The following is a 72,089-nucleotide window of genomic DNA, read 5'->3' on the forward strand; positions in this document are numbered from 1 at the left end:
TACTGGGTTGCTTATCAGCAGGCTGCACTCAGGCTGGTGTGTGATCTGACAAGGAGGTCATAGAATCATAGAATTATGAATCATAGAATTATGAAGAATATCAAAAATAAAAGTTTGAACACGGGTACAAAGATGAATATAAAATCTTTCAGGTAGTAGGCAGAAAAAAAACTTAGTTATGACCATCACAGAGAAAGTTTTAGGGGATAGGTCTGAAAACCAGTCAGCCCTAACCCACAAGCTATAAACAGGTGTGTGTCTGTGGAGCAGTGGGGACAGCTTGGTTTTGTTTGTCATATCTGATGAGGCACAACGTTGTACACTGGAGAAGTGTCAAATTTGAGGAAATGTGAGGTGTTAGTCTTCTCCTCAGACCATTATTTACAATGTAAACTTGAATTTGCTCTGGTGGATTTAAGTGAGCAAAGCTGCTGTCAGATGGAACTGATGAAGCCTGCAGCCTGGGTTCTGCTGTTGAGGATGGACCTTGCTCCTGGAAGATGAGTAGGGAGCAGTCCCATTCCCAGTCAGCCACCATGCTGGAAAAACTGTTGTAGCCAGAAGATGGACTTGAATCCTATGCTCCGTCCTGCCTCTAAAAACCACCTTCTCTCCTTTTAAATCCCCTGTAATCCAATATCTCAGCCTCATCTGGTGGGATTCTCTATCAGTGGTCAGGAAGCACCACATGTCCTATGCTTTCTCATGTCCTCACTTCAGTTTAGTTAGGGCACAAACACATCGTCAAAAGCATCTGGGGCAGCAGCAGTGAGCTTGCTTTGGGATGCACAGTCAGCCTGAGCAGTGGGTTATTGTGGCTGTGCCCTGGGATGGTAGGGGGGTGTGACAGTCAGCCTGTCACACGTCACCTTGTGTGTGATTTTGCCATGTAAGGACAAGAGGAACTTCTGATGGGTGTCCCACCCCATCCACGGCTTTGCAGACAGAGACCTGTTGCCGGGCAGCCCACCGACCCATCACAGGGCTTCTTTCCTTCTGCCTTAGCTCCTGCCTTTTGTGACAGGGTCTTCTTGGCTGACCATTTAATCAAGCCATTTACATGAAAGAGAGAGATGCACAGATAATCACACAGATTTTTGAAAGGAGCTGTTTAAATTGTTCATACTTCATACAACGTTGATACAATTGTTGCTTACTTCAATTCACATTTTATGTATTGAAACCAAGCAGGAGTAATTTAACATGATAGATATAACCATGCTTGCTATAGGAGTGGGTGCAGAAGGGTTGCAGTACTCAGAGCTTGTCCACTAGGTGTAGCTGAAACCCTGCGTTTCTCATTGATTAAAGTCTTTAACAGAGCAGCCTTTTAATTTGATTTATTGTACGCATTTTAACTGAATGAATGTAGTCAGAGTGAATAGTAATGGATGCTTATGGAATGGAGCCTTTACCTAATGCAAGAATCACATCTCAGCAATTCTACAATCCCATCACAAAAATCAGGTTACTATGCACAAGGACTACCGTTCCACTAGTCCAGACCTTCCAGTCCAGGACTCTTTTTGACATGGTTCATCTTATACATAAATATCATAAGCAGTGAAGTCCTCTACTACAGGACTGTGTGTTTTTCCCCCAGGCTTTATTACCAAGTTCTGTGTTTAAAAGAGGATGTTGGCTCCACAGAAACCAGTGAAGCAGAACACTTCTGAATTCCAAAGCTGAACTCTTAGCTAGCATTTTGGCCTAAGGAAGAAAAGGAGAACATTTTGCTTCCTTGCCTCTCCTTCAGATCTCTCTAGCTCTTTCTGTACATAACAGCTTTGTCCTGAGTTGTATCCTTATGACTTTGATTGAAGATAAGGCAAAATAAGAAAAGACCTGGTGCATAAGGCAGGTTCAGGAGGTTCATTCTCCTCATTCTCCTTTTTTTTTTTTTTTTTTATGGTTAGCTTTCAGTAATTTTCATTTATGAATTGTGAAGATTAACAGGAATTAAGATTATTATTTACCTGTGATTTTTCCAGGTAATATTCATTAAAAAAAAACCGAGATAAGTGACACTCTGGATTTAGTTCTGACCTAGGTAACTGCTTAGCCAGTGGTGTCCAAGTCAAAAATCAGGGCCCGACTGGTAGCTTACCCAGTACAGCTGTACTTTTGGGATCCCTTTTGGAGTGTAAGCAGTAGGTTATGTTAAAACTACATTGCATATTCTAAGTCTAGCACAGTTATTTCAATTTCCCCTGAGTCACCCCACTAGTGTCAGTGTGCCTAAAAGTGCCCTGAGCACATTATTCACTTTAGGAGGACAATACATTTCTTGGCCAGAGTCTTAATCAGTCTCAGGTCTTTTAAGTCCTTCTTGAGAGTCTGCAGTGGTGTTGCTGGAGTCCATTTGACCAAGTTAAAGCATTGCATGAGTACAGCACTGTAGGTGCAGATATTAACCGTCCTCTGCAACTCCAACAACTTGTGTTATGATGATGATTTCAGATTGGATTAAGTCAGCATTCACAATCACTGTGATGACCAAGAGTATATCTGAGATCCTTATTAACTTAATTCAAGTATATATTCATATTTGAATATAACCTTAGAGTGGTGTTTGGGTCAGGAATGGATTAGAGTATTTTCTGATCCGTATTTATCTCTAGCATTAGCTTATTTACTGTTAAAATCATAATTATTTAGTGGGACCTTCTGATTACTTTTTTTCCTCCATGTAAGGTGAAATGACTTGAAAATGTCTTTTTTCTTAGTTCTGGGTTTTGGAGGGGTTTGGGTTTTTTTTCTAACCACCCTGGTAGCAGGTGGCCTTTAACTACTGAAAAGGAAAGGAAAGTAGATGGAAATCTGACTAACATTTTCCTTGGTTTTCTTTTTCCTCTCTCACAAAAATGAACAGCTCCAAACTGCTTTTGGTTTGTGGCTTTTGCCAGCCTCTTGCATTGTGAGGAAATTGCATGTTACTTTTTAAGGAAGCTTAAATAAATGCATGTTTCACTTTCATGTGTGTCACATCGGTATAGACACTCTTGTTTTTCTGGTTGTTCTCAGTGAACAGTGAATAAATAGATGTGTATAATATTTAATATCCCAACCAATTCAGGTTGCCAGTAAAGTATCCACTGTTATCAGGGGTGTTTCATACTTTCCTTTAGAAAAGCAAGTTGCCAGCTTATACCTGCTTGCTCCAGCGGTTACCATGTTCATGATTCCTTAGCATTTGTTGCCTGAGATGAATGATCATGCTGAAATGTTGCATTTCTCTCTTCTTTCACTTTTCATGAAGGTTACCTGGAAGATTGATGACCTGTGGGCATCCTTGACACCTGACAACCTAAGAAAAAACCAGGATGACAGAACAAGACTTATATTGATAACAGCATCACAGGGACCCAGCTAGTCAAACGCTAGTTGGTGACATAAAAAGCAAGAGAAGACAGAGCAAGCCAGACTTAAAGGAATTGTATCTTCTCCTTGTTTGCTGCTGGCTGAAACACAGGAGGTTTCTGGAGGACTTATTGCCTGGTGTACCCTCCAATAGCTTTTGCTTTTTGTGACTGGCAAAGAAGTTAGAAAGAATAGAACTAAAGATAGATTTTATTCTCACCATTTTCTGGTTGGTGAAACAATCCACAATCTTATGAATAGTCACTCTCCTTCCTTCCTGCTCTGCTAGCTGATCTAGTGAGAAAAGATTATGGCACAGAAGCTAACACTTAAAGAACCTGGAGGTGCAACCTGAGATCAGGAGCCTTCTGTGCCAAGGGAGTACAATCATGCAAACTTGGCATGCATCAGCCATTGGCTGATGATGATTTCAGAGTATCTGAGTGAACTAGAACTGTTCTCTATGCTTCCAAGGGGGTGCAAAAGAAAGGTAGTTCCTGAGGACTTACCCACTGTCCTTCTTACAAGACAGGGAAGACAGGTGGGAGACCAGATGATGAGAGAAAGAGAAGGTAAACTGAGAAAAGGTAATATTTATTAGTCATTAAAATATCGATATGACAGTCCCGGAATTTTATTTACATTGTCCTGTGTGGGTAGTGACAGTCACAGCCCATGAAATGGCTCACAGATCTCACAGATGTCTTACGGATGAAATGAAAATCAAAATTTGAATTTACCACAGTCATGTGAAGTACATGTGAAGTTCCTTTGTACAGGGAGAATTACTTTCTATTGGCTAACATTTAAGCCCTTCTGTCCTATAATTTACCAGCTTAACCCTCCTTTGTGCAAAGCAGCTCCATTTTCAGTCCATCCTTGTTCAAGCTGACTAGAAAAGTCCTATGAACTTCACAACAAATGAAAACCCTTTGCAGAAAGCGAAGGCACATAAAGCGCATAAAGACATTAAACATTTTTGGGAGGTGGCCCTTCCTTTCAATCTAAACATGCCACTCTGGTCCTCATGTGTCAAGCAAGCACGCCACAATTAAAGTAGAAAAGAAACTGAGCACATCTTGTTTCCATCTGCATGACCTTGGGCAAGCCCTTATTTATTGTGTGTTAACGTGTAACACTTTATGTCTCGGTTTACCCTTTCAAATAATGACTCCAAGGTGCTTTTTGCAGTCATTGCTGCTTGATGTCGAGCTTGCTTAATAGATTATATTAGATCCTTGCATGCGAGGTACTACACAACTGGAAATCACTGCCACGGAAGTTTGTTCCTGTGTCTTTCATTCTAAGAGTTTGATTTAAATATTTTAACCTTAGACAACCATGATTTATAGTAAAATACATTTTGGGCTCAGAAAACACAACTAATAGCCAAGGGGGGAAAAATAATAGGGAAAACAGAAACTAGCGATGTGTCTTGCAATGCTATCGGAACACAGACAGTACTGCAGATTGGTTGCTGATGATTTGAGAGTATCTGAGTGAACTAGAATTGTTCTCTGTGCTCCCAAGGGTGTGCTAAATGATTGATTTCTCCCTGGTACTCCAACAGGTTTGGAAGTCTCCAAATTCCATATTGGCTCTGAGGCTATGAGAAGCACTTGAAAAGCATTAACCCATCCTTTCTTCTAGAGCGCCGTTAGAGGAAAAACACTTTTAAACTTTGCCGTATTTGTAATACAGTTTCGGAGACACACCTGAAGATAGCCAACTATTTTGCATATACATGTCCATCCTATTTGAGTCCAGGATCTAAATTAGAGACCAAGTTGCCTTTCACAATAAATATGACTTGCATAGGCTTTTTATGTATACAAAATGAAGATTTGCTATAGTCTAACAAATTGGTGACTTTGGTGGTATCTCTCATGTTTGTCTTTCTACGTAGTAAAATACAAAAGTCGTTCTCACCTCATCTTTTCTTTATTCATCCTTTCATCTCTTGGGCTTCACTCTTCACTTATCTTGTCCCCCAAATGTTGTTATGCTTAATAAGATGATTCTACCAAGACAGCCAGAAAACCCTTATAAAAAATTACTTAACACTGTTTCACAGTTTTGATCTGTTAATGCCAATATACCTTTTGCATCCTTTTGCATTTCCCATGCAGTGATTCTCTTTCCATGCATGTCTTAAAATAGGTCATTCGTGTTTACATCAGCAGCAGTTTTAGGCATCACACAGTAGTGCTGCCAGCTCTGCAGATCACCCCATGGTTCCTTCTAAACTAACAGTTCATCAGCCACCCTGTCATTATCCTATAAAACAAGATTCTCATTGGAACTTCTTTCACCATCACTGTCTCTGTTATTTTCTGCCTTCTTCCTACAGGTCTTTATCTTTCACTGCAAACATTCCCCTTATTTCCAGGCACTCTTAAAGTGTTTTATCAATCTGTGTCATTCCCACTGTGTCAGTCTCTATTCTTCCCTTCTCTGTAGTCTCAGACAGGTTACCCATAACCTCAGTGTTGCTCAGCCCCTTCACCCCACTCAGTTTACTCAAGATTGTCCGCAGACTTTGGACCTTGTCCTTTCCGGAGGAAGATGTTTGTCTTGAATTACAAGATGCTTTACTGCCCATGGTACAGCCTGTACAGCTGAGAGAGCTAGCCTTCAATTTCTAATTTGCTTCATGCTCTGTGCTGCTCACCAGCAGGTGCTGCTTGGGAAATCAATGGCTGTTCCACACATGGAGCAGCTGCAGGACTCTTTAATGAATGTTTTCCATTTCTAATTTTTACAAGCCAGTTCTAGCAGCAATCTAAAAAAAAAAAAACACCAACTTTGCTTATTGATAATTCTATTGATGAAAATGAACATTACTAGCAAATGGAAGAGGCTAGAAAAGGGAAGGAGAAGCAAAGCACTACCTCATACAAAGCAAGTCCATTTACAGTATCTCATTCAAATAGATAATTTCTTCTCTACAACTCACCCTTGTCCAATGTACCATTGGCATTTAAAAGACTTCCAAATTGCATCTGATGTGTGATTTACAGTACAATCACATCTGAATTGGGCCCAGAAGTTTCCCTTGGCAGGTTTACAAAATGCCCAGGGTTGACAGTTGACTTGGCCCAACTCTGTTCCCACAGTCTATTGAAGATAGAAGATTGCTTCTAGCTAGAAGAGCATCATTTTAAAGTTGAATTAGATTAAAAATAGACTGTTTCAGGGTTCAGTATCTTTTTGAAGTTTCATGCTAGATTTTATGTTAGCTTATCATGGTGTAAATCATCAGTAACTTCATTGCAGTAACAGAATAACTGGCAACAGCTAATACTGCTCCTTTATTTCCCAATGAATTACCTGTATAGATTGGAGAAGAGCTGTTTCCAAACTGCAGAGCTACACTGAGGTGTGACTGCATGCCTCACCTGAGGGATTCCTTTACTTCATGTGTGATTTTTCAAATGAAGCTATTCTCCATTTTGCCAAATTCTTCAAATAGCACATAGCATACTGTTTCATGGAGAGTCTGTCTCTTGGGAAAGCTGAAGAGGTGGAAATTGCCTGGAGAAAATTGAAACCTTGATAATTGATTTTGCTTGCTCTTAAAGTTTCTAAAGACTTGAATCTTTCCAAGAATAAATCAAAAACTCTTCAGTAGCAAACCGTGGGGAATTCCTCCAGATTCTTAGAGTGGTTTCCTTGCTAAAATTCAGAAATTATATTCTTACTGATGTAGATTAAGAATTAAATTATTTGCTTAAAATAGTTAAGGCTTTTGCCTATTGGGATTTTCTGTATCAGCTAATTTGGCTGCATTATTAACTGCCATTGTTAGCCAGGATCTTTGAGCTGTAGAATTAAAAAAAGCTTGGCAAACCTTAGGTATATGATAAACCCCTCAGGCCATTAAATCTTATTAGAAGGCAAATCATAACCTCCCAACCTTTTTGAGATTGATTTGGAGCTAAGAAACCTGAAGAAAATTGATACGGTGTGGAGCACCTGCTTTGTGAATGCAAATAAATGCAAGCACATTATTTCCCCCACTTTAGTAATTTTTTTTCATTGACACAGGCCTAAGCAAGAGAGAAATACTTCCCAAGAGGTCACCATGCAAAATGTCTGATTGGTCTAGATGTTTATGACATTCTGTAGAAGTAAATTAAGCCCAGTGGAGATTGGTCTTGACAGACTTTGCACTGGGACCTCACAGGACTCCCCTAACACCAGCTAAGTTGTAGCAGCCCGCAGCAGGGACTGAGCCTGTGCCAGATTCAGCAAGCTTCTGACTTCTAGACTGCTGCTCACACATCACCCCGTGCTTCTGTGTCTCAAGACCTTTATGAGGGCTCTTTCTAAAGTCTATGTTTTATGTTACAGACATTCCTAAATTCTTCATACGTGTTGTATTTTCATTATATACCTTACATGCCTGACTGTTACTATACATTGACAAGTTGTAAGTATAATATATAATTATGTAATTGCATAAGTATATTATGGTATGTATTTAAACAAAATGGATCAATTTTTTTTTCCAATATAATTGACTGAAATAGTGGTATTACAGGAATTGGTCCTGCCTGGGTACAGTATCGTTTGAAAGACTTGTGTCTTTCCAAAAATAAATTAAAAACTGTTCATCAGGAGAGCTGTGAAGAACTCTCCAGGTCCCTAGTGGGTTTCTATCCTAGAATTCAAAAATTATGCACTCACGGATATGGATCTGGCATGGAGGTGTCAGACCATGGCAAAGGCTCTGACCACACCACCCAAGTCTTGGAAGGCAGACGCAGGGACTGTGAGAATGAAGACCCTAGGTCCACTGTAGGAAAGGGTCTGGTTCGAGACCATTTTAAGAACCTGAACGTGCAAAAGTCCATGGGACCTGATGAAATCCATTTGAGGGTCCTGAAGGAGCTGGCAAATGAAGTTGCTAAGCCACTGGCCATCATATTTGAAAAATCATGGCAGTCAGGTGAAGTTCCCAACGACTGGAAAAAGGGAAATATAACCCCCATTTTCAAGAAGGGGAAAATGGATGACCCGGGGAATTACAGACCAGTCAGTCTCACCTCTGTGCCTGGCAAAATCTTGGAGCACATTCTCCTGGAAGGCCTGCTAAGGCACATGGAAAACAACAAGGTGCTTGGTGACAGCCAGCATGGCTTCACTAAGGGGAAATCCTGCCTGACCAATTTGGTGGCCTTCTATGATGGGGCTACAGAACTGATGGACAGGGAAGAGGTCGATGTCACCTACCTGGACTTGTGCAAAGCGTTTGACACTGTCCCACACGACATCCTTCTCTCTAAATTGGAGAGATATCAATTTGATGGATGGACCACTCGGTGGATAAAGAACTGGCTGGACGGCCGCACACAAAGAGTTGTGGTCAATGGCTCAATGTCCAGCTGGAGACCAGTAACAAGTGGTGTCCTTCAGGGATCGGTGTTGGGACCGGTCTTGTTCAACATCTTTGTCATTGACATGGACAGTGGGATTGAGTGCGCCCTCAGCAAGTTTGCCGATGACACCAAGCTGTGTGATTTGGTTGATCTGCTGGAGGGAAGGAATGCCATCCAGAGGGACCTTGACATGCTTGTGAGGTGGGCTGATGCCAGCCTTATGAAGTTTAACCATGACAAGTGCAAGGTCCTACACCTGGGTCGAAGCAATCCCAGGCACAGCTACAGACTGGGCAAAGAAGAGATTCAGAGCAGCCCTGCAGAGAAGGACTTGGGGGTACTGGTCGATGAGAAAATGAACATAGGCCGGCTGCAGTGTGCGCTCGCAGCCCAGAAAGCCAACCGTATCCTGGGCTGCATCAGAAGGAGCTTGACCAGCAGGTCGAAGGAGGTGATCCTGCCCCTCTACTCTGCTCTTGTGAGACCTCACCTGGAGTATTGTGTGCAGTTCTGGTGTCCTCAGCATAAAAAGGACATGCAACTGCTGGAACAAGTCCAGAGGAGGGCCATGAGGATGATCAGGGGACTGGAGCACCTCCCATATGAAGATAGGCTGAGAAAGTTGGGGCTGCTCAGCCTGGAGAAGAGAAGGCTGCGTGGAGACCTCATAGCAGCCTTCCAGTATCTGAAGGGGGCCTATAGGGATGCTGAGGAGGGACTCTTCATTAGGGACTGTAGTGATAGGACAAGGGGTAACGGGTTAAAACTTAAACAGGGGAAGTTTAGATTGGATATAAGGAAGAAGTTCTTTCCTGTGAGGGTGGTGAGGCACTGGAATGGGTTGCCCAGGGAAGGCGTGAATGCTCCATTCTTGGCAATCTTCTGGCCAAGTTGGACAGAGCCTTGTGTGGGATGGTTTAGTGTGAGGTGTCCCTGCCCATGGCAGAGGGGTTGGAATTGAATGATCTTAAGGTGCTTTCCAACCCTAACTATTCTATGAATTCTATGATTCCACTGAAGTCTGCATCTCCCTGTATGACAGAACCAGGAATGCTTGTCTCCAGATTTTGTTGTGCTGCTGGCAAGCAGGCTCTCATGGATCAGAGCAGCTACAATTTGCAGAGGGTGCATTTGGCTCTTTTCTGGTAAGTGCAAAAGGCAGGAGACCCTCCCCAGCCTCCTCTCCTTCTCTTAGGAGACTGGTCTGAAGGCCAGATCAGTTGGTAGGGTTCCCAGGGGATATTAGAGCTCCTGCAGAAACTAAGCTGGTTTTTAGGTGGAAGAAGAATTAAGGCTTGCCATTGCTGGTGGTGAAAAAGTAACCCTCAAAACTCTTAAAAGTGGTTTTAACCAACACAGTACTGCCTTCTGACAAAGTCTGCATTTTTAAAGCCTTTCAGCATCTGCATGAGAGACACTCTGAACTAGAACCATTGGTCACTCACCTAAACCTTCCTATGACATGCAAAAAGAATACACAACCCCCCAAAAAGTAATTGTTTCAATGCCAGTGATATTAGTACTGGAAAGAGGGAAAGAGCATCAGCAGGTGAGAGCTGAATGTTGCAGTTCAGGAAAATGGGCCGGGGAAAAGAAGGAAAAACAGGGCAGAAAAACATAGGAAGAAAACTCAAATGCTTCAACAGCATTGACTTAATGATTAACTTGTCTGTTTGATAAGGCTGAATGCATTGAATATCTTATAGAGCAAATTGTAAATATAGGTAGAAAATCACTTATTAGCTTTTTTTCCCTGGATAGCCTCTATCTTCAGTATATTTATGCTGATGATGATTATGTTTAATCTAGAAACAGGCAATTTCTGTGTAACATTGCGAGCAACCTCAGTGGAAATGCCACAGCACAACAAAGAAAGTGTAGGGTTATAGATACGCAGTCCAGATCACAATTCAACACAACTGAAAAATAAATTCAGCTTTATTACAGCAAATTCTTGAGGAGTGGTCTGGTTTTCATATGAAGAAGGTACATTTCTCCTCTTTCTCATGGACTAGAGAAAGCTTTTATTTCTCTTCCCCTTGATGGGGACATGCAATACCTAATGCATCGCAAAAGCAGAAACCTCAGAAGCAGTGTAGGTTTCACAGAGAGCGTTTTCAGCCAGCTCTCTCCTCAGCTCGCCAGATGCAACCATGCCAGTGTACAGAGTGTGGATACCAGTCGGCTGGTTGTAGTCAGCATGTAAATTGCCCCCATGGCAATTTCAACACACTCCTTTAAATTTCTCAGCCTGAGTTTTGTTTTCCATTATTAAGGTGGTTGCTTCAACTTGTGCGACCAAATTCAGCATATCTCTTTTAATCTCCCCGAACTACACACACATACTCCCCACGTACTCAGGAACGCTGGTTTTACCTGCCCTTTTCCACTCGCTGACTGTACCAGACTGTTTTCTTTACTTGCATATTTAGGAACAACTCAGAACATATAGCTTTGTATTTCTTGCAGCTAACTTTTATGGTGACCCAAACAAATTTCCTGTTATCAGTATGCTCTGACAGCTCAAGAACATGACCAAGTTCTCACTGCCCAGTGAATCCCCGCACGTCATTTGGGCTGTAATAAGGGACTGTGTGCATGCGGTCAGGCTGTTGCAAAAATGAGCTTGCACGTAATAGCTTTAACCCCAGTGAAAGAGAGCAAAGCTGAACATGCCTTGTGTTTGCCAAGGGGTGCAGATATGCTGGAATAACTTTCCGCAGCCCAGCTGCTGCTTAGGTCCTTGGTAGTTCAGTTGTGTATTTTGATCTCAGAAACCATGGAGCTGATGTTATTTCGAAAGAAAAATGAACAGGGGACTGGAACAGGAGAAATCTGCAGTTAAAACAGGAGGAGCACAAGATGCCTGCACAAACACCCTTACCTTCACTGTTAGTCTGCTCGATCACGCTGCCCTGTCACAGGCTTTATCTTCTCTCAAAACACATCCAGCTGGTTTCCAACCCCCTCCAAAAGATTCACAACAAAAGCCCCTGACCTCGCAATCTCCCTTTCATTATCCTTGAATCTGTGACTTTCTTAGGAGCACTACCAAGTCATCACCAGTGTCTGAAGAAGATTCAAAGAACTAATTTTTCCTTGAAGCACGATGCCCAAATAATATGAGCCGCTTTTTCAAATAGATAAGACTAATGAGAAACCACTCTAAGTATGTTCCTTGTACTCCACACACACTGTCTTCACAAATATAGCAGGGCATTTAGTCCTCTCCAGTGAAAGTTTGAGATGCAGCTAATGGACTATTTCTAAGCCAGTACTTCTGGATACTGAGCTGCCCAGTACTGTTTTCTCTTTCATACCCTTGTAAATCAGGTGCAAAATGTTTCTGAGACCTCTAGTGCCATGCAACAATAGTTTGGTTTAAAGACTTACTCCAGATCATTGTAGAATACATGTGTTTTTCCTCCTGTTATTGTTCTGAGCTTGATTATATTATTTTTCACTGGAGCCAAAGTCCCAGTTCTTTTCTAATAGCCCTGGCTGCCACTTCCAGTATCAGCCTCTTGCTTCTCAGTTGTTTGCATATTTGTGCATTAAACTGACCTACATCTCTCCCTAGGGAGTGGGCAGCAGATGGTCCTTAGGCCATCTGGCATCTCAAGATGCTGCCTGAGTGGCTTGAGGGTCACAGAAGTGGGAGATGCTGGTTGCTGGAGTAAGAGCATGCAGCTGAGCTCCCTAGGGAATGCTCTGCTTGTTTGCATGAACAACTTTGGGCCAATGTGAGTTGGCACAGTAACATGCAGAAAGTAGTTCAGACAGGTTATCTTTGCAGCAATGAGAACATTTGTTTGGGAGCTACTGGGATCAGGCGGACAGCTACACCAGCCATCCCCATTAGCACTACTGCCCCAATAGGAGAGGCTGGTCAATTCACCGGAAGGTCACCATAGTGTCTGGGGCTGAAGCACTTGTCCTATAAAGAGAAGCTAGAGAAGTGGGATGTTCAGACTGGAGAGGAGACAGCTTTGGAGGCCCCCAAACTGCAGCCCTATCAAGAAGACAGAAACAGGTTCTTCATAGGGGTGCAAGGTGGGAGGACAAGAGGCAATGGGCTGAAACAAGGGAAGTTCAGGCTAGCTATAAGGAGAAACTTTTTCAATATGAGGACAGGCAGGCAGGAGAACAGGATTCCCAGGGAGGTCATGCAGTCTCCATCCTTGGAGAATTTTAGGATCAACGTAAAGCCCTGAGAGACCTGAGAGATCACAGCTAAGCCTGCTTCGAGCAAGAGGTTGAACTAAAGACCTCCTGTGGTCCCATCCAGCCAGTGATTCTATGATTAAAAATCAGCCTGGTTTCTAACAAATCCTGCCCAAATCCCAGGTTCTCATCATGGAAAGCCATCCCAATCTCTCTCGTACAGGCAGGAAAATTAGACCAAATTCGACCAATCCATAGTCAATACAGACAAATTTCACACAGCACAATGCATCAAGACATTGAAGGATTAAGACTTAATTTTGAAGAGTAGCAGCTGTGTACAAATCCTTCCTTTATTTTCTCTTTCTGAGGGCCCTAGTCTCGAATCTCTCATGTTATCTCTGTTGGAACAGGGAATAGCCAACATAGCTGGCTTATGCTACCAGATAGCAGGCAGCCTCCCAGGTCGCCTATCAGAGCCGGTCCCCTGCCAAGCACGCATTCAGTCTCTGCAGTGTTTGCTCCTGCTGTGTCATTCTGTCCTTCCCCCCCTCTCTTGGTCTTTCCGTCCCTCTTCCCTCAGTGGCAGAATTAAAGTACCAGTGTCCTGTTGCTGCCGTGCCCTTGTCTGAGCTTTCTGCTTGACTTTTTTTCTCTGCTCAGCTCTCCTCTTTGCTCCGGTAAGTCTGACGAACAGCTTTCTTGCTGTCACTGTTTGGTGGCATGGTGCAAGGGCTTTAATCTAAGTAAAGTGCTCACTTTTGGGACTGTCAGCCTACATTTTCTAGGAATAGCCTTAAAAGCCCGGGCACTGTGTGATGTGTGAGAAAAACAGGCAAGTACCTCAGGCTGTTGGTGAAAGTAAGAAATGCTTCTCTGAAGAGAAGCTGACTTTGGTAGAGCTTGCCTTTAAGTGAGACTAGGGCTATAGCTGACTTGTCACAAGAGTAAGTGATCAAGACTCAGATATGGCATGAGAGCTGAGGCAGGGGACTTTAGAAAGTCTTTGAGTCTGGTTGTTTCCATGCCTTTAGAAAAACCTGCCATGAAGCCTCCAAATTTTTGTTCAGTTTTGCACTAGAAAACTGTGCATACATCATAAAGGTTTTCAAATGTAGCACGCAGTTGATAAAGCTGATTTATCTCCACTTTCTGAAGTAATGCATAGGACAGTGCCTAGGCTATAATAAGGCACTTGCGTTTTTGTGGAGGGTAACTGGAGCTACAGTAGCGTGGGCCATTCCAGAGCTTCATGTTTGCCGCTTTGAGGTGTTACTGTAGTAAAGTCTGGTGTTATGTAGAGGTAAAATCTCAGATTTTATCAGCATATGCGTGCTGGTGCAAGTATATGGAATGCTTCGTTTTAGAGAACTCTGTGTGTGTGTGTGTGTGTGTATGAGAATTTTGAGCGTAAAGTGCTAAATACCAGCACCCATTTTAGAAGCGCTTAAAATAACTCCTGGCTGCAGAGCAGGTGCCATGTGTCCTTCTGCTGGATACATGGGAGGCAAGAGCTAAATATAGTCCAGTCTGTAAACCCCCTTGAACTTCAAATGCAAGAAGGGAAGGAGGAAGCAAATCCCAGAAAAGAAGGAAGGGGAATCACTCCGTTTAAGAGAAGATAAACAAAACTCTGCAACGGCACGCAGGACAATGTGCAAGAGAAGCTAAGGACATGTGTTCTGTGCTTTGTCCATGCCAGGACAGTGCCTCGCAGCAGGGTCAGCTCCGGTGGTGTGATGGGTGGGCTGACACAGCCCAGCACAGGCATGGTTTTCCCAGCAGCAGAGGAATGGCTGTTGCAGCTCTGCTAAATCAGGCACTGGCTCTTGCCGACTGACCTTTTACTTTGGAAGTACTGGCTGATTTCAAAGCAAAGCGAAGGCAGATTGTGCCCTAATGTGAAATGTTAAGGGATACAGTCAGAGAGAAATTAACTGCACATCACCAGGCTGAGCTTAGCCACACACGTTTTTCTGTTGCCTTTGAGTGCAGCTATGGCTATGCTGTGTGCTCAACCCGAGTTTGTGCCGCTGGGGCCAAACACAGACAGCTGCTGCTGCAAGCAACAGTCTCACTGAGGGACGGCAGGCATGGCCATGAGTCCTCCTACAGAAAGGCATCAGCCTGGGACCAGTGTCACTTTCCGCTTGAGTCTGGAGGTCACTTGTGCCCCAAGGAGCTCCATTGCCCTCCAGGGTTATCGCAGAGGAAGGAGGAGGATGGAGAAGAGCCTCTCCCACAGTGGGGAGGCAGCAGCACCCTCTGACTCTTGGGGGTGTTTCCACTGGAGGAGAGGAGGGGCATAGTGACTATCTGTAGGCAGCAACCACAAGTGCCTGGGATCAAGTTTCAATCCAAGACATGAAAGGGCCATGAAAGAGACTGATCTCAGGCTGTGGAACAGGTCCAGGATTTGGGACTGCAGGGGGAAAACCACAAACAAGATGCAATGCTCAGACTTGGTCAAATAACTGTTCAGTCCCCACAACCCTTGTAATAAAACAGGGTAAGGCTGTGTTGGAAATTCAGGTGCCTGTAGACAACTGTAAGGGTAGTACAAGTCACAAACTTCAGGAGGTGGTTAGTCTAAAATCGGGCAGGTCTAAAATTCCTGGAGGAACCAAGGAATTCCTCTTCTGGGCTCAGTCACCTAATTTTTAGGCATTACTGTGTCTAAGATAGCATATAATGTAAACCCTTTGTGTGTTGCTGAGATTGGCACCAAAAGTCTTTTATGGCCTGATAAGGAAGAATTCCTGATGTGCATCAAGGTTAAACAGGCTAGAGGACAAGGACAACTGGGGCCAATAGCAGTGAAGTCTCCCAGCATTAAAGGCTGTAAGTGGGCTGCTTTCAGCAGATGAGAGCTTCCCTGTCTCCCTAAATGGAAACTCTGTGAGGCATGGAAGCCATTATGCAAAACAAGGTACAGAAGTCTTAACAGGCATCATGTTGGTGACTGAAAGTAGTTATCAGTCATCTGCTTTAGCCTGGGGAAGAATGGAACAAAACATTAGAATACTAATTTTAACGCATGTAAATACAGTCCCTGGTATGACCCTGCATGTTGGCACCCTTGGGTTAAAGGTTCCTTGCTGGGTATTCCTGTGGTTCCTGCTCACTCACCATTCCATGCTGGTGGCCTGAAACTCAGCAAATGTGAATTGCCATAGTTTCAGAAACTGATTATAACTAATCCCTTTTGAGCCAGGAATGTATGTTAGGAAAGGTTTCCTGCAACGCCTGCTTTTAAACATCTTGTGTCCTTGATTCTAAACATCCAGTTTCTCCTTCGTTCACCCATGGTTTTCCCTTATTACTGAGAAACACTGTGCATAAATCATTTGCTGTTGTTGATTTAAAGCCTACTGTGTTTGCAGGAATGCTTCGTGATTCATGTAGGAGGAAACCATTAGCTGGACGGTGCTGCTCCATAAGCAGTGCAGTTGGGAGCTGGGAGGCAGCCAAGGGAGAGAGCGGGGGTGCAGTGAGAACTGCGTCGATTTGTGCCTTCTCACCAAATGGGGGAGATAGCTGGAAGAGAAATTAATATTTGGAAATGGAACATTCAGTGATCCTGTTCTCCTTCCGTGATGAATGTTATGACAAAAATAGCTAGTTTAAATTGGGGATATACTGTGTGAGACTTTTGTTCTGTCTAGACAAGAGCTGTTGAACCTGAGTTTTTTAGCTGATTGATTGCCAATTAGCTCAAATTACTGAATACAATTGTAAACACTAGTCTGAACATGTCAGAGATAATCATATATTTTGTGGAGCTTCTAGTTTTGTGTTTACAATAATCTTAGTGACCTTGAATTATTTTGCAGTCAATTAACTTCAGTTAAAAGAAGATCACAAACTACTCTAACATTCATGCTATCTGGAATTATTTACCTAAATTGCACATGTAGGGTCTAATCTTTCAACGTAAATTAAACTCAACTACATCAAATCAGGTGGATGTAATTTCACAATCACTTTGCAGTGATAAAATGACCATGCCGCAAGCAGGAAGGAAAGAACGGGATGAGTCTGTCTGGCAGGCTCTGTCAGACCAGGTCCAGACACCTTCCCAAGCATTCCTGCTGGCAAGTTGTACCTTTGGAAGAACTGCAGTGGTATGAATTTATAGCTAACAGTTTTCAAGCACATCTTGACCCCCACTCAAAGCCTTCAGTTATTTGCTTGAGACACAATAACCATAATATTTGACTGTATTTCCTGTATGCCCAGTCAAATAGCTAGACAATCACATCTTGAAAAACGTTGCTTTAGTGATGGCCATCACTGCACTTCCAAACATCATTTTGAGTGAAAAGAGTTTAATAACGATCACTGAGTCACGTATTACGTAAATTACATCTCTCTTATCATAGACTGCCTTTGGACAAGTCAGTTTATGATTTTGAAAGCTGTAGAAATTTGCACACCATCCATACACAGTCAGAGATGCTGTCTCTGCTGGCACACACCTTGCAGGAGCCAGGATCAGGTGCCTGAGACACTCACTGACACCCTCATCACCATGTCCTGGGTAAGCTGGAGCAGCCTCCAGAGGAATACAGACAGAATGGGGACTGTATTCACCTGACTGAGTGAAGCCACTCAAAGACATGATAAAACAGAAGCTTCCCTTTGCAAACTGGGAACAAATAAGCTGAAATTCACCCCAGAAAATACCAGACTATCAAAACCATGTTATGCCTGATCAGTTTTACCTCTCTGTGATTTTATTCTGTATTTTGTACTTTGTCAAACAAGCTGTCAACAGCACGCATCAAGTACAAAAGAAAAGTGTGTTATAGCTGCTTATCTTGTTCTTTGCCATTATTGTGACAGTACCAAGCCAGGCCTCTTGCAGATCAAGTGCCATGCTGGGCTCTCCAAGACCACAGAACAATTTTCAGTGCACAGGTTTCATTAAAATATTCCTCTTTTGTACTTATTGATTTAAGATGTGCCAATGGGAGAGAAATGGGAATTGAAATTCATACAAGCTGTGAAGCGAAGCTGCCCATATTGGTAGCCAGTGTTACAGGTAAACAGATCAAGAAAAGTAAACATGTGGCAAACAGTATGTTTGGGGAGGGAAATGGTATAAATGACTTGGGTGTCATTTTGTGTGTTATCACTGGCAATGGGAATGAGAGGTTTTGATTTTTAAGTATTACATTTGGGCAGGCTTTTCCTCTTGGAACATATGTAATTTGCTTTTCTCCCTGCAGGCAAATCACCTCAGTTGTTTATTTAAGTGTGACATATTTATGAAGCCGGAGCCAACAGATGAGCTGCCATCCCAAATTCCACACAAAATCACTCAGGTGCTGGCCAGCCTCTGGGAACAGCTAGGTGACTAATTCTGTGTGCTTTTAAACTAATCCTCCATTTGTTTGCTGTCAGGTACAGCACCAACCATGGAGAATGACCAGCCTCCCACCTCACCTGGGCAGGACACCCAGGGGCAGAGTGGGGATAGACCTGCCCCTGGCTCTCAGCCCTCTGCTGCAGCACCCGTGGAGCAGCCGAACGCCTGCCCTGAAGCAGCTGTGTGCGATATCTCAGAGGAGCTGAGCCGGCAGCTGGAGGACATTATTAAAACCTATGGGTCTGCTGTGAGCCTGATGGAGAAGGAAAGTGCCACTACAGAAACTGACAGGCCTGAGAAGGGAGAGCCAGGCAGCATGGAGGATGCAGAGTATGAAGATGTAAATGAGGAGAGTGAGAAAGAGAAGCTGGCTCCTGGGGATGCTTCCAGAGCAAAGGAAGCCAGTGGCAGCAAGGAGCAAAAGCTGGAGAAGAAAATCCTGAAAGGACTAGGCAAGTACTTGCATACTTACACAGCCCTTCTGTGAACAGAAGTAAAAACTCCCTGGTTCTTGCTTTTCCCGGTGTTAAGCTGCTGCCCTGGATGATACTGACCTCTAGTTACCACTGAAAATTACAGCTGCTCTTACAACCTTTCTCTAACTGATAACTGCAGTTACCCAACAGATACATGTAGGCTGTGTCGGATATTAGTCCTTCTAAAAAGGCAAAATCTGGATTATCTCACATAATTCTGATGTACTATTGGGCTGCCCAAACTAGTTAGCCAAAGCTGTGAGTCTGATGACGCACTGTGCAAGGCTGCTTCTTAGACAAGGGAAAACTTGGCCTCTTGTTTGTGCCTCAGTAAATCTGTTTCTTCCCCTGTTTCCTCGTGTATTATCTATCACCAGTTATAACCCTGCTAATGGTTTTACTATGTAGCGTGGAAATCTGCAGAGCAAATTCACTTTATGCCCGAGTTGCCTTTCGTCTAGCAGGCCTCCAGACTCATCACAGACTATATGAAATAAGCCAATAAGTTTATCTTCTCTAAGTACACTGCTCAGAGAGCAGCTCGGCCATGGCAGGGCTCTGTTAGCTGAGCTAGAAAGAAGTCTCGGCAGGTTTTTGTAACGTATGTCCTTCCCACTGGGCAGCCGCTAGAGAGCAATGTAGCTACATCCGATCTTGCAAGCGCAATTCATCTCTCTTTCTACATTTAACTCGGGACATCTTCAAGCCTCTCCTTTACGTGACTACCCAAACCCAACAGCAGACTAATCCTATGGGAAAATCACTAAAGGACGTTCTTACAGACAAGGGATTAAGCATAGGACAGAGCAAGGATTTTTTTCCCCCAAATTCCTTGAATATCCAAGAAAACAAAGCTAATCAGCTTCTATTGGTTTGGGTTTGGTGCAGTTATTAGTACTTCTCTATGATCAGTGAAAACATTACCAAAGCTCAGTTTTCCAGCTGCAGTTGCAACAGTTTTCGCTCCACGGTTTTATTTAAGCTCTTTTCAACTTGTTTATACTGGTGCAGTAGTGAGAACTGAGTGTGAAACAGTGGGTTTTCTCCGCAGGCAGTATTCCTGAACTGCGCTAGGCCTGGCACAGAAAAAGTCCAACATAAAGCAGGAAACAAATTTGCTCTCGCAGCTTCAGGAAAGAGGAGCATATAGGAAAGCACTTTCAAGCCCCTGTCATCACAGCTATCCTTATCTCCAGGGACACTAGGGAGATTTTGTATTTGATGAACAAGTAGTGTTCAAGCTTCAGCTCTTACGCAGGGCTGGAATAAATACCTAGAGGTATCAGAAGAGAAACAATACATAACTGGCTTTGTAGTGATTTAGCTATGCATGCCCAGAGATAGTTATTAGACTGTCTCTGGTACCTGTACTCTCTTCGTCAAGTCAGGGAACTGATTTACACCCTTATTATGTAGTCCACACCTGGCTGGCAGTGACTGCTTCTCTGAGTGTTTCCATCAACACCACAGTCTTCGTACCTAACTTAATCTTCCTCATGTCTTGTATGGGTTGAGCAGCACAGGAGCTGAGTACACCAGCTTTGATCAGTTTTTGCCTGCAAATAGATCTGGTTTCAGAGTTTCCATCCTATTTCAGTCAAATGTGCCATATGTGTGATCCAGTAATGTCGCAAAAATATTAAATGAAAATCAGATTATATGGGACAAAAGGATTTCACAGCCACTTCTTTTGCTAGAAGACAGCACATTACTGAGGTCTGGAATGGAGGAAGATTCAAGCGTGTTTGTTTTTATGGGGAGAAGAAAAATCCAGAAATTTGTTGCAATATTTACACCTTCCTTCCAAAATACCTCATTTCTCATGGAGTTTTTACAGATCCATGCATCAAACAACCAGTTTCATAACAATACATGAGCTACAAACTACCTCTACTATCCCATCTCTGCTGCTTTTTTTATTTTTAAGGGAAGGAAGCCACCTTACTGATGCAAAGCTTGAACAAGCTGAATACTCCAGAGGAGAAGCTGGACCTGTTATTTAAGAAGTATGCTGAGCTGGTTAGTACAGCGTTGGTTCTTTTCTGTGCAAACTGTCTATACAGGAAGGTATGAAAAGCATGTGTTATGTAGCGTGGTCAAACCTCATGTAGTGATAGCATCTGGGCTGGTCATTATATCCCAAAATAATTGTCAGGGTCAAATAATCAATTATGGGTGACAAGGAGAAAAAAGTAAAATGTGAGGAAAACAAGCTGGACTTTGGGTTAAAAAACTGATGAGGCAGAATATTTGGACTTAAAGGCAATTCTGCCAAACCAACACACATGGGAGACTAGTGTCTCGGCTCCTACCTTCCTCTTCTGCAAGGAGTTTTGCATACCTCTGCATGAGAGCATTGCTTTAAACTGTGTATCAGTGATTTAACCAAAATGATAATAAATAAAGGCTTAGTAAAAAATGTTAGGAAGCAGAAAATCGGAAAACAGAGAACTGAGGCTGACCATGACAGAAACTGTAACAGTGAAATGAAGAGTCAAAGCCCCTGCCACCATGTCACCTCTGTAACACTGCCACCTCCCTGACTCTATTCTTACCATACTTAAGGTGGGTTATTTTCAGATCAAGTGTTTTCTTCTAGTTAAAGGGCTGTATGGCCTTAAGCTGTGGAAATCTTACAAATGAGAAGGCTGCAGCATTTTACAGTTTGTGGAGTGCTGAAAAATGTGCTAAGCAGAACATTGACTTTGTAATTGGTTTTATGCACAGATGTGTCCATGCCTCATCATAATGTGAAGTTCAGCTTTCCCTTTCTTCATGTAAAATCCTCTGATTTCATAATATGGTCTCAGGCTGTTTATGGTTTAGCTCATGCTTAAAGGGACTTCATGCCCACAGATTAACTGAAATGAGTCTTCTTCTATAATGTACTCTCCACTGCATTCAAATGTCACTGAAGCACTGTATAAAACAGGGGCCGTGTTGCCCTGTGGGAGAAAGGTGCTAAAAGAAAATACCAAATATTCATTTTTGACATCCTGGGCAATGTGACTAAATTAAACCACTTGATAAAAACAACTAAAAGTTTGTTGGATAAAGCCTTAAGCTGCTTATTTAGCATGGCTGAAGGGTGTAGTGTGATTAACAACTTGTCAGCAGGAAGCTGTAGTAGTTACCACTCTTTGCTTCTTCTTATCCATCCCCATCATGCACTTCAGGTCACTTTTTGCTTTTGCTGTGTTGTTTTCCATCTGGATCAGCTCCCTGGCTGGGTGAACCCTGTGGTGACACAAACACTTACTGCAGCACAGCTCAGGGGAAGGTGCAGCCATGTGCCAGGCTGAGCTGGGTGCTGGCAATGACTTCAGCCCTGTTAGTACCGTTGTTGCTAGATGTGGTTTAAGGTGCTCTCCTCAGGCACCCTATGCAGCACCAGCACTACCTCACAGACTATATACTATTTAACTGTTAATACAAACCCCAGCACAGTCTATAGCAAGGGCTAGCCCAAAAGACGAAAGGCATCAGGGAAGGCAGGGCTAGTGTGAAGGAAGTCATGCCTGCAGGGACAGGAAAGCAAGTCAGTGTAGCCCTTTGGGTACCGGCTGTGCCATGCTTCTTGCCATTAGAGAACATTTTATTCACTAATACTGGTGTAGGCAGAATGGTTGGGGCTAGTAAACCAGGCTGTGCTTTACTTCAGCTATTTTCTACAAACAGCTATTGCAGAATTGCTTGTAACCAGCTTATTTTCAGTGGTCCTGAGGGTCTCACAACTGCTGGGTGCAAGAACTATGCCCTACTAAATAAACGTGTTACCATTGTCTTCAGTGGGGTCAATATAAAGCATTTTTTTCTAAGTGGAGAGTTCATCTCTCTAGGTCAGCCTTCCAAAATCAGAATTCTTTTTATTTGTAGTTAGGTTTAACCAATATTAATTATTCTTAAAAAATTATCATTGGTGGCCCTTTTGTCATTCCTCTTTACCCGTGAATTCCCTTCTTCAGTGCAAAAGTAAGACTGTGTCTGAGACATTCCTGAGAACTTTAAAATACACGCTTTTAGCACAAGTCATTTCTATGGGGGGAAGAACAAAAAAACAAAAAAGCAAAAAAATGCTTAGAAGACTTCTCGTATCACAATTAAGACCTACTTTATTCTAAGCCCCCTATCTCATACTGCTTGAGTGAATCATCTCAAATTTGGATAAATCATTATCCACTCAGCACAGGCTGCGCATGCAAAATGTGAAACAAAAAGAACCCTTTTTGTGTGTTTTTAAAAGGGAAAGGGCCAAAATCAAGCCTATAAAGGAAAACAAATGTCAGCCTTCATTACAGAGAAGCTATTTTTTCCCTACAATACTAGAAATATTATTTCAGCTAGTGCAGCTTGGTTAGATGCAAAAGCCCCTATTCTGATCTATGGGGGTAAAAACACACAATTATACATGCTGAAAGTTGGGCATAAACTGTAAATATACTCCAAGCTGGTGATTGCATTGTTTCATGGCATGCCTAGCTGTGATTTGATTGATAATACACACAGCTCTGTACTGTAAGCATAAATTACAGAACATCTGCAGAAAACAAAACCTCAGGCAGAGAAAATGTAATATATGATGGCTGTTGACCTTCGTGTTTGAGCCGCACATCATTCCCCTGCATTCACAGACTTTCCCAGTCATACCAGGGTTAATAATACTAGTAGTACCATATTGCTAGATGATGTAATCTTAACAGCAACTGTTATTATTAAGGTTTGCACACTGCAGCTCATGTGCTGATGTTTTTCAACCAAAAACGTCTGGACTTCAGAAATATCTCGCAACATATGCACGCCTGTAATACAGCAAGGAGGGCTGCTGTGTTTTGGAAAGGGAGGAAAATCTTTAAAAGCTTCAGAGGTGAAATGCTTCTTTGATGTGACTGTTATGGTGTTAATATGCAATGCAGGGAGTTTTTCCAAAGCAGCCAGTAACAGGCACATGCTAGAAGAAATGACCGGCCTGTGTGCGGACTGGTGTTAGCAATTCTGTTGCTGCCCCTCAATCCCCTTCCAAATACACCCTCCTCCCTGACAACTGTCTAGGGAAGGCAGCAGCCATGCACCCACAGGAACAGCAGGTTCCCAAGTGAATGTCAGGGATTGTCCATGTTTGCTTCACTAATTATATGGAGCCAAAGAGCCCAAAAGAGGTTTGATTCACCGTAACCCACCCGATTGTTGATGGCACCTCCAGAAACACAAGTGATGGGTGCTCCCATGTGCTCCTGTGAGGAAGAGGAGCCTGGCAAGAGGAGGTGCTTGTTCATCGTTTTGGGGAACACTTCCCTCCAGAGCATTCTCCATCAGCAGCAAAGACCCCACACAAACAGCATCCCTGGTTTCCAGCACCTCTTTGCTGGAAGCTGTTCCTTTTTCAGGAAGCTGCAAAAACAGAATGAGCAACTCCTGCATTGTCTCGTGGTCTGGAGAAATCTCACCATGTAATGCACTACCAGCTGCTCCAGTTCCTAACATTGACACAAAGATTAAAACCTCACAGGTGTCCTTCAAAGAAGTTCAGACCAAGGAAGGAAAGGCTGAAATGGGGTGACAAGAGTGTTAAAAATTATGTTCACCCACCCACACTACAGCACACTTGGGACTGTTGCAGCAGTGGGCTTGCAACTCCCTTCGGGTCACTCTCTCCTCTCCCATTAGCGCTGGTAAAAACAAAACATTTCCTAGGCAGTTAAGAAAGGGTAAAGACTTTCCTAAAACCAAAAGAACTAGATTTCTTTTCTCTCCTGTCTCTCTCTATTTCGTCGTTTTAATCCTTTTTCCTTGCCCAGCTTGAAGAACATCGTGCTGAGCAGAAAAAGCTCAAGTACCTGCAGAAGAGGCAGGCCCAGATCACCAAGGAGAAGGACCATCTACAGAGTGAGCACAGCCGAGCCATCCTCGCCCGCAGCAAGCTTGAGAGCCTGTGCAGGGAGCTCCAGAGGCACAACAAAAACCTCAAGGTGAGTGGTGGCCTTATCAAGATACCTGGCAGTGGGGGAAAAGACAATGCTGATGCCTTCCATCTTGCTCTAATACCAAAACAAAGAGACATTTACATCTTCACATGCAATATATAATTATACATATGCTGTAGATCTGAGGCCCATTTATGCCGAGTCCTCTTTATTTCTTGTTTGGAAATAGCCAAGCATTTTGGGGCGTTGAGTTTGCTCACATTAGCTGTAAGTGCCCCTTGCATCATCAGGGAGCCCCGCACAGAGAACACCAGTGGTGCTAACAGACCAGGCCATGGGACTGCAGGTGTGAATGCATGTGTGTAGGCAGAATAACATCTTTGCTCCAGGGGACTTACTGAAGGCTGGGCTATGTTTTCATGTAATTTGAGCAGTTGGGCATTTTCAAGCGATGTGTGAGGGTCAGTCAATCAGAACATTCACCTCAGGACATCAAACCTCAAGAAAATAAGAATGCCAGCACTGTTTGTAGAAGTTGTTTGGATTACAAGAATCAGTTCGAAAAGGAAATTTTCAGGAGTGTCAAAAGGCTGGGATCCGTATGCCATGTCTTGCCTATTGCTTGGTGCATCACACCGTTTAAATGTGAAATTTATAACATGATTATACTTCTTGAAAACCTTTAGGTTCAAGAAATATATTTCTGTTGTGATCCTCCTTTTTTCCCTAGTACATATTAGTGATGGTGGTGGTATTATTATACAAAAATCCTCTGCTTTGATCTATTCAAAATCCTTCCTTATGGGGATATAGTTATGTTTAAAATTACACATATGAATTGTCAGCAGCAAGAATTTCACCTGATATAACCTCTATTAAGCAGAATGGATTTTCATTCATTTCCACCAGCTCAGGAGCCGGCCTTCAGGGTCTAGCTTGTGACTTCCATTGTACATTGGTAAGAATATAGCTGGGAGGGGGAACAGCCACATATACACTCAAACTGTGCACCAGTAGAAGAACAGAAGCAGTTTAAGAGATAATTAGGAAAACTAGAAGCAGATCTCTGTGTGCTCAGTTATAGTAGCACAAAACTGGTAGTGCCAATTAAATTTGTGTCTGTCATTGTACCAGACCTGAGCCATGCACCTTGATATTGATCCACACTGATTTACCAGACTTTCTTTGGGCAAAATCTTTCAGTGGAGATACAAGCTAATTTTTAAGTCATTTAAGAGTACAGTGTACAGTGCTTTGCATAGACTTAACTGAGATTTCTAAACAAACCCTATCAGTGGAACAAATAGGTGGAAACTGGATTATAGAGAAAAAAATACTATATTTGTGAATTTTTTGGAACAGGACTTGTTGAATTCCTCACACTATTGCCCAGATACAATAGGCTTATTAATCTCACTACAAGAGTGCCTGCTTTTCCTCTCCCTTTGCATATAAATACTTCATTACACATTTCATCTTTACATTTAGAGAAGTCTTTTTCCAGCATCTTTTCATTTGTTGGACTGTTTTACTTTGGGACTGTGTCTCCTAAATAAACCTATCAATTTCAGACTCAGTTCTGGTTTTTATCCTGTACCTCTACCAGGTGAGCCAGGAAAGGTACCTGAGCTGATCAGGTAGCAGGAAGAAGTGTTCAGATTGTTGCCACCTCTTTCTAAGAACTTGGAGACTTTCCAAGAAACCCAGAATATTAGCTTTCCTCTGGTTCCTATGCTTTCAGTGTAAAAACTCCATAGTTAAATAAGACAGTAAGACAAAATACACTTGCAAAATGAATGACAATTAAATGAATAAACAAAAGCATTCAATATCTTTATTTGGTTTTGTCTCTAAGAATTTTAACAGAATTCTTGGAATATTTGCCTTTAAGCTTTAGCTCCTGGAGATCTCTGCATCTCCAGAATCTCATCTTCTGTTTATTTAAATTAATACCAATTTCTTCCACTTATGACTGTACTGAGAGAGCCCAAAACAGTGGAGTCCATTAAATATTATTTTTAAAATCTCCTGCTTAAGTAACTTTTGTTTTGGTTTAGGCAGGACTGAAAGCCGAGTCAGAATTTTTTTATGCTTGGGATTAACACTTCTGATTATGCTCCAAAGTGCAGGAGATTGCGTCATTTCGATAGTAAAGGAGAATCTGGCCTGTCCAGATCACGAACCTCCTCTGACTTACCATGTGGTACATTATATGCACATCACGTCATGTAAATGTCATCTTCACTCATCTGGTGTGTGGAATTCCCATTAACTGGATATCAGTGCAGCCAAGTGCTGATGAATATGCAGTGTGGATCTGCGCTGAAAATCCACAGGACAGATCAGAGAAGAAAAGTTGCTGGTTAGTAATGGACGCTGGTCTCAAAATCTGACTTATTTACAGCCCAGCTATCCAGATCATTTCCTTGCAGCTACACTTCACATCAGAAAACAGATGTTTAATTCTTCTTCCAATAAAATCAGAATAAATATTCGTGAAATAGCAGAATGTGTTCCCACTGCAATAGAGAGTAGCTCTGGTAAGACTAACAGCAACTCCTTTTTCTGCGTGGTATTCATGTTCTGTCAATTATCTGACAGTTTGGTGGCTACTTAGCATCTTGTAGTGACATGAACGTCTCAGGTCCCCTGTCCTTCCTGCTATCAGGCATTAAGCAATGACTTTGATACAAATGTCACGAAAGTCAACAGTTTTGATTATAGGCTCAGCTCCAAACTGGCTCAGACCATGATGCCTGGGAGTGAAGAGAATGATTAATTGAAAATGAAGAGTCTGCACTCATATCGTCTCAGCTGATATGGCTTCAGCAGACCAGCAGTCTTCCTGAGTTGCCCCAAGGACGCATGAGGACCAGAGAAGATCCTGCCCTTCTGTTTGCAAATTATCACATGTTCCAGTGATAAATCCCAAACTGCAGGATATCCTTGTCCTAATTTTGCAAGGTTTTATTCAATGCATTTTTATGTTTTTAGCAGTAGAACACAAGACTGATAGCAGTACTGCAGTAGGACACAAGAATCTTTGATACATCTTTGATAGGGTAGATGTGGATCACAAAGACTAAGAAAGGGCAGAGGAAAGGCAATAATGGTTTATGGTCAGACTTCAGTCTTCTGCAAGGAGAAATCTAAAAGAATTTTCAATGACTTATTTTTCTCACTGAAACTGAACACTTGCTTTCAAACTATTAAAAGAATAAGCACAGAGTGAAGCAGCTGACAAGGCCAGTCATGGTTTGCAAGTTATGAATTCACCATGATGATGCTGAGAAGTCACCACCCCAGACACCCTCTTGCTCCCTACAACCAAGCCAGGAGCTCTGGACTCCACACAGTTATTTCAGCTTCTACATCAGTAGCACAGAAGTCAGTCTTCAAGCCTCCAACCTGGGGGAAACTTAAGGATCTTACTTTACGTGATGGCGTCTTGAAATGGGAAAGACTAAGGAAAACCTATTGGAAAAAGGTGGATTTTCTCAGGTTGCGGAGATAGGTATAAGCAGAGATAGGGCTGCAGCCTTGTGATAATAAAACTTGGGTGATGCCAATGATTTGGGGTTTGCCAGACTGTGCCTGTTCAGGTGAGATGGGTAAAGTGGAGCTGGCACCACAGCTCCAGAACAAAGCTGGCAGGGACGCAAAGCTCTGCTTGTGGCATGTGGGCATCTGGCCCCCTCCCTGGCTCTAGTGTAGATGCAGCCTCAGGCATACGGTTTTACAGCTAGTAAAGGCTCAGGTTTGAAACAGGCACCTCCAAAGACCTATCACTATTTGCAGGGTATTACCAGTAGAACCTAGAAACCTCTGACATTGAAACTTAGGGATCAGGCACCAGCCTACCATCAGCTGGGTATTGGCAGCATTGGCATGGCAGAACACTGGGACACAGAGGGTTTTGTTCCTTTGAGCAGGGAAGAGACAATGCCTTCAGGTCCCTGCACAGTGCCGTAGCCACACAGTTGCCCTTCTGTTCAGATAGCTCTTCTCACCCACACCCACCCTTAATCTGCCTGGTATCTCAGGGATTTCAGAATTCACTGCCGTTTTATGAGGGACTGTGAGGAGCCCTCTGGGACACAGCCAGAGCCCCAAGCAAATATCCTCCTAAGATATCTTTTTCTCTGAAGCAGTAGAGGTCAAGAGAAATAATGTGCCCTGCAACTAAATGCTTCCTGGCTCAGTGTCTTTAACCTTGAATATTTGTATTGTCTCTGTGCTGTGTAATTATTCTACCTCAGAGGAGAGAATGAGTAGGAAATAAGATCCTCTGAGTAACACATGCACAGAGGTTTGGTTGGTTTTTCTTTTTTTTTTTTTTCATTTGCATGATTGCTACTCTAGAGAATGTCTCATTTCACCTTGTAACAGAAACGTTCAGTGTGACGTGCGCACCATCCACCGATTTTTTGGTTTTTATTCAGCTGGATTTATTACTCTGGAGAGCTATAAATCACAGCAGTGACACGTTATAACACCATCTCATCCACTGGAACAATAAAGTACTTTTGAGGAAGGATGTTTTGAAGCCATAGAAATAGGGCTCCAGACATGCAAGTTCAATTTTTCACTCTCTTTGATTTCTTGAAGTGAAAGCACCTGGTCACTCTTCTCCCTGCTAAGGGCTGCACCTATCCAATTGAGAACTAAAAGGCTTGAGCAGTTTATCAAACAGTGTATTAGAGGTAAAATGGAGCTCTGACTTGACTGAAACTATCTAGGAATTCAAGTTTAATTTGGCAAAGTATTGAACAAAAATAAAATGGAACTGCTTGCAAACATCCCCTTTCAAAAAAAAAAAAAAAAAAAAATCAGATGTTTCATTCGGGAATGCTAAAGGAGCTGATTTAAAACACCTTCTGAGTGGTATTTTTAACTGTACTTTGGAACACCATTTCTGTTTCAATAATGATCTAACCTAAAAGTAATTACAGACAACACAGCCCTATTTCTGGTCAAGCAAAATGTTTCAGGCTTAATTAAAATCATTCTCACCAATGCAAAAAAAACAATAAATATTGGAGAGCTTCTATTTCACCTTGCTGCAAACTTTGTGTGTGTCCAGTTTCATCACAGGGACTGAACCAGGACCCCCCCAAGTCATTTGCTCAGCTCTATCTGAAACCATTTCTTCCTCTTAAGAGTGAGAATCCTTCTGGGCTCACATTTTGTTTTACTCTGTCTGTGAGTACTCACATGTGTTCTCATGTCAACTGCAGAGCACAGCAGGGCTTCATGGTGATTTCTTTGCACTATGGTATTATTAACACTAATGGCTCCAATACTTTCCTCCAATCATCCAAGGTGTTGTCATCTCTGTCACTCCCCAGTGAGCTAAAGGACAAACATCCCCTATCTTGAACAGCAGCTGTCCAAGATCTGACTTGTGTGGTGCATGCTGAGTAGAATTAGGGTCATTTGGTACTCACCTTACTTTAAGACTAGGGCCTAAATCTACACCTTTTATGTCAAATTTATGATATAAATTATACTTCATTAGAGTCAGCTAAGGCTTTATTCAAGTACATTTATAGAAACTATCCATATGCAGTGTTATCAGAGATTTTTATGTAAATTAATATGATAGCTGAAACCTCATTAGAGTGTGCCATTTGCATGCTGCAGAGTGGATTCTTAGCATGATTCTGGCATGATTTGTAACTACAGCAGATACTGTCCTAGCCACTGCACATCAGGATTACATTCCCCAGAAGGGCAGACTGCCCTGGAAGAAAATGAGTACAGAATAAAAATAGCCCGTATTTCTGGATCCAAAGCAATGAATCCAGATTCTTTCTGCATTGTCTTTTATATCCAAATCCAAAACAGAATTTCAGTAATTAAAAAATAAATAAAAATTCTCCAGGCTTCTCCAGGCAAAATTCTGATTCTTTGCTTTGATTCTGTAAGAAACAGCCCATAAGCTTTCCTTGATTCCATTACCTAATAAATCAGTGCAAACGTTGGTGTCAGTAAAAAAGGGAAGAAAAATTGAGGAATTGGGATGATTCTACAGAAAGTGATGGATTTCTCTTTAACATTAAAGTCCAAAAGACTATAAATTTGATATGAGGATTCCTAATTAAAAGGAGGTAATTTAAAGGGTGATTTTTTAATTCAATCAAAAATAATTTTTATAAAAGTGCTTTTCACTACTTCCACTGAATATCTTCTTCCAAATCAAAAGCTGTGCTGCAGTATCATGAATCAAGACATGCATGTATGCCCCCTTGCCAGGCTTGCTTTGATCTGAAACTGCTCTACATCCATCTTTGTAAACGCAAATTCTTAGTTCCCTAATTTTTTCAAGGCCAATGTGTAATTTGCTCTGTAAATTTAGAATCGTGCCTAATGCTGGAGCAGATGAAAGCAAGGAAATCTCCAAAGAGGAATACAAACACGTATAATCCTTCAAAGGGAAGCGTTATACTACTCTGAAACACTATCTTTCTGGAACCTCTTATTATGTGTCTTTCTTACATGACTGCATTCTCTCCCATTTAACAACAGGAGGAAACAATTCAGCGGGCACGGGAGGAAGATGAGAAGAGGAAAGAAATAACTAATCATTTCCAAGGCACGCTGAGTGAAATCCAAGCACAGATCGAGCAGCAAAGTGAGAGGAACATGAAGCTCTGCCAGGAGAACACAGAGCTTGCAGAGAAGCTGAAAAGCATCATCGACCAGTACGAGCTGCGGGAAGAGGTGAGAGCAATGCCCTGGCTGCCCGCAGGGACAGGCAGCAAACCTGGCTTCACTGAGGGGAAGCAGAAAGCATTGCCAGCCTGTCCTCCCCGCTGGCTACCATGTCTCATGGAGATAACAAGGGCAGTACCCCAAACGGGTCTATGCATGTAACAAAGCCAACCAGACTCTGTGTGACAAACTCTGCAGCCAAGGGATTGTGTGGACCAGCACCCTGCCTGCAGCGCCCACCACAGCCTTGTTGCTCTGGGAACAGGGGCCAAGACACCCAAGCAGGAAGGTGTGCCAGCCGTCTGCTAAGCTGCTCCCGGTCCCCCTTGCAGCTTCCCCAAATCCCCAGGGATCTCCCCAGCTCTCCTTTCCTGCTTCCCCTAAGTCACCCCCAAAACACCTCCCAGCTGCCATCTTTTTGGACAGCCTGCTTTGTTGCTGATGCCAGGTACACTTGTGCTCCCTCCAGACACAAGTCTGATGGGCTCTGGTGTAAATGCTTTGACCCTTCCCCAAAAGCAGAAAATTAAGATGACAGATAAAGGAGGCCATTTGCATTGGAATAGATTCTTTTTTGCAGGCACAGTGCTAACCGTAAGATCAGGCAGATAATAGCCAGCTGGGAAATTATTCGTTCTATACACATTAGAGTTGGTCAGAAATTTTTTACACAAAAGCATCCCTTCAGTAACATCCCAAAATACCTTTTTTTTAGTATTTTATGACAAATACTAAAAAACATCACAGTGGGTCTTTTTATTGTTTCTAAATATGTTTACTGTGAGCCTCAGTGCAATCAGACAATGTTATCATACTGAATAAAACGTAAGTAATCTGTCCTTACAATATAGAATGCCCAATACAATACATGCATTACCAAATCTATTGAATCATGTATGAAGTCTTCTGCTGAATGAAGGTAATGTACATTCCTGTCTTGTGATTTCTGTAAGAAGATGAAAACCAGAGGGATGTAATCAGAATATTTGCTCCTATGAGTTTTTGTCTGAATGTATCAAAAGTGAAGAGGTCTATCAGCAGCACTTACCTCGAAAAGGTCACCATGAAGCCAGACATCATATACATGGCAGAGGATGCCTCTGGCTCAGCTGGTTTGATCTCCTCCGAATCCCCACTCACGTACTTTCACCCAGGCCCTCCAAGCCCATGTTGTGCATGTATGGCCAGAGCAAAGGGTGTGTACAGGGCTTCTACCTACAGAGCTGTGTACAGCAGGTGCAATGTACCTTTACACATTTATCTACACAGTGACTTAGATCCGTTGGCCATTTAACAGCTCAAAAAATGTCCCTCCTGCATATTTACTATTGATGAGCAATTATTTGATCTTCAGTTATATTGGATCGTACTGATGACTTCATATGTAGACTATGGAATCATAAAAGTATTTTATTTTATTTTATTTTATTTTATTTTATTTTATTTTATTTTATTTTATTTTACTTTATTTTACTTTCATAAAATAAATCAAAATAGGTCATGTAAACAGGTTTCCTTTCCCATGCAAATTCTGGCACAATTTGTTCTTGTCAGTGCTGTAGTTTTTTAATAATTGCAGTAGGGTGGGAGTCTTCCTGTTTTGCAATGTTTTTGTCTTACGAGCGTTCCAGTAGATAGCTGTACATGTGTGAGCATGAAGCTCTGTGTACGTAATTAAACCTGCACATTCAGCAGAATTTATTTTCTTACAGCACCTTGATAAAATATTTAAGCACAGAGAACTTCAACAGAAACTGGTGGATGCCAAGTTGGAGCAGTCTCAGGAAATGATGAAGGAAGCCGAGGAGCGACATCAGAAAGAAAAGGAATATGTACCTATCCTCCTAATATGCCTGCCTCTTACCTAACGTTAGGTCAAAATGAGTACTGCATGCTATTTCATTAATACATTGGTTCTTCAGGTCCGAGCTCGGTTACAGTAGCAGAGATGCTTTTATTGCTACTGTCAATGCTGAATGTAAAGGAACAGCATCTGAAAGGCTGCTTCCATTGCCATTTGCAGATTTTGAAGCTAACTGCAGAGCGGTAGGTTAGAGCAGAGACTGCTCTAGCTAACTCAGCGTTACTACACAGTTGATTCATCATGATCAGTCAGGTGATGCCATTAGTTTTCAAAAGGCTCTGATATTTGATACTGCATCTCCCTACATGATAAATGAGCATATTTAAACAGCCAGAGAGGAGAACAAGAACATGGGATTAACATGAGCTGGCCGAAGGCTACTATCCCCTTAAGCTCAGAGCCTCCCCAGACATCCTCCTGTGGGTCTGGTGGAGGAGGCTACACCGATCTCATACTGTATGGACTTCCCAAAGGTTAGTTTGACCTAGGGATTCAATTTTACTATCATCCCATAACTGCATAAGATCTCTGCACTGATCTAGTGGCTGGAATACCCACTCCTACTCAGCTTTACTCCCAGCTAAAGGCTGAGGCAGAAGAGGAGCTGAGGGCTCTCCGTGTGCACATCTGCATGTCACTGCATGACAATTTTTGGTCCAGCTCAGTTATTTTCTTTCCCTGTGATACCCATGTAAAGACAAACCCCAAAATTTCATTCACAACCATTGATTCTTGGCAGGTTCAAATCCAAGGAAACATTTCCAAGAAATCCCTTGCAATGGCAAAGCAAATTTGAGCTTACTTTATTGCTGGCACTGGGAGTTCTGCTACGTAGTGCCAGATTTCAGATACTGGGTGAAAAAAACAACCAAACAACAAAACCAAACAAGCCACCAAAAAAAAACAAAAACCCCAAGCAAGCAAAACCAAAAAATCCAAGCAAACAAAAAACACCAACAAAAACAACAGAAGAAAACTGACATATACAGTTTTGCATCAATGATCTTTCTTACTGTGCCCCATAGAACATGCATTTTGGGGGTGTGTGTTGCCTGTGAGTGGCCCTTTTCCTAGCCAGATCTTTGTGTAGCTTATCCAGAACTGATATGCCCAGTTTTGGTATTTTAATTTCTTCTAAAGCAGTGAACGTCATCACTATCTACAGTTGGGAGTGGGAGATTTCCTTTGTGGCTTTGCTATGTATGACTAGCACCTAGGAAATAGCAGGTTTGAAAAGAAGCTACAAAGCCTTTAGGCAGTGGGTGTATAATGATATGCACCATGCACAAAGAATACTTTTTTATACTGTCCAAAGTAATGCTTAAAATCCCTGCCTTTGATGTAGGCTGGTGATGTATGGCTAACATCACCTTAGAGCAAAGTAGATTTAGCTGAAGAACTGAAGTGACTGGACAAAAGCCATGCAATAAGTCAAGGCATGATTAGCATGTCATGATTCATCACAGGTAGCCCAACACCCAGAGAGCTGGCCTACACTTGTCTCCCACCTTAATCCTATTGCTGAGCTCTTAGTCCCACCCACCCAGCTATTGTGCTAATGTCTGTGGGAGTAATGTATATATATCTGTACGTATGAAATCAAAGTAGTTTTGATGGAGTCCTCTCATTTAGCTGAATTTCTCTCCAGCTCAGTAATGTGCAAAGCCAGAGCCTTACTTCTTTTCAGTATCCTGTCATCTGAGGGAACAGCTTTCAAAACTGTTCTCTCCACACCATTTTCTTACATCCCTACACATGACTTTTGGTGCAGGATTTTGCAAATGTCTTTAAATGAATTTTTTCTCTATTATTTTATCTATTTGATTACTCCTTGTAGGCTCACTTTGATGTCTTCCTAGGTAGCTCTTCCATGTAGGAATCTTTGCCCCTATACAAAACTTCTTTACCTCAGACTAGGAGAAATGTCATCTCCCGCAGCCTCTGTACATCACATCTCAATAGGCAGATTATCTCATTGCTTGCACAATGCACTCTACATGTGCAACAAAGAATGCAATTCCTATATAAGCAGCAATGGTTCATACTGTGTGGCCTTCCCAAAGGGTCAGTCTGACCTAAGGATTCAATTTTACTCTCATCCCATAACTGCTCAGCACTACTTGGACTTTCTCCCCATACATACATTGTTAGCACTTGTAATGCAAACTTTGATGTGCAATTAATTGCAGTTTAAATCCTCTGTGGCTTTCAAGTATATGACTGGAAGGTATTGATCAGATTTCTACATAATTGGAACTTGCAGAGTCTTGCAGCAAAAAGGGAACCTTAATTTTCACTAAGCCAGTCCCTAGATCCATGTCATTAAATGGGAATGTATGTTCCTGGGGACTGGTTCTTTAATTCCTGAGCATGATGTGACTGTCTGGGCTGCCAGCAGCTATCACTGCTCTAATAATATAGTGTAACATCACTACACTTCACTGAAGTGCTGCTTTGTAAACACCACATGCAATATTTATTCATTTCTTTATACTCTGGCCTCCTTGTTACCACCTCATAGCCTATTAATAAATGTATCAGTTCTCCTGATTTGTTTTCTCCCAGCTTGGTGTTTGCAGATGACCTCAGGCTGCATAACAGCACATGCTAATTTGAGCAAGCCTCTCCATGGCTTGCTTCCATTACAGAAGAGTTTATTAACTTTTGAACTTTACTGGCTGCAGAAGCTATGTGGGTCAGTAAGAGAGAGTACAGGCAAAAGAAGCAACTTTTCCTAGCCTCCACTGTCCATCTCGTGCTGTGGCAGATGTGGTGCAGGAGGTGGGACCTTTTCATTATTCCAGGCACAGGGCATGAAGGCAATCGCAGTTGAGATTTAAACAATACAGATAAAAGCGCAGTTCTTGGAAGTAGTAATTGGCCTACAGACTGGGTAGCTCTGAAGCTTTCCAAGGCATTAAGTCATTAATTTCATTAAGTCATTCAAACCAGACACCCTAGAATTCATTTAAACAAAAAAAGTGAAACTTAAAAATCCAGATCTCATCCAAACTTAAAAAAACCCAAAACAAACTAATTCTTTCTCTGTGTAAAACATATTGTCTCACAAGAAAACAAATGCATGAACTGAGGCTCGTTTAATCCAGGCCTACTCATACCATCTCTTTTTACTGGTCATGACACAACCTTTTTGAAATTTCAGTCAGCAAGACCTTAACTCGAGAATTTGACTCATCTCCATTAAATCAAGCATTAGATTAAATTCTCAAAATAAATATTAAGAGTTAGGTATAAAACACAATGTTCTATTGCTTCATAAAATGCGTACTCGAGCTGTGTACATTCTTGTCTAGCTAATTCTAGATGGTAAAAATTTAGTGGGTCTAAATCAAAAGGGCAAATTGATGGAAGAAGTATTTCTCTAGAGCTTATATATATATAAATGTGTTGGCAACAAGTCTAATTCAAATAGTCTCTGTGCCACAAATAGCTGTAGGGAGGGAATTCATTTTGGTGTTCAGTCAGCATTTGTAGGGTACATTCTCAGCTCTTTTGTCAGGTGGTATTCAAGTAGTTTACATGTGTTTTTTCAAGCAAAATGGTTAGAATAAAAGCTTTAACTAGGGGCCAAATAAATTTTATGCATGTGGTTCTACTCACCTTTCACTTCCAATATGAGAGTAGGATTTATTGACTTACACAGTACTTTTGTTATCAATACATTTTCAGAGCCCAACAGAAGTGTTATAAGCAGTACAATTTAATCCAACAGAAGTCCTCTGGTAAACTGATTTGTTTCTATCTCATTTCTCAAGCTATCATTAACATTCTTTTTCTAAAACATATTTGGCCTAACCAGTAAAAAACCCTTTACAAATGTTTGGTGCGTGATAGGCACATTTCTTTTAACACTTCAGTAAATGTTTCAGCTTTCAGATTAAACCAATGGGTATAACATTGCCATGCACTTTAGAAGTGCTGACTCAAAACTGCAGCCTGGAAAAGTCTCTGTACAGTTCATTCCTACAATTCATTCAGCCTTGACCAGCCCTCCCGTCTGCAGCCTGCACTTCATAATATCTTTTTGCCACATACCTTAAAGTGGGGAATCACATCTTCCCAGGAGGAGCCAGGGATAACACTGCAGTCAGGCTCTTCCTAGGCTGCCTCCTTGATCTAAGTGAGGCATTTATCACCCTGAGCTGGGATACTCCACTGAGAACATGTCAATGCAAACGGAGCTCAAAGATAATAGGTACCAAAAAGCATATGACATTTACTATATCATGAAATGGAGTTTGCCATTCACTGGAAAGCAGGAATTTGGCCAGAGCTGTGCTGAAATGAAAGTGCCAGAAAGTATTATAACCATTCTCTAGAAGTCTGCTGAAGATATGGTTAAATGCCACATTTTCTAGAGCCCACTGTACTGCAACTTCATTCCAAGTAGGTTTTGAACTCATATTCAAATATGCCTTTGGAAACCTTGTTCCATGTCTCAGGATAGCACTAGATATTCATCTTGCCTAACTCCTCTACATTCATCTAAGAGTTAGATTACCCCTTATCACGGTAGTAGTGGCAAAAGCACAGGCAGGTGGAGGATGAGGATTTCCAACTGGTAAACTAGAGACCTAACAATTTTTTCTCTGTTGCCCAAAACCCAGCTCCTGAATCAAGCTGCAGAATGGAAGCTCCAGGCCAAAATGTTAAAGGAGCAAGAGACTGTCCTGCAGGCACAGGTGACGTAGGAGAGGTGATTGCATGGTGTGCCTTTGTTTCCCCGTTTTTAACCCATGAGACGTGTTCCAGGTAAAGTATCCATACTACTGTCTATGTATTCCCTCTAGCCTCATTCGACATCCCGTAGGCTGTTGCAAAAGGGACAGGTTATTTTCAAGCCAGTGGTAAGGTAATACCCATACTGCAAACCATACTGTGGTATGTGGGTATTTTAGTCTGGAGAAGAGAAGGCTCCAGGGAGATCTTATAGCAGCCTTCCAGTACCTAAAGGGGGCTTACAAGAAATGTGGAGAGGGGCTTTGTACCAGGACCTGTAGTGATAGAACAAGGGAGAATGGCTTTAAACTGAATGAGGGTAGATTTGAATTAGATCTAGGGAAGAAAATCTTTATTATGAGGTTGGTGAGGCACTGGCACAGGTTGCCCAGAGAAGCTGGAGATACCCCATCCATAGCAGTGTTCAGGCCAGGCTGGATGTGGCTTTAAGCAACCCAGTCTAGTGGAAGGCATCCCTGCCTGTGGCAGGGGGTTGGAACTAGATGATGTTTAAGGTCCCTTCCAACCCTAACTGTTCTATAATACTATGATTTATGAGTGCTTAAAGTACTCAACTACATAACAATAAGTGTGCCATGGCTTGATTATTCACCGTAACTACTAAACAGGCAGGTTTCTATGATTCTAATCCAGTGAAGCACTGGAGTACATACATATCATGAAACACATTTACCAAACTGGAGCTGATGTGCTCTTGGGATTTTCTGTACTGCAATGTGAAGACAACATTTTCATTAACTTCAGCAGGAATTCTGCCTGCTAAGGGCTTATACAAAGGATTTCAGTGTTTGGCTGGAATCTGAAACATTCAACAAAGTAAAAATGCTTGCCAAAATTATACTGAGAGTCAGGCTGCTGTGAAAAGCAGCAAAAACAAGAAACAGGCAGTGTATGCTACACTTTGAGAGCAATGCAATAGTCCGCCTTTAATGCAAATGAGAACACCCGATTACATGTTTCACTTTGGACTTTCACATCAAAAAGAGATAGCATTAGTAGATCTTCCTAGACTTACAAAACCAGCCATGTAGATCTATCTTCTTTAACTTGTCTGCAAGAAAGGTCCTCCGCAGCAGAGCTTTGGGGAGTGGGGAGGGTGTCAGTCCTTCAGCCCCTCTGCAGCTGCTCATCTACTCACCCATCAGGAAGCCCCTTCCAAGCCCTTGTTCCCAGTTAATCATACTAGTAAGTTGTTCCAGCTCTGCCCTTATAGATGGTCTAATTCCTACCTGTTGAGCAGTCAAGAAAGGCTATCATTAAACTGTTAACCTGGAAACACACTAAGAGGGGTTTGGTCCTCTACATGTGTTTTCAAAGGCTGAGATAAGCTGGTAGTGCACCAAAGAACGTCCCATAAACTGCTGCTGACACCAGTTTGACAGGTTCTGCAATCAAACCTCAAAGGCCTCCAGCTGAGTATGTCCCAACTGCAAACCTGCTCCAAATTTTCTCAGAGTGGTTTTAATTACACTTTTATGTTTAACCAGAAAGAGTTTGTATGGAAGCAGACCTCTGTAGCCAGTTTAATGAAACTGAAGATACTGATAAAAGCTAGAATATATGAATCATACATTTGAAATAGTAGAACTGGTTTTAGAACAATCCAGTCAAACAAGTCTGCAAAGGCATTGGTAATATATTTGCCCTTTGCAGACTTGGGTACATGAAAATTAAGCGATTCACTTGTTGAAATGAAATATGCATTAGTTAGAGCTCAAGTGTGAGAGCTCTGTCACCTACACAGCAATCTCCATTTGGAATTACTGGGAAGAATAACATTATTATTATTATTATTACTATTACTATTATTATTATTACTATTTCCAGTATAGTAGGCACTGAAGGGCCTCCCTCATGGACCAGGTGCCATTGTGAAAGTACAGAAGAGAAACAGCATAAAAAGCTCCTTGATGCAAACAGCAAAAAACAACAAACAGATATTAACAGAGGAACAGCTGCATGGAAACTATGAGAAGACATTGGTCAGTGAGATAAGGACAAGTCATAATACAGCCCCCATGGTCCGCTATAGTGAGTGAGACATCACTCCATTTTAGAGGAGGTGGTGAACACCCACTGCTTCCTTGAGCTGGAAGGAATCAGGGGACATCATTTTCACACCTGCCTGCCACATCAGGGGACATGATTTTCAAGCCTGTCTCTGGGTGGCACAGCATGCCTGAGGTGGCCAAATCTGGCCCTCCAAATGGTGACAGAGATCTGGCACCAGCTGAGGGAATACACCCAAACTACATTGGTGTTTTCCAGGATGCTTCACACCCTCCCCAGGCATGTTGCTTAGGAAGACATTTTTATTTGAAACAAAGCGAGCAGATAAAAGTCAGCCAAGGCCTTTAACTTTCAGTAGCTGGCATAGTGCAATCACTGGGCTATGGCAACCAAGAAGAACTTAACAGGGCCAAAGGGGTGTCCTTGCTGTAGCACCCTCACAGCATGATGATGCTGAGATGTCCTTACTTCCCAAAGCCTTGCTCTCAGTTCTCACTTGGCAGCAGCACTGCGTGTGCTGCCCCTGCCCATGCTGTCAGGGCCACTGGATGGATGGTGGGCAGCAGTGAGGGGGACCTCATCTCCCGAACTGAGGAGCAGGAGTGCATGCTCCTACTGAAAGACAGCTCTCACACGTTCCCAGCCACTGTGAAAACATTGATTTATTATTCAAATTTAAATTGCATAAGCTATTCTTGGTGCTACGATATTGCCTCAGGACCCAGCTGAGATCAGAGTTTGCCCTGTTCAAACCTAAAAGGTTTTCAATCTAATTAAACAATAGGCAAAAGTTGGAAGGGAAAAGCAGAGACAGAGAACTGAGGTGAGGTTTTTAAGACAATGGCTCAGGGCTAGAAACCCCAATTCACTTGCTCCCACTCCTGCTCCCTTAACTGGCTTTGGGATGCTCAGGCATTTCTCTTTAGAGCCATGACATCTATTTCAAATGTCTCACTTGGTATCAGTGTCCCACTTATGCTGTGGCACTCTAGCTGCTAAAACAGATCCCTTAGAGTTTCTGTTTGTGCATAGGTCACAGCTCTGGCTACAGCCTGGTGTAAATACACTTTGTCAGCTACCTCTGATCTTGGCATCAGGAGCTCTACACAGATTAACCTCCCATGACTTCACACGGCTCAGTGGGGAAGGGCTGCAGCCAGTGCCTTATTCACAGCCATCAAGACCCTAACTACCTAGTTTAAACTTATCTTGGGCACATCTGTAGTACACTGCAGTTACGGGCATGACATGGGGCATCATAACAACTAGCCAGAATGAATGTGAAACACAATATAACGTTAGGTGTTCTGATTTCAAAATCAGAATTAAACCCACCCACTATTCACCACATCTTCTAAATCTTCTTTTCCTCAGTAACTGCAAAGTAGGCACCAGGGGAGGGTGTGTGCTGGCTTGCACCACACAAAATGCAAGTTCTTAGATGGTCATTTAGTCAGCACCCCACTGGTGTGAAAGAGGGCAGTTAGCCTCCAGCCAGACACCTGAATAGTGCAGGCTATTCTTGAATCTCCCATTACTCTGCGCCCACCCTGCCTCAGCCACTGCATGTTCCACCAGTCACTCTTCTTCTAATGAAAGCTGTCAGGCTGGGCAGATAAAATGTCCAGTCACCTAAACACTGCTGGGGGTTCTCTGGCACCAGGTAGAAGTGGATGAGATGGAGCTGCTCCTCTTACAGAAAAACTGATCTCAGATCTTTGGAAATTTATTTATTTTAGATATAAAAATCTGGATCACTGACAAAATACAGCCGCAGATGAGCTTTCACATGGCTACCCAGTATAAACTGATAGCAAAATATGGAGCCCTAATAGTCTTAGATGCTGGTGCATTGCAACAGATCTTTCTCCTGTTCTGTTTCATGAAGTGAAGTGAAACTGGCAGAAGAGGCTGTCAGGGGATTATTTTCTCTGCCTTTGCTGGCCTTGCCTGCAGCTGCAGCCCACAGGCAGCCTACAAAACAGAGCTGACAAGGTGCCCTCTCAGCTCACTCAAACTACGGAGCAGAGACAAAGCTGGAAGGGATCCAGTGCAGGATTACAGGGGTGTGAAGCCAAGGGTGGGTTTTGCTTAGTGCTGGGGCTACCCTGTATGCCAGATAACATAGGAAGGGAACAGCAGTGCTCCTCTTCAACAGTGGAGTCCAGGGAAGCACATCAAGTGCTGCCTGGTGCAGCTTCTAGCCACAGCCTGAGCCACCAAGTGGGGACTGGAAAGATGGAAGAGGGGAAACTGTGGCTGTGGTGTAGATACCTCTCCCACAGTTCGCTTGGACATCAGAAGCAGTTTACACAGGGTAGCACTCAGCTCCCCCTCTAAAGCCTGCCACAGCATATGTCCACAGGTTAAAGTTTGAGTCTGGCAACGTCTGCATGGTTAAACAAGGCTTAGAGCTCAGCCGCCACCATGCTGGCTGTCACCTTGATTTAATCCCACTGCCTGGTTCTGCACAGCATCAGTGGTTGCACCAGATCAGGTTAGTCCCTGACCATGGACACAGGCTCAGGTATCACATTATCATTTTCCATTCTGTAGGTCATCCTAGGAGTCCTTTCCTTCAGATTTCAGCCACGATTCTACATAGAAGTATACAGGGCTTGTGAGGAAAGGCAGGGAGTAAAAAGCTTTTCAGACTTTGATGCTGCCCTCTATAGTTTTCAGAAGTCTCTGCTTCTAGAATGTTTTCAGAAAGTCTCTGCTTCTGGAGAACTCTTTTGCTTCTGAGCACCCAGTTTAGAGATGCCATAGCTGCAACATTCAGGAGAATAAGGTACCCATATTTCTCAGGTCTTTTTAAAATCACTGGCCTAGGTCTTCCTATTTTCCTCCATTTACCTTTCTGCAACAGAGAATCATAATAGCTTGCAACCTTAAAAAGATGCAGAGAGTCTCAATTCTCTTATGTTTCTGTTTCATGGTCTCCAAACAGAAGTTAATTTGCTTGCCCAAACACAAAACTTATTATTTTCCACCAAAGTAGAAGTTCACCATCCTGGAAGCTCTGAAATTTTACTGTGGTTTTTTTTTCTCTGTTAATGCAGATCACTCTCTACTCTGAAAGGTTTGAAGAATTTCAGAAAACATTGACCAAAAGCAATGAAGTGTTTGCCACATTCAAACAGGAGATGGAGAAAGTGAGTAGCAGCTCATACCTGAACTCTATGCTTCACACTTTCCTTTTAAATTTTGGTATTTCTCACTGCAGTAATTTTATCTGGAATGGGACCATTCCTGCACATTTTGCAGAACAATCTCATCAGCATCCAAATAAGACCTGGGGCACACTCAGCCATAATCGATAGCAGCTTACATTTCAGCAATGTAAGCTGAACATTTCACTTTCACTTTCAGATAAAACCAAAATTTCCCTGGAAGAGCAATCATTTTACCTAGAAGTCAATGTGGTGGTTGGGTACAGACCCCCCAGAAATATCAAATGGGGCTTCTGGAACTGCATTTGTCAGCCCATGTCTCCAGGAGTGCCCAGGGCCTCCTGAGTGGCTGACACTGGTACAGAAAGGTTGACACAGGTTACACATCTTCCTAGTGGCACAGACAGGCAGAGCTGAAGCCCATCAACACCTTCCCACCATTAAGCCCAAGTGGCTGTTTCACTGCTGCTGGTGTACTTATTTCCTCTAATGAACAGGAGTGAAAAACCAAACACACCCACGTGTTGAACCCACTTTCACAATAAATGATGTTCTGCTCTGCCACTGAGGCCCATATTCCTGATGCCCTGACCCAGGCAACCACTAAGGATTTGCACAGAGTTCAGTCTGCAGAAAACCAAATGGAAAGATGATGCTATTTAGGTAGTTGGTGTGTTTTGGAGGTAGTATAGAGGTGACTAATCCAGAGGGAACTTCCTTGGCAGGGCTGGCTGAGAAGATGCAAGCCCTTTTTTAACTTCCCAGCAATCTAACACTGTGGTCTGGTAAAGAGACAAACAGAATAATTCCACATTTTCTTTGCCTTTTGTTTTTGCAATAGTTTGTAATGTGGGATTTGGCTATACCTATAACCACATAATCAACTGGTCCTACTTTAGGACTACAGACTGAAGGCTGAAAGTTATATGGCAGCTACATAAAACAAAATCCATCTTTTACCATAAACTATTACTTGGCACAGCCACTACAGCTGCTGGTAACAGAGTTATGTGTACAGCCAAAGACCTGAATAAAAGGACTGCCCTAATTTAATCTTCAACATGGACTTCCTGTTGTGATTCAGCTTTACCTCCTGCTTCCGTAGATGACAAAGAAAATGAAGAAGTTGGAAAAGGATACTGCTACATGGAAATCCAGGTTTGAGAACTGTAACAGAGCATTACTGGACATGATTGAAGAGGTGAACAATCTTTTTCTTCTCAGGATGCACTTCTTTCCCCACATAAAGCTTTAACTATGAGATGAAGTGACCTGAAACTGCCAGAAGTCAATGCAAACTTTGTTCTTAAATCTAAGGGTCTTTTATTCCAGCTACCTTGGTAATTAGATATCTTCACACAAAAAGACAACCCCAGCTGCTGGGGCTTTTAGATTGTTCAGAGGCATTCATTACGTCCACGAGAATCTGAATTATGTAACTGTGAATTTTAAGTGCTCTAAAAATGTGCGATTGTTAATGCTCTCACATAGAAGCAAATTGGCATTAGTTCACTTCATGCAACTTTCTTTCTGCATAAGAGCATCCTCCCAGGGAATTAATGCAGTCTAGCTAATGAACTTCAAATTTACGCCTTTCATTAACTTCCTGTGTATGCAGACTCTAAGAGCCAAAAGCAAGTACTGTGGCTCACCATAGTTTTAAACATGCTGTCACAGGGGCATTGCAGAGGAAATTCATAAGCATGTTGGAACTCATCCAAATAAGATAAGAGACTGCTCGAAGTTTCACCCCAAATTTACACTGAACTTGGACCAGACCTTTCTGATTAGACTTGTAGATCTGTGCTATTGCTGTTTCTGGGTTTCTGTATCTCTTGTTTCCTCAGTAATTGTAGAAACAAGAAAATGTTCCAGTTCAGGCTGCTTTCACAGAATCTAGATGCAAAATAAGGAAAAAATATAAGACAGATTTTTTTCCCCAAAATTCACACCCACTGGATGTCCAGGTAGGCTTATCTATACAGACATCCACTATATTTTTCCACCTCCACAGATCAACAGGTACTCCTGCAAATATTTTTGAGTGAAATTGATCTGGATCTGTATGGAGACTGAGAATGCTTAATACAATACAGTAACATGGCTGAATTTGCTCCTGAAGCTTTAGTACAAAAGACCATAGTTACTGTAGAGCAGTTGGCAAAAGCTAGCTACCTGGCAGTCTTGTGAGGGCTGCCTAGATCTCAAATTATTTCCTGCCAGTTCCACCAAGGAATTGCATGCACCCAAACTCAGTTCTCACTTTTGTCTGATGTCTTTGATCACAGAAAGCCATGAGGACCAAGGAATATGAATGCTTTGTGCTAAAAATCCAGAGGCTAGAGAACCTTTGCCGGGCTCTGCAGGAAGAGAGGAATGAATTGTACAAAAAAATAAAGCAAGCACAGTTCCCTGAAGAAGTGAATGGAAATGGCATCTTAGAAGAAGATGATGATGCTGATAGAAGCCCTTCCTCTTCTGAGCAGGCAAGCATTGAGCTGCGTGCTAATGACGAGAGGATGCTGAAGGAGCTGGCTGAAGCCTTTAGGGTGTCCCACAAGGCAGAGGAGTCCATCCCAAGCAACAGCAGCAATCCAGAGGCCAGTGATGCTCAGACATGTAATGCCATCCTGGTGCCAGAGCTTCCCTCTCCTCTAACTCCACAGTCAGAGGCTGGGAATCGCTGTGAGCAGCCCAGTATGAGCACACCAGCACCCACTGAACACATGCCAGTACCCCCTGGAAGCACGCCAGCACCCGCTGAAAATATGACAACACCCACTGACAACATGACGAAGCCCACCAAAAGCATGTTTGTGCTCCCAGAAAGGGTGCCAGTACCCACAGAAAGTGCACCAATACCGCCTGAGAGTGTGCCAGTACCCACTGCGAACATGCCAAAACCCACAGAAAGCGTGCCAGCAACCCCTGAAAACCTGCCAACACCCACACAAAACGTGCCCCTTCCCCTTAGGAATATGCCAGCACCCACAATAAGTCCACCAAAAGCTGCAGAGTGTGTGGATGACCCAGCAGAGCAGTCTGTCCAAGGTCAGTCCTCAGAGCAAATGGGGGACACAGACATGGAAGCAGTGGATTGAAGATGCTGGTGTTTCCAAGCTTGTCCTCTAAAAACCACAACTCTACTTTGTCCTCTAAATTGATACCTTTCTTTTTTTTAAAGAAACAAAAAGTGGGTGCTAAAACACACTCACATATCTGTAGGCAAATGTAATGCAATTCTCCTTGCTACAACTATCCAGTAATAATGGGTCTGCAAATTTTGCTGTCTTTCATCTGCTTGAAGCATAATATTTTCTTAATGACAGGAAAATATAATGAAATTACAGGATCTTTTTTTCCCAGGCATGATGAGTCACCTAATTCAGCAAAACAATTTTAAAGTGTTGAAGTTTCATGTTTCAAAAATCGTTGCTATTCACATACATATATTTAAAGATTCATCATTAATTATATCTATTTGTTACGACGTTGCATAAAAAATGGCCTACTTGGACACATAGTGATTTTCATAAATGAGGTGAAAGGAATCTGTAACTACAAAGTAAAATCGTGAAACCATCGATGTGGTCAGCCATACCCAAGGAAAGGCGCAATAGCAAAAGGTGAATTTTTGTATAATCAAACTACTACCCAGCACTGTGGCCTGCACACCCACAAGCCCTTAGCCTTACCTTGAATTGCTATTTTCTGCTTAGTGTTCTAAAAGAGGTTTTGTTTTCAACAGAACTGCAGGGGAGGGGAGAAGATCTTTGCTAGATTCCTCATAAAATGACTGAAAACAACAGCAACTCACAAATCGATCACAATTCCCCAGCTAGGGGTCTCAACCCTCTTTCTGTATCCAACAGAAACCTGCTAGTTTGTCAAGCTATTTGGGATCATGAGCCAAAGAGAGAGGCTTATGACTATTTCCAGCTCACAGTTGAGGTCAGAAATTCAGAAGCTGATTGCCAGATCCCAGCTTCTAGATGAGGAACACATTGGAGCTACACTAGAAGGTACCAGGACATACTCCAGAAGATACCCCTAAGATCATGCTTCTGAATGGTGTCATCTCTCCCAGTCACAGCCACATGACCCTCTTCACAACAGCTTCCTCCTGGTGCTGCCGCCTGTGCTGATGCCACCAGGAGAAGGCTGAGTACACTCACCTGTCACCCTGTTCGCTGGAGTGGAACATGAGTAAACAGCCCAGAAGCAAAAACGAAAGGTACCAGGAAAGCAAGAATCCCTCTCGCAGACACCTTCAGGAGCTGGCTATTTTCATCCCCTCTTGTCTAGCCAGATCTTCCTGTCTGCCTGCCAACACATCCATCATAATACAGCCACCTTGTCAGAAACTTGGTTGATTCTGGCACCAAGAACAAAGATAAAAAAGGGACAAGAGAGGGTACCTACCCAGAGAGCTGTATGGTCTCTAGCAAGGACAGTAAGAAGGCTTTTTGGAAGTTTAAAAAAATCCTGTTGGCATATTTCTCGGTTCTCGTCTCCTTCCTCTGGATCCAGTCTAGGCCTTTTGGAATCTGAGCTGGATAGCTTAGGAATTTGAAAAGAGCATTTAAACAAGATGTCCAGAGTCTGGAAAGGGAAATAGTACAATCAAACAAACCCATGTTTATAGACATAAACCAAGAAGCCCCAGAAGACAAAGCAACTCATTCAAGCTGGAATTGAAATACAGGTGAACCAAGAGAAAAGATGCCATCTTTGGCAGCCCATGGGAGACTGCAGTCACAGAGACCTTCCAGCACACCATCCTCCAAAAGTGCAGTTTGAATCTCTGCTTACTGCCAACATGGCCCGCACCCTGGTTAAGTATGTCTGTGTCTGTGTCTGCACTGCTTAGCCGAGCCTTTTTGAGAGCTAGCTGTTGGAGTATACAGTGTGATTTGCAACAGTTTGTTTTGATATTGCCTTACAAACAGCTATGGCTACAGTTTTCAAATGTGGATGCCTTATGTTAGATAGCGAGACTGACAGGATTTATTTCATGTCTTTAATCACCTGAAAGTAGATCATTCAAGTCTTAGTTACCTTAAGCTTCTTTTATAAGCCGTGGAGAAGAATAGGCATCTTTCAGGGACAAGTCATCTCAAGGTAAAACTGGCACCTGAAACAAGAAATTATTTTCTCTCTGAAGATGCCTTTTCTCTTTGCTGCTTCTAGAGCCAGCCTAAGACAACTAGCTTAAATTTAAAATGTCTATTATTAGGTGTCTAAATTAGGCCATGAATGCCATCAAATGTTCAGATTCAAAGCCCTCAGTGAATGGTCATCTCTGAAAGCCAAGCCAGCTATGTGTTTATGAAAAAGTTAACCTGTAACAGATCCTTATCCTAAGATAAAAAGTTGTACTCACCTGATATGCTTTTTAAAGTTTCCACTGACTTAAGACTGTAGAAATATAGTTTCCATTACAAGTTTTGTTTGTTGTTAGGGTGACTTTTAAAACTAATATAATTTATATACCCGTTAATGGCTTTTTTCCTTTCTTAGTCTTGTTTGATTCTGTTGCCATTCTGTTAATTACCTGCATGAAGCCAACTTCTTTTTCTTTAAGTTGGCCCTTAGAGTGCTTTTAGTTGTTTAAGTTTTCTTATACATTCAAATACTCAGTTACATAATAATAATGATCGACATGGCCTTGCAACTTTAACTCACTTCAATTTTGTGCAGTCATTATGGTTGCATCTTTAATTATATAATTGTTGCCTCATTCCTTCCAACCTCAGCAAGGAGGGAGACAAGGATCCTACAGATAAAAACTTCCTACATAGTTATGATTGATTCTTACAGTATCATCCCTCATGAATAATTACACAGCCTTCTGGGAAAATCTCTCCCACTCTATTCCACCTTCCTCATTTTCGCCCTTTAATTCTTGCATCTAAAACACTCACATACTTGCAATTCCTATTACTCTGTGAGTTTCTACCCACATACCTATTGTTTCTCTTCTTCCATACCAGATACCAACTGCATTTTTTCCCAGCAGTTTTCTCCTTGTTCTCAGTTCATACAACACTGAAAGCACAGGAGGGTGACCTTCTCTGCCTTTAGTTCCAGGATTTGGCCTCACATGGCCTCACAGCAAGAGATGGGAGGAAGCAATTTTAGGGAAAATTCTGGCTGATCCCAGGATGGATAGAGCATTTATAGTTAAACTGTAGGGAGGTTTATGTGTAATCTCATGGTCTATAGAGCTGTGGGAGGCTAAAGAGACATAGAGCTAGAAAATCCGTAAGATTTAGCCATACACCTGTTTGTCATCCATTGCATCAGACTGGCAGTTCAAACCACCAACATCATCACAGATTTCTGTGTGTTAACCTTTCTCATTCTTTTTCAATGTTAATTGCTGGCCTCCTCTTGCTCTCTTCTTGTACTGATACCCAATACAAAACTGCCTCTGTATGGTAGCAATGTCCTTGTGAAAAGCCTTTGGGATTGCAGTCTGTGCATCAGCTCTGCTGCACTTTCCTCAGGTATCTCTGCACTCAGACACACCACACTTCCATGGTCATTCAGAGGCAGTAAGTAGCAGTGAGACATGCATCTTCCCTAGTGATCATCCTTATCATTCTTCTACTGTTACAGCCAGCCTCCCTAATCCTGATGTGTGCTGCAGTTGCTTCCTTCAGTCTTGCTTTTATTTCACACAGTTATTCCCACACCACCAGGCACAGATTTCAGGGTGAGGAAAGGTGATGATGGTAGCTATATCCTCCTTACTAAAACATTGCTGCACTACTTCCAAACCAGAAAAAAACTATATTTGCAAAAGTTTCAAGGAAAGGACAAAAATATTTTCCCTTTCTACATGCCTGGCTTTTGTCACCTCAATAATTTATGGGCTCCCCTGCTGAACACGTAAAGCACAACATTCTTCAGTAACCCACAGTTTATCCAAATGTAAGGGGATTTTCATGATGACAGCTAAAATTATATCCATGATGCTAACATGACCCTCTCACCTAATTTCTGATCCCTATGGCAGACCACAGTAATGACAAATATTGCTGATGAGAGATTAGTATGAAACAGCTGATCTGTTTCAACTTAAATTTTCCCACAAAACTGAAGTAGAGGCAGGCATAGAATATACAATCCAGATGACAGAACTGAAGCAGTAGTGCAAATGACCCAGAACATGGATGCATGCCAAAATACAGTGCAACTTTCACTCTAGGCTTCACTATTAACGTCGTCTTTAAACTCACTTTGTCAATGAGACTGCAATCCACCACATATGCAATCGTATTTGGATTCACACCATCACACTCTCTTTACAATTAACACCGCTGCGCTCATCAGTATTGAATTTAGACTTTCTTTTTATTCTGTCAGGAAACAGCAGCAGGGCTTGCTTCTCTCCTGGGCCCACACACTACCCCTACATTGCCATTCATACTAATTTTCACCCATGATCTTTGCTGATCCAAGGGCAAGCATGAGGAATGGAGAAAACCCTGCCCTCAAGTCAGCCTGCCTGCTGAAGTCAGCACGTGCCAGCTGAATGAGGGAGTTGGAAGGACGGGGAAGGGCAGACATGGAGAAAGAGTGTTTGCTGCGCTGGCGGGCTTCCCTTCCCCTGAATTTTTTGCCCTCAGCTGGTGCTCAAACCCCAGGGGAACCCAGAAATGTCAACATCCACAGTCCCCACTGGCTCACAGCTTCACGTGGCTGACAGCTCAGGTCACCCTGCGGTCCCAGCCGCTCATCACACTTGACCCAACACAGCGAGTCAAGTGGTAATTGCCTGTGGGCCACAGATGGCTGAAGAAAACATGGACCAGTTCCTCAGCTCACACATGGTGGAGGTTCTTACGTTTCGATCCTGACCTTGGAAGACGGGTGGCTGAGAAAGATGCCAAGGTATTGTGAGTAATTTTCTACATCAGCAAAGTAGCTTCCACAGTCCTTATATTTGGAGATGCTCTGAAAGTACATATAAAGAGCCAAAAGAGGTAGTGGTTCAGAAATGTGTATGGACAAGGGTCTAAAGGGACTGCTAAAAAGCCCCTATTCAAGGAAGCCACATAGTGCAAACATGCCCAGACAGAGCAACTAAAGTCATTCATCCAGGCTAGTCCTGGATTTACTCTGATGATGGCATGCACATACACCTGTTCGTGTTGCCTAATGAGCCATGTGCTCTGTCTCCCATAATGACCAGATGTCCCATAAGGAGGCAATAACCACATCATCCTCACTCTCTGTCACAGCTGCTTGTAGTCCTGACTGGAAGACTGTGAAAGGCTTTACCTTTCCTTGTATTTGTATATTACTATTATTATTATTGTTGTTGTTGTTGCTATTGTTATTGTTATTATTTCTTCATGCATCTCTGATTTGAAGTTGCTTTCTCTGTTTATTCCATGGAAAATATTTTTACACTTAAGAAAAGGGAGAGGCTTGAGTGCAGGTCTGTCTCTGACAAAGTTAGTAGGCTTCAGCTTTGACATGCAGATGAAATACTTGCAATCCAGCCCGAGAGAAAGGCAGCCGTAGCAAAACACTCTACACTCAGCACTGAAAATTCTTCTGAAGTTGTGCTAAAATGTTGCACCTTGTGGCCATGAGCTATAAGAAAAAGAAGAGAGGAAGAAAATACCTCACGTTCACTGATCAAGCAAATAAGTTCTGTATTAGTAGAATATTCCTTTTATCAGGGGGAAAAAAAAATAGGGGGGAGGGAAGGATATTAAGGAGGCCCTCTTCTTTTCATGAATTATTTTATACACCGATTATCAAAATACACTACAGAAAGTGCCTTCATAGGATCCCAAAATGCTTTTCAAGTGCTAATGTTAAGGAATTATTTATGTCTTCATTTCAGGCTGAGGGCCACCTGCTCTAGGTTGTAACACAACAGCAATATGCTGCAGAAATACAGAGAGTTAGGGCAGAGACTTTCACTAGGTATACAGCTTCAGAGCAGAATCCAACCACAAACTGATCTGATAATAGAAGGAAACCTATTAAATTACTAGTTTGTTCCCTATTTGCTTTTTTTTTGTGTGTGTGTACCTTGCCCTGATAATTCTGGCACTGCCATCAGCAGAAAGTACAGGTCCAGCTCTTTGTGGGAGTAAATCAGAATCCAGCTGAGCTCCACACATTGATTGTCCAATGAGAATCCATCTGAGGGGCTGAATTACCACACCATCAGCAAGTCCTCCCTTTCTATGAAGTGAACATGAAGTCAATAAAATACTTCAGGGTCCCTGAGAGAGACAGAATGGATTTACACAAATAGAATTTGGCCAACACCCTGCATTTAATGAAGCTACTTTTAGGAAAAGTACCAAAAAATGCAATCTTTACTGACCACAAGTGGCCACAGCCTCTGCTTTGCAGCTCCTTCAAACCAGTGCTGCAGTGCTCCAGGTCACGTCCTCTCCTCAGGAAGAATGAAAGGCAGAGCACCATCTCTCCTATCAAAAGAGTTCTTTCTGAGAGGATTGGGGTTGTTCATCCTGGAGAAGAGGAGGCTCAAGGGAGACCTCATAACAGCCTTCCAGTACCCATAAAGAGCCTACAGGAAAGTTGGAGAGGGACTTTTTACAAGGGCATGTAGTGACAGAACAAGGGGAATGGTTTTAAACTGAAAGAGGGTAGACTTTAGAGGGTAGACATTAGGAAGAAATTCTTCCCTGTGAGGGTGGTGAGGCACTGGCACAGGGTGCCCAGAGAAGCTGTGGGTGCCCCATCCCTTGAAGTGTTCAAGGCCAGGTTGTACGGGACTTTAAGCAACCTGGTCTAGTGGAGGGTGCCCCTGCCCATGGCAGGGGGTTGGAACTGCGTGATCTTTAAGGTCCCTTCCAACCCAAATCATCCTATAATTCTATGATTTCTTCACCCACTTCCTGCAGCTCTTCACTCTTTCTCACACTTCTCCCACCCAGTGACGGGTCTAAACCTATTCTGCTTGCTGGGTAGCTCTTGGTAAAAATAGAACAAAATATGATTAGTTTCAGATTTCATTTCACACTAGGTCTGGGTCAGGGCTCACAACACCTGCTGCTGCAACAGCTCCCTGTCTTCACAGCGGGGGATGTCCTGCTCCTCTCACCAACTTACAGGTCTGCAGACCCTCCTCTGCGCCAGCTTGAGTGCTTATCAGGCTCCATGATGAACTGATCTAATTCACCAGCCCAACAGAAAAGTAATCCAGATAAGGAAAAAAGGATTGTTTTCCAGCATGTCAGTGCACTGATGGACAAAGTACCAATAGTCCTTCTGGCAGCAGCAAGCTACTAGGTCAGCTAAGGTGTACAAAAATCCTGCTCACTACTTAATCACACTGCTACCTGAAGTGTGATCTCCCTATTGCCATAGCCAGAGACAGTATACAGGACCAGATGGAAGACTGTTGTGAGGAGAAGGGTATTTGTTACTTTAAGAAGGAGTCATCCTTCCCCCATTTCTGCTGGGTATCACAGCTTCGTCTCCCATTTCGGTGCTGTCACCCCTTGACCCAGATGTGGGCTGGTTTGGGGTTTAACCTGGTGTCGTGGTTTAATCCCAGCCGGGGACTCAGAACCACGCAGTTGCTCTCTCACTCCCCCACTTGTTCCTCTCCCCATTCCCAGAGGAATGGGGAGGAGAATTGAAAGAATGTGACTCCCACAGGTTGCGATAAGAGCAGTCCAGTAACTAAGGTATAACACAAATCACTGCTGCTACCACCAATAATAATAATGATAAGGGAAAGAACAAGGGAAGAGAATACAACCGCTCACCACCCACCAACTGATAACCAGCCTGACCTGAGCAGTGATCTGGGCCTTTCAGGTAACTGCCCCCAGTTTATACACTGGCCATGACATGCTGTGGCATGGAATACCTCTTTGGTTAGTTTGGGTCAAGTGCCCTGTTTCTGCTTCCTCCCGACATCCCCTCCTCCCTGGCAGAGCATGAGACTCGCAAAGTCCTTGGTCAGAGTAAACATTACTGAGCAGCAACTAAAAACATCGGTGTTATCAGCGTTGTTCCCAGGCTGGAAATCAAAACCACAGCACTGCACCAGCTACTAAGAAGGAGAAAACTGACTGCTACTGCGGAACCCAGGACATCTGGCAGAAAATTAATCTTGCAAAAGAAAACAAAACCTATATTTTTGCTGGTGGGGCTCCCAGAACTGGCTTACTACAGAGCTGGGGTGTTAGTGCTCCTCTCAGTATGGAAGCTGAGAGGAGTCAAAGGGTTTTAAGCATCCATATGGCCCGCACACCAATAACACTCAGGCCGGTTTGCTCCTCTGGCGGATCCCTCTTATTTCACACCGCTGTCCCACAGCTGGTGTCATTACCCTGTGTGCAAAACACTACTATACACACAGAGCCAAGGTATTTTATTGTCAGCTGTTTTGGAAAATAGAGTGTAGGTGACTCACTGTACATCAACATCACTTTCACTTTGCTGGGCAGTTTTCTAGGCCAAAAAAAGCTACCCTGAATGGCAGGCTGCAGCAGCATCTGCCTTTGCAGCCCAGAGGGAAAAGGTGTGCTATAAGATACTGTGGACCTCTTACAGTTAGGGTTATGGTCTAGGCTCCAGGCGACTAGAGAGATCTCTGAGGTCTCATCACCACGTGCCAGCTCAGTGTGGTGAGCTATGCACACAGGGCTGGGAGAGCTGGCTTGTGCAACTTGGGCACAGAGACCACACCGACCCCACCCAGATAAGGAGCTTGTCAAGGTCCCTCCTAGCTTTATCATTCCATGATTTGCCAGGTGCCAACAACATTAACTTGGTCATTATGATGCTCAGTCCCCTTTTCAATCCATCTCTTTGACGGATATTACTAAAACCAACAACAACAAACGCAATGGCTTTTTTTAAATCAGTGTTTGTTGAGGTTCATCAGTTTTCTGGAATTTCTGTTTTCCCAGCTTAGGTCCCGGTGCCCTACAGCTCACACCAGAAAGCTTCAGCCTACAGACTGCCAGCTAGCTCAGTTTCTGACTCAGAAAAACAAAGTGCCAAGCTGAACACTGCAAGTGCCACAGCAATCATACACAGAAAAAAAACTGCAGCAAGTCCCAGGTATCCCCAGTCAAGCTATGCTAGTCCCCGTGTTACTCAGCTACCCCTTCCCGGCTCATTCCACCAGTTTTCACAGAATCAAAAATAACATGCCGGCTCTAGCAGTAACACGACTGACAGCTTCTTCCCCTGTTCAAGGCATCACTCCCACCCGTACACTGCACCCACTGCCCTCGCCAGAGTGCTGCTGCACGGCTGCACTTGAACTGGGTCGCTCAAATGATTCAGGTTAAAAATACCCCACCACCACCACCAGAAAGAGCTAATTTTAACTCAGATCACTGCAGTGATCCAGCTGGGGATTTTTTGTGACAGTATCTCAGGAAACTATATGACCTGAATTCTGGTCACAGTAACTGGCAATAGAACTTCACCTATCCTTTTCTTGTACAGGAATCCCTACATTTGGGTGTTAACTCTGGAGCATATGCTATTCTCAGAGCAGAGTTAATGATAGCCTTTCCATTGGCTGTTTTAGAAGTCTCCTGGACTGAAAACAGAATTTGAGAAGCTGTATTTTAAATCTCAGTCTGACCCTCTGCACAAAAGACAGGGAAGGCACAGTACCAAACACACAACAATAATGACCAGCTCGGGTGTTTGGAACTGCGCATTACATCTTCTGTTCACAAAGAGAATGAACACTCTCATGCTTCCATGTGGACACCCTGGGTTCTCACACATGAGAACAGGTCATATGCCAGCAGCAAGGTTATTGTTCAGATTTCAAGGATCATTTTTCTGCTCCCAGTTATTCTGGTAGATCCTAACTGGCAAATTCCCTCAGCAGTATCAATGTACTGTGTTTCTTTCTTTGCTGATTGTACTACAAAATGTTATTAAATCAATATCTACAGACCACAACATCACAGAACACAAAAGACTCATCTTTCTGTTACACCAGAGGCTGAATGTAATGTGAAGAAAATGAGGCATTTGTTTCAAAGAAAGAAAAAAAGACTGTGTAGCCCGTGCCATTTTTATTAGAAGCAGGCTTTTTCTGTGGGTTGCTAATGCAGGGTTACCTCCTGAAATTTAGGGTCGCATCTGAATTACATCACTTGGAGACAGTTTTGGTTTTACATTTGTGTTTCTAGACCATTGCTAGGCTGCCTGACCATTACACAAAACCACACTTTTGACTGGTGCTATTCCGTATAGTTAGAAAGTTTGTTAAGAAAAGTCTTGACAACAGAAATAGCAGCTTGACATAGGGTAAGGAAGAGATGGATCTGCCATCATGAGAGGTATCTCACTCAGCAGCAGCCCTCTGCGCCTGCCTCGGTCAACTCCTTCCTCTCCATCTATCATTATCTGCATCATTAAATATACCCACAACATATAGATTAATATAACTGCAATTTACAGACTTGGTACACAACAGCCTCCTATATTCAGCCAGCTCCCCAGAAAGGAGATTGGACTTCTCCTTTGATAAAAGATCACGTTTAGTTTGTGTGTGCAGAACAGCGGCTGCCATTAACTCACTCAGGCTTTCCGCATCTTCAGTTTATAATGTGTGTTATTATCTATTTCTATGTCTCTGTTACACACATACCAGTAAGGATTGTTGCTGGAACAGTGTCCTCCGCAGCTAACAGTGAATTAACGTATACCATACTAATATTTTAATTATATATTAATGTAACATGTCATATGATGTAGCATGTTCTATTATATCTGTGAAGTACACAGACTTACAGAGCTGTAATAAGGCATTTTGATGGTGTTAGCTTTGTAACACCACAGCTGCAGGGACACCATGTAACAAAGCTGCTCTGCTTGTTGGCCTTCTCCCCCAGGAAGACGAGCTGGGATCCTTGCTGCATCCCAGACGAATGATGTTTCTGCCTCATCTTTCTGCATGTAAAATTTGGGTAGTGAACATGGTTGTGAGTTATTTTGAGTGCAAGCAACATTTACATCTCAGTGAGATTAGAGCTTTCATCTAATTTAAAATGCCATAAAAAATTATAATCATAGAATGTTTTATGTTGGTGGGGACCTCTAGAGGCCACCTCGCCTTCCTAAGGGAGGCAGGGCCCATTCTGAAGTTACATCGTGTTGCTCAGGCCCTGTCGCTTTTGAATATTTCCAAGGGTAGAGATTACGCATCTCTGGGTATTTGTTCGCACGCCTGATTACCTTCACAGGGAAATTTTTTTAATCCTCTCTAATCTTCCTTCATGCAGCCAGTGTACTTGGCCTCTCACCACTGTGTATCACTGCCTTCTCTAGCCTCCCATCATTAAAGACATCAGTTCATTCCCCCGGGGGGGGGGCAAACAGTTCATTCCCTCCCCTAGGCTGAATAAACCCAGCTCTTCTTCTGTTGCAATGACACTGGGACATACCTATTTCAGGACAATAGAGCCCAGTACATGCTTAACTGCAGCAGTGAGTTCCCTGCCTGCTTGAGCTGCTACAATCCAAGTGAAGCAGCCATCACTTCCCGTTTATCCCCTAATCTTTCCAGTACCTCACCATGAGCTCCACCACAGCTTAACCCCCTCACTGATTTTGCCAGTGTACCAGCTCATGTACTCATTTCCTAAACCAGCCTGGTGAAAATACATCAGGAAGCTTTAGATTTAGTTGGGAAAACACTCAAGCAAACCAGGTCATTTTGACCTGTCTTTGCTCAGAGGATGGCTATGTAGGCAGCTGTGCCAGCTGAGTGGAGGAGCAACTGTTGACAAACAGGCGGGTTCATCCAGGTCCACTGGAAATCCTCACTCCCCTGCAGGTGCAGCTCCAACTGGATGTGTGACACAGCATCAGCTACTTGAGCTTACCACCCATAAGCTCAGTTTCCTACGCTTAATAAAGTTCCTCTTCTGATGCTTTGGCGAATCTTCCCAAGTCTTCAGCAGAGTAGTACTTGTTGACAGTAACATTTACACAGCTGTATGAATTTTCCACATATACTGCTCCTACTTGCCAGGCAAAATGCTATAAGGATCAATAAGAAGAAAAATGCAGCACCACGAGAACTTGATTAAAGCACCCACGTGTGTTGCGTTCAACCAGAGAAAACAGAACAAGAGAGTCTTTTCTAATCCTTAAAGGTTAAGAAGCTTAAGTCAGTCTTGCAAAGATGTCTTGCATACCAGCCTATCACTGAAAAGCCAGAGTAGAATAGAATGGAATAAATGGAACAGAACTAGACGGTGTCAGTTAAAAGGGACCTACAACAGTCATCTAATGCAACTGCCTGACTGCTTCAGGGCTGACCAAAAGCAACTTCTACAAGGAGGATGGAACAAGGAGATGGCTGGTGTCTTCTCCCAGGTAACAAGTGATAGGACAAGAGGAAACAACCTCAAGCTGTGCCAAGGGAAGTTTAGATGTGATATAAGGAAAAAAATTATTATCAAAAGGTTGGTCAGGCATTGGAACAGGCTGCCCAGGGAACTGCTGGAATCACCATCCCTGGAAGTGTTCAAAACCCATGTAGACAAGGCCCCTAGTTACATGGTTTAGTGGTGGTCTTGGCAGTCCTGGGGTAATGGTTGGACTTGGTGATCTTAAAGGTCTTTTCCAACTGAGTTGATTCTGTGATTCTATGATTCTACGAAAGTTTAAATCACGTTGTGAAGGGCATTGGACAAATGTCTCTTAAACACTGACAGTTTTGGCGCATCGACAATTTCCCTAGGAATCCTGTTACTGTGTTTGACCACCCTCTCAGTGAATAAATGCTTCCTAATGTCCAGTCCAAACCTCTCCTGGTGCAGCTTTGAACCTGTCTGAAATACCTTCTCCTGTGCTGGTGCAGTGTGCACCTATGGCAGTCAGAGGGAGTGACAGTACTATGGAGGAAAATCAGGCTTATATTGGGGTCCTCAGTACCACACTGCAGGTTTTCACAAGTGCAATACAGATGTTTTGGGGTCTTGTTCAGGCCTGTCCATTTTCAAATTGATGCAGTTAAACCAGTGTAAGTTCTTACACGCACGTTTATTGTGCCCTGACCTCCGTCAGAACAGAACTAAATGTGGGTTCGCACCCACTTCAAAATCTGGCCGCCTCTCTCTGACTGGGCTCACAAAACTACGTTTCCACTAATCAGCAGCTGAGCACAGGGTGGGAGAGAGGATTCAGCAATAATACGGCCTGGGAAGTCCAGCTGCTTTAGGGGTTTTAGCTGCTCTGTGTTTGCACAGAGGTGGCAGTGAAGTGGCGAAGACAACAGAGCAGCCGTGCTCTCAGCGCAGGAGCAAAGCAGGGCTGGGCCCTCCAGTGCTCCTCTCCTGCCAGCACATAAAGGGGCTCAAGATAGTTGGTTAGCATTCAAGGACCGCTTCTTCCAAGCTCAGGATCGGAGCGTCCCAATGAGTAGGAAGTCAAGTAAGGGATCTAGGAGACCGGCGTGGTTAAACAAGGAGCTGCTGGGCAAACTCAAGTGGAAAAGGAGAATCTATGGATTATGGAAGGAGGGGCTGGCCGCTTGGGAGGAATATAGGGCAGTTGTTAGAGGATGTAGGGAGGCAATTAGGACAGCTAAGGCCTCCTTGGAACTCAATCTTGCTAGTCGGGTTAAAGACAATAGAAAGGGCTTCTTCAAATACATAGCAAATAAAACTAACACAAGAGGCAATATAGGCCCACTGCTGAACGAAGTGGGTACCCTGGAGACAGAGGATATAAAGAAGGCAGAGGTGCTGAATGCCTTCTTTGCCTCTGTCTTTACTACTGCAGACTCTCCCCGAGGGCCCCGGATTTCTCTAGCCCCAGAAGGAGTCAGGACAAAGGAGGAGTTTGCTTTGGTAGATGAGGATTGGGTTAGGGATCAGCTATGCAAACTGGACATCTGTAAATCGATGGGTCCGGATGGAATGCACCCACGGGTGCTGAGGGAGCTGGCGGAGGTCATTGCTAGGCCACTTTCCATCATCTTTGGTAAGTCGTGGGAAACGGGCGAGGTGCCTGAGGATTGGCGGATGGCAAAGGTCACACCAATCTATAAGAAGGGCAAGAAGGAGGACCCGGGTAATTATAGACCGGTCAGCCTTACCTCCATCCCTGGAAAGATGATGGAACAACTTATTCTTGACTCCATCACTAGGCATATCAAGGATGAGGGGGTCATTAAGAACAGCCAACATGGTTTTATGAGGGGGAAGTCATGTATGACCAACCTTATAGCCTTCTATGAGGAAGTGACTAGGTGGAGGGATGATGGTAGAGCGGTAGATGTAGTTTTTCTTGATTTCAGTAAGGCATTTGATACTGTCTCCCACAGCATCCTCATAGATAAGCTAAGGAAGTGTGGGCTTGACGATCAAGTAGTGAGGTGGATCGAGAACTGGTTGAAAGGAAGAAGGCAGAGAGTTGTGGTCAATGGCGCAGAATCTAGCTGGAGGTCTGTGACTAGTGGAGTTCCTCAGGGGTCGGTGCTGGGACCGGTGCTGTTTAATATTTTCATCAATGACCTGGATGAGGGAACTGAGTGCACCCTCAGCAAGTTTGCTGATGACACAAAACTGGGAGGAGTGGCTGACACACCAGAGGACTGTGCTGCCATTCAGCGAGACCTGGACAGGCTGGAGAGTTGGGCGGGGAGAAACTTGATGAAATTTAACAAGGGCAAGTGTAGAGTCTTGCATCTGGGGAAGAACAACCCCATGTACCAGTACAGGTTGGGGGTTGACCTGCTGGAAAGTAGTGAACGGGAAAGGGACCTGGGGGTCCTGGTGGATAGGAGGATGACCATGAGCCAGCAATGTGCTCTTGTGGCCAAGAAGGCAAATGGCATCTTAGGGTGCATTAGAAAGGGAGTGGTTAGTAGGTCAAGAGAGGTTCTCCTCCCCCTCTACTCAGCCTTGGTGAGGCCGCATCTGGAATATTGCGTCCAGTTCTGGGCCCCTCTGTTCAAGAAGGACAGGGAATTGCTTGAAGGAGTCCAGCGCAGAGCCACAAAGATGATTAAGGGAGTGGAACATCTCCCTTATGAGGAGAGGCTGAGGGAGCTGGGTCTCTTTAGCTTGCAAAAGAGGAGACTGAGGGGTGACCTCATCAATGTTTACAAATATGTGAAGGGTAGGTGTCAGGATGATGGAGCTAGGCTTTTTTCAGTGATATCCAGTGATAGGACAAGGGGCAATGGGTGTAAACTGGAACATAGGAAGTTCCACGTTAACATCAGGAAGAACTTCTTTACTGTAAGAGTGACAGAGCACTGGAACAGGTTGCCCAGGGGGGTTGTGGAGTCTCCTACACTGGAGATATTCAAGGCCCGCCTGGACAAGTTCCTGTGTGATGTACTGTAGGTTACCCTGCTCTTGCAGGGGGGTTGGACTGGATGATCTTTTTAGGTCCCTTCCAACCCTTGGGATTCTGTGATTCTGTGATTCTGTGATCAGAGAAGGTCAGACACAGAGCATGCCAAAATCCACACAAATAACAGACCTCCAGCGAGGCCGTGACAACACTGCCATCCCCACCAACGAGAGGGCCAGCGCTCAGACACGATCCTCAGCAAAAGCTCAGTGCAACCCACAGACTCTGCTCTCAAGGTGTTCTTGCATTGGGCTGTATCCAGTGCTACTCATATTGACTCCTAACAGCTCTGGTGACAGTCATGACAATAGACACAAAAGGAAACCTTCTGTACTTGAAAAGTTTCCCCCAAGTCGTATTTTGTGTTGCAGGTAAACCAAACTAGCCATAGAACGCCTTGATTGAAGGTCTCCCCATCTTCACCAAAATGCTAATTCTGCCTTTTCTCCAGTCTGTTGTGTCAGGACATTCCTCTCTTCCACCATGCTTTGCTCTATACTCTCTAGAGGGGAAGTGAGATCTTTATTCTCCCATCACCTCTTTCATGCCTTCGGCCAAACGTCCTCACCTTACTAAGTCAGATTTCTGATTTTCTTCCTGTGAAAAGGATTTAGAGGGTAATTCCTCATTAATAAGAAAATCACAATTCTTATTAAGAAGTCCTTGCTAATGAGAGATCTGCCAAAGACTAGACTAATTAATACAGTACTTGTTCTCATCAGCACCTGTACTCTGAATTTCTGATGTCCAGCAATCACCTGAAGCACTAGTACAAATCTTCTTAGGGCATAAGCAGGCACACCACCATTTCCACAGACTTCAGGAGATAGAGGACAGCTACATTGCCAAAATCCTGGCTCGGTTTCCCTGCTCCCTTGAAGCTACTCTTTTCTCATTTATTCATGTCAGAGATAGGCAGCTCCTGAAAGCTCCTTCTATTAGAATCTTCCTCAAGAGCAGAAACACGGTGGGGTGATTCTGCTGCACCTGCTGTGCAGCTGCTCCACCTCCATAGGCATAATGCCTCACACTTAAGCAATCCCATCACAATGGTAACAGGGCGTCCCCAGCATTCTTCCAGAACAGGAGTAATGAAGCAGGGACCCTCATGAGACATCTATGTGGTGCAGGGAACCTGAGCAAACTCATGGTGCTTGATGTTCCCCTGAGCAATAGGTATGCCATTGACATGCAGCAGCAGGGGCAATTAAGTGACATTCTTTTTCCCCTTCCTTTTCCATGCAAACCTTAAGGACAAATAGCCCTCAGAAGCAGGTCACAAGCATATTATAGATGAGGGAGGCAGAACACAGAGGCAAAATAATTCAGCTCAGTCATACCCACAGTGGCCCTCTCCAGGGCTGGCTTCAGCCTCTCCACGTTGCATCTCTTACCTGCAAAGCACTGAGGTGCTAGTGTCGTGGTTTAAGCCTGGTAACTCAGAACCACGCAGTTGCTCTCTCTCACTCCCCCCCATTCTTCTTCCCCATACTCCTGGAGGGATGGGGAGGAGAATCAAAAGAATGTAACTCCCATGGGTTGAGATAAGAGCAGTCCAGTAACTAAGGTATAACACAAACCACTACTGCTACCACCAATAATAATAATGATAAGGGAAAGAACAAGGGAAGAGAATACAACCGCTCACCACCCGCCAACTGATAACCAGCCTGACCCGAGCAGTGATTTGGGCCTTTCAGGTAACTGCCCCCAGTTTATACACTGGGCATGACGTGCTGTGGTATGGAATACCTCTTTGGCTATTTTGGGTCAGATGTCCCGTCTCTGCTTCCTCCCGACTTTCCCTCCTCCCTGGCAGACCATGAGACTCACAAAGTCCTTGGTCAGAGTAAACATTACTGAGCAGCAACTGAAAACATCGGTGTTGTCAGCGCTGTTCCCAGGCTGAAAGTCAAAACCACAGCACTGCACCAGCTACTAAGAAGGAGAAAAATGACTGCTACTGCTGAACCCAGGACAGCCAGCTTAGTGGGTCTGGAAGGAGCCAGGTCCATGCCCCCCTGACTGTGAGCATCTCTTCAGCCCCAGCACGGGTGGCAGGGAAGAGGTGAAGAAGCAGCACAGGGACTTCCAGCCAGAGCTACAGGAAGTTCAATTCAGCAAGTTGCAAGCACTGCCAATTTTTAAGTGAGGACTGCGTACAAAAACACCAGGACAAACTGCCATAAAAGTTTTGTCATGAAATGCCCCTTACTCTGCACTTAACTTGTACTCCAACCAGCCTGACTGCCATACAGCCTTACAGCTTACATAGTATTTTGTTACCAACCAGTCAGTTCCCATGTCCTCCCCAGCTGTACGCCAAGGTCCATAGCCTGCTCCCTTTCCCTCATTGGCCCAGCCAGCCAACCTAGAGCTGACTGCACTGAATGGAAACGCTGCCCAATGGCAAGGAAAGGCTCCCATGCAGTTCAATATATTCTTTGGCAGAAAAATGAGATTAAAAAGCAGGCTAAATTACTATTTGTGTAACTGGAGTATCCTGGTTACACAGCTTGTAACCGTAACAACCATTTAAACAAAGCTTTAAAGAAAATATTTCCTCATTATTAAAATGTTGATCCTCAATTCTGATGCAGTTTCTTGATCTTCCTCTCGTCTCTGATCTCAGAGCACATCTGCCTCCAAGTCTTATAGAAGATATAGGAAAGGAAAAGCTGTTCTCAGAACTGTTGAGTAACCTCAACTAGTCCTTGTGTCCTGTGCCAATAGAATGATGCTTCCTAAACACACGAATACAAAAAGGATCAGTTTGTCATGTGGGGATTTAGAGGCCTGTGAACATTATGCAAGTAATCAGCTAGCAGGGATGTTTCTTAGAACAAGTCCCAAGCAATTAAACTGAGCCTGCTATTAATCACATGCCAAACACAAGGTATTATTTAGGTTGGAGCAAAACTCATTTAAAAGCTCAGGCACTGAAGAAAAGTCAAAAGTATTTGGCAATTGGCAATTTAGTTTATTACTTAAGTCTCCCCAGTTTTATGGCTGGATTACCTTCTATCTCCAAAGAATCCATTCCGCAGTTACGACTGTTGTGTTAGTAACAGTCATGCAGGCATCACACAAAGGCAGCATTGATTTGTTATTCTGTAACTGGATAATCAGATTTTTATTTTGAAAAGATCCTGCTGGAGCTTTTTATTTTTTTCAACTGCTTGTTAAATGCGAGTGCAGCCAGGAAAATGGGACACAGCAGCACTAAGATGGATGTGATCCACGCACATGTTTTTCTCACAAGAAAACAAGTGCACTGCATGTTTAACAAAAGGGAGTAGCTTCAGGGTTACATTAGATAATGGAGCCAGATGTAAACTCTTGAATATACAGCACTGCAGCAGGTGCCTTCCTAAGAGGAAACCTTTCTTTTCATAGGAGGAAGGAGCAAATTTCTCCTTGGAACATGGCTTGAGAGTTACTCCTCGATGCTGCTATGGCTGAGAGCTATACCAGCTGTAGTTTCTCTGCACATCCCATTGATGTTGGTTGGCCATCACTGAATGAAAAGCGAATGTGCAGGAAACCCAGTGACTAATACACATATTTAATGCCAAAAAATTCTAACGTACAAAGTCAATGACAAAGCACAGCAGCTGCAGCTGTTTTGGAAAGCAGGTTCTGTTTTCTCTGGCCAGGTTTTACTAGCATCAGAATGAACAGAAGCTGTTTTTCAGAATTCTGTCAGAATAGGAATCAAATACGAATATAGCTGTGTGAAACCTGGACATGTATTTTTAGGTGCACGCACCCACACACATATGGCAGCCTGAATAGCTCATTCACTTCCTCTGATACAATCAGGGATGCCTCCAGCACGAACATGAGTGCAGGCATGCTCCTAACCCAATTTGCCTGTGCCACCCCTACTTTAACTACATACAATATCATGTAACAGCTTGAAAAGCTTTTTTTTCAGTAACTTTTTCTTTGCTCCACATTCCCAGAATGCTACTCAGCTTCTTTTAGCAACACAGTAATTACTGCAGCACATCAAACCTGAAGTTCTGCAGTTTAATGCTCACTACCAAAAGTGGTAATGACTGCAGTAATTAAACTAGGGGAACAGTCTCCATTAGTTCTCATTTAGTTTTCCCACATAGGCTTAAACCATGACCTAAGATCCCTTCAGCAAAACATCAATATGGAATCACTGCATTCACTTGTAATTACTGGATGGCAACTTATTTATATTCTTACCTTGTAAACAGATCTTTGTATTTTAAGAGACAGCTACGCAGAGTGCTTTTCATAATTAAAGCAACATACAGTTTTTCAGCTTCAAGGTTATTCAAGCCAGCTACAGAATCTGCTTCCAAAATTAAACCTGAACAGCTACGGCTGGCTCTTTATAATGTTTCCAGGCCCCAAATCACACTTTTTCTCTCTCAAGCTGGGGCCCTCCTTCCCCTGCGGCAGTATTTGCTTTATCTTTTCTAAGTCCAGATTGCCTTGATCATTTACGTCCTTCCTGAACTTCTCTGCGGTAATATGCAAGGGCTGAAAACTCATGCTGTAAGCATATGGAGCAAGGTTTGCTGAAATTCATGATTAGATGATTAGTCGAACTGCTGAAAACCTTATGCAGGAAGCAAGGATTTGAGGCTCCTTCCCTTGCAACAGAGTTTCAGAGATTAAGTGCTCAGTTGTAACATAGAAAACCTTTTGCCTTGTGCTGCCCTACTGTGTTCCCCCCTAGCGAAGCCCTTCTGATATTTCTCAGGCACAGGAGGGTGTCTTTCCATTAACAGACTCAACCAGAAGTGAAGGAGTCAACACTCTGTCCTCTATTCAACCCCACAGCCATTGGCAAGTGCAGCACACAGGTATTCCTGAACCAGCTCCCAGAGGACACACTACACTACAGGGAGAGCATTTCTATGTCAACAAAGTGAACAAGTTTTCTGTTTTGCAAGGGGACACATCACCTCCCTCTATCCCTTTTAGTACAGTATGACATCAAAGCTTCATTTTAATTGACACTGAAAACCTGTCTTCTCTGTGCCCTTTAATACTTAGGGCATCTACAGTAAGTTTCTCTATAAAGAGCAGGAGTAAAAAATAGTCAAGAGAAGAAGGGGGAAAGAAGAACCCACACTGTTAGCTGTCTGGTATTTATTACTTTTTAATACAGATAAGTCACAACAAAATATTCTCTAACAACACACGCAAATGATATCATAACCAATTATTTTAATTTCATCAACATTCATTTGCTATGTACATATTCTCCCATCTGCAAAAGTGCAAAGAATGTCTCAACAAGAAACCTTTATGGACAAGTATATTTTTGAGGGGTTTTCTCACCAGTGACCTTATAACATGTTTGTCCTCAGTTACCTAGTACAGCAAAGTGAAGAGTACATGGCAAAGAAGGAAGAAAAAAAAAAAAAAAGGAGAAAAAGAGAAAAGAAACTGGGTTAGATGCCTCCCTTGTAGGAATATTCCCTATTTTCCCAACTAAATTCATAAGGAATACAATGCTCACTATTGGAGATGTCAATGAAAATAGACTATAGGATAGTCTATGGGCTGGCTATAGACTATTGTAGTTTTAATGATTCTGCAGCATTAGGCAGAACAAGAATTTCCAGCTGTTCACCTTGGTAGATGTCAAATTACACATCAGCATGTGAAAGATGTCCATCATGTTAGTCATGGTTATCAAAATTTAATTTTAAACACCCCACTGATGGATTAATTCATTTTTACACATCCAAAACATGACGTCTATCTAAATGCAAGCCTCTCCTATGGAAAACAGTTAACTACTGGAAAGAAAAGCATTTGCACATGCAACTCCTATTACTACCTCAAGGAGCATCGTGCACTAAAGAAGAGTACAATGAACCTCCAAATTCAGAGGACTGTATTCTCTTTTACAAACCGTATTTCAGGCGCAATTTAATCTGATCACAGGCCAGATTAAAAAAATCCACACAGTATCAGAAAAATTAAAGATAATGATGAATAAACTTTAGCCAAATAAGGTAAGCAAGGAGCTGGGGAAATCATTTCCCTTTTGACACAATTAAAAGCTCATTGACAACTTCCAGCGCTCATCAAGGCAGAAATCAAATCAACTGCAGTCTAGTTTAAACTCTGAAGTAGCTATTAGGTCCCCCAGAAGTTACCTTTGCCTTTCCACTTATGCAAAGCCCAGCTGAAACTCTCATGGCCAAAGGGTGGGCCTGACTGCTTCACTGACATCTAATGCATGTTACGGAAAATACTGCATTTTGCAGTAACTGAAGACCAGTTTTCATAACCAGCAAGAAGCAGGGAAAGCATTCTCTACAATTTACTTTAGAGTGAAAGCTCAGAGGAATCTTTCTGTAGCTCAGCTGGTTTCCATCAAGGATCATTTTTACAGTGCTATGAGTCTGCTAGCTTCCAGTGGAGAGATGTGTTTTGGAAGAAAACTGGCATTTCCTCCAGTGGTAGACAAGATTCACTGAACAGCAGATTTAAAAGGAAAAGCTGATGGAGAACCAAATGGTTTTCTTGGATGAATTCGTACATAAGTCCTTGTCACTGTTAAGACTTTAAATATGCTTACCCCTTCCCATTTTCTCAGTCTGCTGCATTCTTCGCTTTGACTTGAATATCCTGTACAACCTTGCACACAATTGTGTTTTTAAAGCTAGCCAAATTCCCTTTTTCCATGTCTACTCTTTCTTGACTGTCACACATACATGTCTGGAGAGGCATCTAAGTACTTAAAAAACAGAATGATAAATTAAGCTACTCTAAGGAAACCAAATAAACAAGTATTTAGAAGGGCTCCAGATGCCATATCTCCCCTACCGTGTGTGTTGTACCACGACTCTCCAAGTGCATGAAAAGTGGATACAGAGCCCATGTGGGAATTAATACCCTAGACTCACAGCATGAGTGACTGGCACTCAAGAACAAACACTACAGTAACAGATGTGTCCTTTAATTTTTCTCATTACAGGAGCTGTCTTTGCTGTGTGATTTCAGACTGCTCGAACAGTCTACCCATTGTCCATCTGGTCTGGTACTGCCAGGCAATGTGACTCCAAACCTTGTTAGCCACCCTAACTCCATCAGGTTGCTCAACGCACCATCAAAGCTAAAGGGCTCATCCTCCCTGAGGAGTTAATTCAAATCATGATTGTTCTCCATAAGGGAAATCTCACTGCACAGCTAACTAGGCTGTGTAACTGTACGAGATAGACAGTCCAGATCAGAATACCATTAACATCTGCTGTCTGGCTTCTAAGGACATTACCACTCAAGTTAGCAGTAAGTCATCTGTACTAACATAAACCCTCTGTGCAGCTTGAGCACTACTTGAAGAGTGGCTAGTTAGCTAGAAGGAGCTAATTCTGCAGTGAAGACAGTCAGGAAATAAAATTGTGACCTTTGCATTTTTATGCACAAAGAAACATGGATATTCAGTTCTAGTTTTATAAGCACATTGATTTCTTAACTTAGCAGAAAGCGTACTTCTCAGACCAGCATACGAAGCACTTGTTTGGCATATGACTTTTTTGTTTTCTTTCCCAGGGTGGCAGAGTATCAGGGCCATTTTCAGAATCATGATTTCAACAGGTACACTCTTTAAAAAGATTCATACTTGGAAAAAAAACAAAATAAACTTCAGAAGAAACAAAAAATCCCGCCTCGTAAATAGAAACAAACCCCACACCTCTCAAGTGACAAGCACTCCATAAATACACTATGGAGAAAAGCAAAAAAAAAACCCCAACTCTCCTGTAAATTTCAATAGCCTTGAGAAACCAAGCAAAAGATTGATGACCTATTTTAAAAATTTTATTTAAGGAAGGAAGAAATGGGAACCAAGAAACAACAACTGCAGAGTCTACAACAACCGCAGAGTCTACAGAGCCAAGCCCTCTGATACAAATTCACTGACTAACGCACAGTCTATTTCATACAGCACAGAGGCATGTAGAAAGTAAATATGCCAAGTCTGCATAGTCCCCAAGTTCTTAAACCCTGGACTTAATGCCATTTTGGAAGACAAAGGTGCAGAAACTAATTGTTATAAAAAGTGATGCCAGATTTTGTACTCAGTACCTCTCAGCTCTTACAGGTCTGACAGCCCAGATCCTGCTTCATGGTCCTCCTTCCACACCAGCCACACCAGCCTGCAGTAGGCAACAAAGCCCCAGCCCCAGCAGACACATACAAACACATCCCCATTCAGCTCAGCCTGTTTCCCCCCCCAAAAAATGGCTGTGAAGAAACACCTTTAAATAAAGGATTTTAAGACTTCCAGCTTGTTTTGGTATGGACAGATGAGCTGGCTGGGCACAATGACAGCCCCGGTGGAAGCAGCACTATTGCCCTACAGTCCGTCAGTGAAGGCAACACACATCAAACGCACACAGCAGGAAGACACTATGCCAAAAAAATAATTCATTTCAAGATTGCATTTTCTGGCATACATTTACATTCACTTGTCACGATACCTTAGTTTACCCCATCTCAGGAAATCTGAAAGAAAGCCTGCTCAGGCGACTGGCAGCACAGGGCCAGCTCCTGTGCCAGTGGGAACCGATGCAAAAGGCTGAAGGAATTCAATAGTAACAGGATGGTTTCTTTCCAGGGATTTCCCATTTCCACCAAGCTGGAGGGACAACAGCCCCTACACAATTACCCACTTTCCAACAGGACATATTTCTCTGTCCTGTATGTCTCCCCACACCCTTTCTATAAACTGTATTACGGTTATACAAAAAAATAAACCCAAATCATTTTTAGCTGAACTTTACCCCCCACTCGGGATATATTCAAAGGCCATCAAATTGGCTTGCCTCCAACCTTCACAGAGATCTTATCAGGAGGATTCTGGTTTTAACAACATGGATATATACATATTAATATGTACACAAAGAAGTTGCTCTTTCAGTTAGAAAAGAAATTAAATTTCATCACAGAATGAATCCTATAAAAAGATATGTAATAAAGTTGAAATACCCATAAAATAGCTATTACTAAAGCAAAGCTTTCGTCAATAAGCCTCCAAAACTTTAAATGAAGAAAATGGCTTCACGAAGTGGTAGTCTAGATTTCCACAGTGAGGACACTGCTGGACGTTGCTGTATTCAGAGAAATACTGCATGCCAATCCGTACATCTATTACTGGCTTCCCACAGTGCTTACAGTTCAGTCGAGCCTGTAAAAACACAAAGAAACAAAAATTCCCTTTTGAAATAACCATACTCACCACTGAAAACAAGGGCATCACACACAGTCCCTGCCCTACCCTCCCTGGCAGGACAAGGGGTAAGTCAGGAAACCAGCAATAATGGGATCTGATGGTAAAGACATTCCTCACCAGGACTGGTAACTCGCAGGCATACACAACGCTTTCCACATGAAATACCAGCACTGAATTCTGGAGAGTAGGTTACCTCCCACTCTGACTGACGGGAGGTAGAGAATTTCAAAGTTTATTTATGCAAATGATTGCTTTGTGTTGCTTAATCTCTGAAAGAATTCCTCAATCCCCAGCACAAGAAGTGTTGTCTCAGTAAATCATTAATGAAGCCCCGAAGCAAAGAGAGAAATTTTACATTTGTGCCACGCAATTCAACTGTTTAGGCTGATGTTTGAACACGATCTATGAAATACATCAGCATTTTAATCTTTTGGCTTAACAAATCTATAACTTGGTCTACTTTATCAGCACGGCATGGTGCTGTATCACTTTAAGTATCTATTTAAACATTGATAATACGTATCAGGTTATATAAACTAAACATCACTTCAAGGACACAAAGTATTCTATAAAATCCAACATTAACTGGGTGGATATGAGAAATAATTAAAGGTCAAGGGTGAGGACAGACAGAGCTATTAATGTTCAGCAGTAACAATGAAAGTAAGTCTTCAGAAGAAACCTAGCTGAGAAACCTGGCCCAGCCGATGTAAAGAAAGCAACAGGCGGTGCGAAAGCTCAGCAGGCCATCTGAAATACGCACAAGAAGCAGAAGGGATTTGAGACTGTAAAGGAGTTTAAGAGTAAAGGTAGCAAACGATCAGTGGGAGCCTGAGCTGCGCCATAGCTTAAACTCATTTAAAGCCCAATACACTAATGAAAGCTTCAGCTCTTCACTGCAAAGAACAAAAAAAAAAACCCAACATTTTCTATGGCAATCTTGATTTAAGGCATTTTCCTGGGATGTGAAGAAGAAGAAATTATTAAAGTACTATTACTGTTGAGACAAGACTCAAAAAGAAACAAACCACCAACTCCACAGCCAACTGCTCTGCTTGAAAGCAGAAATTTCAAGAAATACAATCTAGTACGGTATGGATTTGTAGGAATTTTTTTCAGTAAAATGTTGTTTTCCCTCTTGCTACTACCCAGCACATCAACAAGGTGCTAGTAATCTGACAGTGGCTGCAATTCATTATCCTACATGCCCTTTTGTAATGTGTGATTAAATACTTTGAAATAAGGTATGCAATTATTAAAAATAAAATTAGCAGGGCAATAAATCATATACCATATTTAAATGTC

The 72,089-nt window shown here is 42.9% G+C and overlaps 2 protein-coding genes across 3 annotated transcripts in view; one reads left to right on the forward strand and one right to left on the reverse strand.

The window, feature by feature from the left end:
* The first annotated feature begins 13,507 nt into the window (after positions 1–13,507).
* Positions 13,508–48,695, forward strand: TXLNB (taxilin beta). 2 transcript variants are annotated; one of them, XM_065680714.1, is made up of 10 exons: positions 13,508–13,585; positions 18,312–18,728; positions 20,680–20,771; positions 24,548–24,718; positions 31,202–31,396; positions 33,100–33,219; positions 37,880–37,954; positions 43,085–43,177; positions 44,301–44,396; positions 45,484–48,695. In XM_065680714.1, the coding sequence occupies exons 2-10, from the start codon at positions 18,326–18,328 to the stop codon at positions 46,294–46,296; spliced, it is 2,058 nt and encodes a 685-aa protein (XP_065536786.1). In that variant the 5' UTR covers positions 13,508–13,585; positions 18,312–18,325; the 3' UTR covers positions 46,297–48,695. The 2 variants fall into 2 exon arrangements, with proteins under 2 accessions (XP_065536786.1, XP_065536787.1); XM_065680715.1 differs by lacking the exon at positions 13,508–13,585 and adding an exon at positions 18,186–18,232.
* Positions 48,696–66,670: 17,975 nt separating this feature from the next.
* HECA (hdc homolog, cell cycle regulator) overlaps positions 66,671–72,089 on the reverse strand; it is a 25,882-nt gene continuing 20,463 nt past the window's right edge. Inside the window, exon 4 of the mRNA XM_065680717.1 lies at positions 66,671–70,739. Within this exon, the coding sequence (XP_065536789.1) occupies positions 70,575–70,739 (165 nt within the window). The 3' untranslated portion in view covers positions 66,671–70,574. The remainder of the gene's footprint in view (positions 70,740–72,089) is intronic.

This window comes from Lathamus discolor, chromosome 5 (assembly GCF_037157495.1).
Source record: "Lathamus discolor isolate bLatDis1 chromosome 5, bLatDis1.hap1, whole genome shotgun sequence".
Lineage (NCBI taxonomy): Eukaryota > Metazoa > Chordata > Aves > Psittaciformes > Psittacidae > Lathamus > Lathamus discolor.

Coding starts and splice junctions, on each gene's coding strand:
- TXLNB (XM_065680714.1), top strand. CDS start 18,326: ATGGAGAATGACCAGCCTCCCACCTCACCTGGGCAGGACACCCAGGGG. Junction 18,729..20,679: donor GAAAATCCTGAAAGGACTAG/GCAAGTACTTGC, acceptor TTTATTTTTAAG/GGAAGGAAGCCACCTTACTG. Junction 24,719..31,201: donor GGCACAACAAAAACCTCAAG/GTGAGTGGTGGC, acceptor ATTTAACAACAG/GAGGAAACAATTCAGCGGGC.